Here is a 72,089-nt window from a genome sequence, read left to right on the forward strand (position 1 = left end):
CCATCTCGATGAGTTAGGTGCTGTTATTAGCATCGTCCATTTTACCAGTGAGGAAACTTACACTAAAGAATGTTTAAATAACTTGCCCAAAGCCTCACTGGTAGTAAATAACTGTGCTGGGATTAGAACTCTCGCAGTCTAACCCCAGAGCCAAAGCATGCTTAGCCACTCTGCTACTGCTAGAAAGTTCTTCCAGCTCATATCTTTGCCCTTTGCTCCTAAATACTTCATGTATTTCCTAAAATTGGGAATATTCTCATAGTACAGTTATCAAAAATGGGAAATTAGCATTATCTTATTATGTAATCTATAGACCATATTCATAGTCAAGTTTCCCAATAATGCCTACTGTAGTAGAAGACAACAATATATTCTGGTTCAGGATCCAGGGCAGGGCCACATGCTGTACTTAACTGTCATGCCTTTTTAGTATGCTTCAACTGGCAACAGTTCCTCGGTGTTTCTTTGTCTTTTATGACCTCAATAATTGTGATGAATACAAGCCTTTAATTTTGTAAAATGTCCATCGATTTGAACTTGTCTGATGTTTCTGCATTATTAGATTAAGCTTATTAATTTTTCTAACAAGAACAGTGCTGAGTGAGCTGTGCCCTTCTCAGTGCATCATATGAAGAGCCATGATTATCTATTTGTCCCTGTAATTATCTATTATCTTATGTTAGTTTTTCTGTTTCCCAGTGTAATTTTCTTCTGCATCTCCACATCAAATACACTGACTCATGGTGTATTTTTTTAAGATTTTATTTATTTATTTGACACAGAGAGGGAGAAAGGGAACACAAGCAGGGGAAGTGGGAGAGGGAGAAGAACCTGAAACGGGACTCGATCCCAGGAACCTGGGTCATGACCTGAGTCAAAGGCAGATGCTTAACAACTGAGCTACCCAGGCACTACATGGTGTATGTTTAATAAACATTAGTTGTATGAATAAATCCTCATTCCTCTAAAAGAAAACTATTAATCAAGCCCAAACTATGTGAATCATAACCCTAGTTTCTTTCCATTCTCTGTACCCACATAATAATCACCAAGTCCCACTGATTCTCTCTCCTCAATATCATAGTGAGCCCACCATCTCCATTCTTGATGCTATTGCATTGGCTTGTTATTCAAACAATCTGGCCTCCTGCCTCTAGTCTTGCTCCCTTTAATGTATCTCTGGAAGGTGAGTGAAATAAAACACCAGTCCTGTATAATGGACACAAGAATAGGTTTAATTGTTAAGTGTTAGTAAGATGAGGCACACGGTCTCATGTTCTGTCATTATCCCACAGTGAAACCTGTCTTCTCATTGGGACCAGAAATTAATTGGATTTGTCAGTGGGATTTCTAGAAGTGGTAACAATGGCAAAGAAGGCATTATAAAATGAAGAGGGTCCCAAATGAGATACAAAGTTCATCATGAAAACTGTAGGGCTTCTGTAGGAGGTGGTTGAGAGCCATGAGGCTAGCTCCTATAGTTGATGTTAGATAATGCCACTTGCAGTGAGGTAGGTATTCAGGCAGAAACAGCAGGAGCTGTTGGCCACAGTGCATACTGCCTAGTCAGTAAATGAGCCAAAGCTATGCAGTTATCCAACAAAGCAGAGGCAGGGAATCAAGAATATCTTCGGTAGTGAGACCCTAACTATCTCATTGGTAATCTCGTGGAGTCAGCCTTAGAAACATCTCCTGAGGGGAGGAAAACCCATATAAAATGGTGATAAACTGTGTCCCTCATGCCCTCAGGTAGATCTTGCTAATGGGACCAGAATCTGGAGATATATAGTCTGTGCCCACTGGCTCTTTGGCTACGAAAGAGTTGTATGGCTGTTCTTAGGAAGTGGGTAAGGAGGCAGGGGAGACAAAGGAGGTGGCCCCACTACATAGAAAAACTATCCCTGGAAGTGGGTGAGAAGGGCACAAATGCTGCTTTGAATTGGGTCCAAGGTGAATCTCTGTACCCGTTTGGCATGGACATCACAGGTGATGGATACATGAATGTAGAAAATCAAGGCAGAGTGGTTGAGTCCCCTGCCTGGTAGAAGCAATATCAGAGGTCTTATATGATAGTGCAGTGCTGATAAGATTCCCCCATAGCCAAATCAATTGGGGGTGACAAAGCTAGCTTTCTGATAGTTAGTAGTATGGTCACTGCCCCAGACAAGTACAGTCTATCCATGTCTGGACTAGGAAAAGAGAGGTTATTTGCCTCTTGATCCTCCACTTGTTTCCCAGAGTTGGATCTGTCCAAGCCTAATCAGTTGGGGTCCATAAGCTCCCCTCAGTAATGAACCAGGCCATACTTTATATGCTGGAGTGAAAAGCTCCACAGAGACCAGGGGCTCACAATTCCATTACCAAAGGAAATCAGTACCTTGACATCAAGGAAGATGACTTCAGTGTAAAGGTGACTTACTGCATGGGCAAGAGTGTCCTCAACCTGCAGAGGAGGGGTATGAAAAACCCAGTGTCAGAGTTGTCTGCCTGGTGGGGAAGGACACGAGATGCCATTTTAAATTTGTGTTCATCCACATTTCTGTGATCTATGTAGTAAAAATTTTCCAGTTACTCACTATGGTCAGTGCAGGTCCAAAGAGAGGGGGAAGTATTATTACATAGTGTGGTGCCCGTGCAGCTATGCCCTGAGAGCCCCACTTGCTACCCTTCTGTAGCCAGGATTGTATTTGTGCCAAGGTCATGTTTCCTTTAGACCACTTCCAGCCCTTGATTGAGCAACAGTGGGGGTACAAATGTAGATCCATTCTTAGGAGGAGGAGAACCCCTGTAACAGCTAACTTTAGTTAAAGAACTCCCCATCAGCCTGGTTGAAACTTGCCTGGAACTGTAACATAGCCTGAGATCCTTCCTACCCCATCCTTCTAAAGGCCCGTGAAGGATGTTTGCCAGTATGAGCCAGTCCTATCTTCCGTAGTATGAAAAAGCTCACCCTGAATTACAGTTTAGGATGCTGCCTGTGAGTGTAGCTTCTTTGTATGTCAAATGACAGCCCTTTATGCTGGTTTTGTCACTGTGCTGGGTCTGGACATAGATCTAGTAGGCCACCATGGATATGGATATGACTGGTGTCTCACGGGCTCAGTTGACTTACTTCTTGCAGGTGCTTTGCTTTTCTGAGGATGTGGAGACAAATACATACGTGACTTATTAATTGAGCTTGGGGGTGAGTTGTATTTGTTTTCTTCATGTTACAACTTGACTAGTCTCAGCCTGGGTCGCTTAAAGGCCTGACTGGAGTGAGGCCACTTGCAGTAGCCCATGAGTCCATGAAAACGTGTATTTCATCCATTGAGGAGCAGAATGCTTTATTACCAAAAGCAGCACTTTTCAGGTCGCCCCATTGTGTAGAGCAACTAATGCCACGGGTTGTCAGCACTTACCATCTTCATAACAGATGGCCTGGTATTCTACGGAACTTGTTCACCCATCAGTAAAACAAGTTTCCTTGTATGGTACTGAGTCTCTAAATGGAGGCCCCTATTAAGCCAGTCACTCGGGGCAAGCAGCCAGTGGGGACATATCGGTTTCTGCTGAGTGGGTAGCCATCTATTCTTGCAGGTGGCTTAACCCCGGATTGGAGGTACTTCCATTTCACATTTTCTCAGTTTGTGGCACGTTGTCAATGATTAAGCGATTGTCTCTCAGTTCCAGACCATCCTTCCGTGTTCTTCTCTGCTCTGTCACCAGTGCTGCCTATTGGGTTCTGCCCCTAAGAGTCTCTAGAGGGAGACTGGAACACTGTGGTCCATGGTTCTTCACTCTGGCGGGAATGGTTTGCTCCCGTAGCAGCAGATGAATCCAATTTCTGATTTCCTTCCCCCCACCCTGCTGCCGGAGAATAAACATCATCATGTCTGCTCGGAGACACCAGCATCAACCAGTTGGCAGGTGCTCCCTCTCAGTGCTCTAAGTCTCAGCCCCATGGGGGTCTTCCCATGAGTTACCAAGGTACCAGTATCAACCAACAGCATCCCTTTCCTGGAGGTCTGGGTTTGAATTCTGTGGGTCTCTCCTTTGAGCCTTATCCCTTTGTTCCCGAAGGCCTCAGGATGGCGGATGCTTCCTGTGGACCCCAACCTCTGTGTTACCTTAATGTTCCTGTTCTGAATTTTCAATCCTTAAATGTATGTCTAGCCAATCTCTATATTAAATTCTCTGTTAAAAGCACTAGTGTGATTTTCAGTTTCCCAACAGGACCATTACTGATAACCCGATGTGATGGAATTTGGTTTTGTGACAACAACCCATCATAGGATGGGAATGTTGGGATTGAGAATCACACTTTTTTCCTATAGTGAGACAATGTGTCCCCACCAGGACAAATAACTGTCATTCAAAAGGCAGGTATCATTCAGTGGTGTAGCTAGTATTTGCAAGGCCAACAGTTTTTCCTGATTAGGCTGCGGAATAGCTCTTTGGGCAGTTGCTTATATAGCCAAGCCAGGCACCAGTGGCCTGATCCTGGTCTCTATCCTAATTCAAGGTCTTGCCACCTGTGCAGAGTTGAGGGCATGCATAGAGAGCTGTGAGGGCCACCAGAAAATTAACATCAAGAGAGGGGCACCTGGGTGGCTCAGTCAGATAAGTGTCTGACTCTTGATTTCGGCTCAGGTCTTGATCTCAGGGTGGTGAGTTCAAGCCCTTCATTAGGCTCCACCCTGGGCGCAGTCTACTTAAAAACAAAATATCATCAAATATAATGTAGTGGACTTGCCCAACTCATTACTGATACGTTGCAGTTATTAAGTATTGCTGGGGAGGTTCAAAATACCCGAGGCAGGACAATAAAGGTAAACTTCATGCTTTGTCAAGTGAAAACAAAATAATTTTTTTTCTTCCTAGAGAAATCTGGAGAAGACGTGAGGAATGTCTAGGGCAGCTCTGTCTGAGAATAATAAAACGTAAGCCACATATGTAATTAAAAACTAAAAATTTGGGGGCACCTGGGTGGCTCAGCTTGTGCTCTCTCTCTCTGAAATAAAGAAAATTTTTTAAAAATCTCCAAAAATTTTTTTCCAGTAGACCAATTAAAAAAAAACAGTAAAAAGAGGCAGGTATAACTAATGTTAATGACATAGTTTAGCTAACCCAATAGATCCAAAATATTAACATTTAAACAGTATTTAAATGTAAAAAAAAAACTAGTTAGATAATCTTCAAAATAAGTCTTCAGACTCTATTGTATATTCTGCACTTAACAGACTATCTCAGTTCAGACCAGCCATGTTTCAAGTGCTCAAAAGCCGCCACGAGTGGCTAGTGGTTGAAGAACTGGACGGTGCCACGCTAAGGCCACATACCAGATGCCAGGAACGGCTGCCATCAGTTCATTCACCTGCTGTGTATCAGCTGCTCTGACTGTCATGGCAGCCACCACTAAAACCATAGTGATGTGCAATCAGGGGCGACAGGCACTGGATTTACTCACTGGCTAAAGAGGACTGGGAATTGGAAGACACTGTGACCTACCACTCCCTCCTGGCAATGGGATAAGCCTTGAATATATTCTTTCTCACCTACTGGTATGTGATTCTGTTTCAACTGCCCAGTCGTGGCAGGCTTTGGCAATATAAGAGGCTCTGCATTTACTGGGAAAGATGGCAATAGCCACACCCACTCAGTAGGTCACTGTACCACGCTGGGTTGAGGGAGCCCAGCATGTCTATACCTATTATGTAGTAATTGTGCCAAGTCTCTTGGCTGTAAGTAAAACCCACCTCAAACCCTGCCAGGGAAATTCATTTACTGTGCACTTACTGGTCCAAGAACAACAGTGCCTCGGGCTCTAGTGTCTGGTAGGTTCAGGCCTGCTGAATCCTCCCCACACGTTCTAGGCTACAAGGACCAGGACAGAAAGTCAGCAATCCCCTTGCAGAGGGCAGAGGACTGGACCCTGGGCCAAGTTCACTTTTGAATGAACTCAAATCTGAATTGAAGGGCCAACTAATGGTTGGGCTAGAAAATCAGTCTCCTGGGTGGCACACAGGCCTGCTGGAGATGGGGTCTTCGACAGTCTCTTTCAGCAGTATTAAGATATGGCTAACCACTTGGCTTCCTCCTCTGGAGTCTTCTCCAAGGAGGCTTTGCAGATTTGCTGGCCAGGCAGTAGGGAAAATGGCCTCCATCTCCAAAGGGAATTGCCCCCATCCAGGACCTCCTGGCATCAGCTCTCTATAAGGGTGTGCTTGATGTAGAATCAGTTATTGATGGGGTGTTTAGGTGGTGCAGTCAGTTGAGTGCCCAACTCTTGATTTTGGCTCAGGTCATGATCTCAGATCATGGCATTGAGCCCGGTTTTGGTGGGGAGTGTGCAGGCGGGACTCTGCGCTCAGCAGGGAGTTTGCTTGCGATTCGCTCACCCTTCCCCTCTCCTCCCATTCCCTGCTGGCTCGCTCACTCTCTCCCTAGAATAAATAGATCTTTAAAGAGTAAGTTCTTGTTTCCTGGATACTTCCTTTTGTTCTCTCTGCAACCTCCTTATAGTGATCTGGGCTACTCAGCCCGACGACCTCACTCCTTGTCCCATTTCCTTACTTAGCCATCCCTTCGTTCAAGCCCCAGAACCGTAACATGCTGCCTGAGGGAGCCTCAGAAGAGATCTGAAGTGGTGCTTTGATGCCTTCCCACTTTTGCTGAGACCTGGGGCACCTTACAGGGCCTTTTATCTCTTCCCCCTTTGGATAGGGCCTAAGTCAGCCGCTGGAGGATTTTCCCATCCCTCACTCCCTGACAGAAGGAGTAAAATTCGGGCTGTCTTCCTCATGTAAGACGCCATCAGCCTTGTCAGCGGTCTCTGAATTAAAGTCATTTGCTCACAACTTATCCCAATGCCCAAGGTTTTCCTACAAGCATGGTAATAGTGCCAGGGTGCCTCAAGGCCGCTAGGACCTCAGCAGGGATGTCTCACTGCATTCAGTGTCTCAGGAAGTCAGGCACATCTGCTCTCTCCTCATTGGTCAGGCTAGCTAATTCATTTGGCAAAAGGGAACCCTGTGGTAAACCCCAAATGCTGGTCACTCAGCATCACTCAACTCATGGGTGCAACTTCATCATGCAAGCAGTTCAAGCCTCAAGAGATCTGTGTGACTGTCAGTGTACCTCAACCTCACCCCTGACAGGCCCCTGGGTGGTACACTGCATAATGAACAGGGTTCAAATCCAAGAAGTTAAGACTGAATCAACTATTCTAAGGGCACTTGGGACCAAGGGCTCTTTTCTCCTGATTTCTTTCTTCTTAGGGCTCACAGAGCTGGCTGGCCTGAGAGCGCTGAGGGATCCAATCATTTCAATCTGCCTTACGTGGAGGGGCTTAGATGTCCAGGGCCTTCGCAATAACATGTTCACCAGCGACTGCAGCTCGGCTAGGTTTCCTACTACCCTCGGTGGGTTGCTATCCATCCTGGTGTGGCTTAGTTGATCCCTTTTTCAGTTTCCCAAAGGCCGGAGCTGGAACGAGTGGCATTTGCCTCACGCTGGGCACCATCTGTGAAAGGGTGGGTGAAGGCGAACACCACACCACCATCCGAAGGGAAGAGGTCTTAATAAGGGAAAATTACCAGCAGACGAGGCACAGGCATGCCCATTTTCTCTTGCAGAGATGCAAAGGTCACAGGAGAAGGTTATTTCTTCTCTGGGGGTCTACCCTTCCACAGGGCAGGCCTGACAGCAACCTTGTATGCAGACAATCAAATCAGGGCTTAAAACTGCCGGCTGTCAGGGGAGCTGTCTGGGAACCCAGGCCGCTGGCACCTGTGACCCTGTGGGAAGCTGGCTCTGCACTGTGGGGCAGAAGAGCCTCCTGAGAGTTGGATTTGGGCCCAGTCCCTCATGCCAGGTGGTTACAAGGTAACTTCACAGGGGCTCCCAGAGTCATGGGACAATCCTGTCTGTGCGCCACACTTTAAGTGCAAACCTGGTCATTTGTCATTTCAGACCCTTCCAAGGCACCCTGAGGTCCAACTCCTAACACAGCAGTATAGGCCTCCCTGACAGTACCTCGACTCACCTCTCTCCCTCAAATTCTGTGCCCTAGCCACATGGAACTCTTGGAAGCTTCCCAAATACAGATTTCCTCATGCGTAGATTATTGCCCTCAGCACCTGTACACCTGGCTAACTCCTCTAATCTGTTTTAAGACTCGCTTCACCTGGAAAGTAGTCCCTTCCTGGCTCCATACCATCCTGATCGCGGCGGGTCCCTCGGCATGCTCCCACCTTGCCCTGCGCATTTTAGCACTTACCGTGTACTGTATGCTGCACTGCCCATAGACTCAAGCTGTCCTGTTTGACAGTGAACTTCTTAAAGGTCTGAGATATTATCCCTGCATCCCTAAGAAACTTGTCACAGGCCTGCTATATAATAAATATTTATTGATGATTTAATGAGATGAAATCAAGGGGATGGTTCATTACCATGGACTCTCTGTAGCTTTCTCCACATAAAAAATGAATACTTATACATGAAACATGAATGCATATACAACTTTGGAATTGGGATACCTTAGCAATCATTCCTTTAACACATGAAAAACTGAAACACAGAGTTGAAATGACTTCTGCAATAACCACAGAGCCAGTCTATGCTCTGGAGAAGTGTGGAATCTACCCTGCAATTCCATTTTCTTTTTTTTTTTAAAGGTTTTTTTTTTTTTTTTAATTTATTTGACAGACAGAGATCACAAGTAGGCAGAGAGGCAGGCAGAGAGAGAGGGGGAGGCAGGCTCCCTGCTGAGCAGAGAGCCTGATGCATGCGGGGCTCGATCCCAGCACCCTGAGATCATGACCGGAGCTGAAGGCAGAGGCTTTAACCCACTGAGCCACCCAGGCGCCCCGCAATTCCATTTTCCACAGCAGAACTCTCTATGTGCCTTCCCGTCATGTAGTGGCTACAGTGCATTTGCAACTTTTAATGATACATATTCCTTGAGAACCAGTACTGTTTATTGACACAGTATCTTACAGGTTTTGATTTCAGGGGAAATCTGACAGAGATGCCTTAGTATTTATCAAAAGAACTTAATACTTGAAGAAATAACACTGGAATTTTTTTTCCTTCCTGCATAAGCCATCCAGATTTTGACTGATGCTGAATCATTATCATAAACCCCAATTCCCAGGATTCTGTTTAACTGTCTCTTGTTGACACTCAGTCCTCCAATTTTCAACCTACCCATGTAATCAAATCTATGGTATACACAAATTGGTGGGAAAACCTTTAAGCACTTAATTTTTAAATTTACTCTTTAATCATTTAGCAAGTGCAACTTGCAGAGTTTTAATGCCTTTCCCACTAACATAAGACTCCTTCACACTAAAAAAAAAAAAAAAAAAAAGGATTTCCCCATTTCTTCATGGCAAGAAAATTTCTTTTTAAAAATAGATTTATTGGGGATGCCTGGGTGGCTCAGTTGGTTAAGCAGCTGCCTTCAGCTCAGGTCATCATCCCAGCGTCCTGGGATCGAGTCCCACATCGGGCTCCTTGCTCCGCGGGGAGCCTGCTTCTCCCTCTGACTCTGCCTTCCACTCTGTCTGCCTATGCTCGCTCTCGCTCGCGCTCTCTCTGACAAATAAATAAATAAAATCTTTTAAAAAAAAAATAGATTTATTGGGACGCCTGGGTGGCTCAGTCGGTTAAGTCGCTGCCTTCGGCTCAGGTCATGATCCCAGGGTCCTGGGACCAAGTCCCACATCGGGCTCCTTGCTTGGCAGGGAGCCTGCTTCTCTCTCCACCTCTGCCTGCTCGTGTGTGCTCTCTCTGACAAAGAAATAAAATCTTAAAACAAATTAAAAAATTAAAAAGAAATAGCTTGAGAGAGAGAACGAGCAAGAGGGGCAAAGGAAGAGAGAATCTGAAGCAGACTCTGAGTGCTGAGCCTGACTCGGGGCTCAATCTCACAACCCTGAGACCACCATCTGAGCCAAAACCAAGAGTCAAATGCTTCTAGGTGACGGTGCCACCCAGGCGCTGCATAAGAAAACTAAATAGCCCCAAATAAAAATTTTAAACAGCCTGAAATAAACATACAGTGGAAAAGATGCTCAAGATTTAAATAATGATACCTGTGGGGTACCTGAGTGTCTCAGTCGGTTAAGTGGCTGCCTTCAACTCAGGTCATGATCCCAGGGGGATCGAGCCCGGCATCAGGCTCCCTGCTCAATGGGGAGACTGTATCTCCCCCTCCTCCCCATGCTCATACTATCTCTTTCAAATAAATAAAATCTCAGAATAAATAAGTACTGGTACCTGTTAAGCTTTGAGCGATAAAGATTTAGCATCTGCTAATGGCTATTTCAGAATAACTGGTTATCTGAGGCATCAGAAGGTCATGAAAGAAAGATGCTATTTATGGCCACGAAACAAATGGACTCAACAGGGATCAAATCCGTATATTGACTCTAAAAGACACTAGTCCTAAGCACTAGGAGCTCTAAGATCGTGATCAGATGGGAGAAAGGCATCTGAGTAAGCCAAATGGAGTGTCAAGGTGGATGTTGCCAACAGGCTTTTCATATGTAGCACTGAAGACCACTGTGAAACTAGGAAAACCCAACCAAATTACTTGTAAATTGGTTTTAACCTATCACATCTAATGGACTGTGCTCAGCTCTTCTGGCCCTGGAAGAGTCCAGAACGAAGCAGAAGGCAGAACAAGGTAGCAGAAAGTCAGAAAACGAAGATGGAGTTTTCAGAGGGGGAACGGGGGAGGGGAGAGGCAGGCCATCAATATAGAAGAGACTGTCCTGCATCCTTAAATCATTTTGGATGCTAACACAGAGAACTTTGACTCGCTCTCCTCTCCACTTTTAACCTTTTATCTCAGCTGTGCCCGAGTTCCTTGAAGTGACTACAACAGCCATTTCAGGCACCTTCTACCTACAAACCCATCATTTGTTTTATTATGGTTTTCTTTTTTTTTTTTTTAAGATTTTATTTATTTATTTGACAGACAGATCACAAGTAGGCAGAGAGGCAGGCAGGAAGAGAGAGGAGGAAGCAGGCTCCCTGCTGAACAGAGAACCCGATGCGGGGCTCGATGCCAAGACCCTGGGATCATGACCTGAGCTGAAGGCAGAGGCTTTAACCCACTGAGCCACCCAGGCGCTCCTATGGTTTCCTTTTTTAAACTACACAGACACATTTAGTATTTTCAAATGGCAGGGTTTATTTATGTATGCACAGACAGGAGTGTGTGTTCAATATGGTTTGGTGGCACCTTATGTAATTAACGTGTTGAAATATTATGACTGGGAATACGGAGAAGCATTTTCTAGTGGTTATGTTTTTGCCTTTTAAGGGCACGTAAAACATTATTTGCAAGGCATATATGCTTTGAATGATAAATAACCCCCCCCCCCAATACTGCTAATATTTGTTATATTTAGAAATTTAAGACCAGGAGCAAACATCTGTCAGACTAATTTTTTGCTTTTTCATAAGTGCAACTTTTTAATAAAAATTTACATCTAGATAAACAATCTTCAGATTTTTGAAACTTTAATAAGATTTTAAAAACATGACTTAGAACTGAAAAACATACACGTTTAGCACACAAATATTGTAATACGAATCAACTCCAACTCCATTTGAAAACATGTGAATCAAATTACAGTTTTAGAAGTTAGTAATTCACATTTAAGCAAGTTAGCGCCTTGCTGAATTCAGCCTTTGTAAAAAAAGAGACTTAGTGCATATTGTAATGGCACAATGTGCTTTTGTACCATTTTGTTGATTTTTTTTTCCACCTTATTAAACAAGATCAAGTTCTTGAAAGTTGGTAGATAACAGCTAACTTCCTAAGACATGTGAAACTTCCAGTGGTAACAGTTACATTTTGTAACAGAACACTTTCTATAGATTTCTTTTCCTATCTTAAAATTTTAAAAGCAATCATTTGTAAGGATTGCATCAACATCAATTTAGCAGAGGAAGATCAAACTTTATTGAAACTGCTTGCATACAAAATATATTGCACTATAACCAAACAAATGTCAACATAAAATCCAATCTGTTGTCGCTAATATGTACAGAGAATATTGCCCAAGAGCAGTTACATTACAAGGTCATTCTACCTTGGTTAATTATCTACAGTATTTTAAACCAAACAGCTTACAGATGATGTGTGCAAGGTACCAATTTCTGTTTTCAAATACTATACATTCCCAGAATAAATAACTAAAAATCAACATTAATGTTTGGCAATACTTTTAAAAGACTTTTTAATATTCTTGAAATCATGTGCAGTTTGTTGCCATTTTTATATGCTTATTTGTATGCAAGGAAAAGTAACTGTAAAATGAAAATTCAAAGAAACAAACTCACAAAATACATCAGAGGCAGAACTTCGGTTCACACGGCTCTGTACAGACTCAGTGGTACCCCTACTTGGAGTTATTTTTTAAGAAAAATATAATATCTGAAGAGTGAAGGTCCTTCACATATTTTTCCTCAGTAAATTTCATTCATAAAAAAGACTCAAAAACAGAACCAAACCCAACACATCAAAAAACAAAAGAAAAAAAAAACTAAAGAAAAGAAGTATTTGTTAACCAATTCTAGTCTGCTTTCCAATTCCACTTATACATTAGAGCTCATATTTCAAGGCTTACATTTAACCTGCTTCCAATGTTTTTTTTTAGACAAAGTACCTGTACTTCACAGGATTATTATGCACACATGAAAATGACCTTTCTATCTCCCCCAAATAACCTTGAAATTAAAATATGAAAAACTTCACAAAACTTGGGGAGGACAAAATTTCAAAAAAAAAGGCTCTAAGTTAAAATTGGTCATCAGGCCAAAGAGCAGGCATATCCTACTAACTTTCGACCAGGAAGATTTATTCCTAGCTGAAAACATTTTATTTTAGCCTCTCTCAAATGAAAAGATAGTTATTTCTTCTCCTGTCTATACAGAAAAATTACACATCCCTCTCAATAACACTATTTGTCAAACTTCAGTGCAACAAAACAAAAACAAAACAAGTTCTATTCTTTATACTGCCTAACCTGATGTTTCTGTAAGGAAAAAAATATGGAAAGCATGCATTCTTCTATAAAGTACTAATGTTTGACAGGGTTTGCTACATCTTTAACATTTAGTGTTTCCAACTTATCTTCCCTGAACTCTGCATCCAAATATAATATTCCTACCTGCCAAGATATAAAAAAGGCACAGATCATACAACTTTTTTTTTTTTTTTTTTTTTTTTTGCTAATGAAAATGACAAACGTCACATCACACACATCTCAGGGTCCACTAAAATACTGGAAAAGTGGACCAAACATAAACTGACACAGGACATGAAATGACATAGTATTTCATGGACTTCTATAGGAGACTGAAAACAGAACTGTAATATGGTTACTAAAAACGCTATTTATTGAGAAAAATTTAAATATACTGGCAAGTTATCACCCGATGCAGGAAAAAGGTCCAAATTAACAAAAAATATCACTGCTCAGTACTTTAAAAAATAAACCAAACTAAAATCCTGCCCTGAAGTGCTAATGTATACTTAAAAGCAATGTTTCAAAATTTCAACGTATCTTTTTGTGCAAACTTGAAGATTGTTGCTTATGGCCAATACCAAAAAAATAAAATTCATAACAGAATTTGTATTCATTTCATGCCCTGTGCCATCTTGCCTACTATTTGTCTTTGGCCTAACAAAGTTTTCTAATATGGAATAAGAGTTATGGAAATGGTTTAGGAAATATAACTTCAGAATTATGCAGTTTAGGGTACTCCGTTCACAAGTGGTTGCTGACCATCCACGTTGTCTGGCTTTTCCTTCTTCTGGTTACGATCTTTACCCGTGCGCAGCCGATTACCTTCACTGGAGGTATTCTGTAATGTTTTAGTGTGGACACTCCTTTCATTATTGCAGTCAACTCTGATCTAAAACAAGTTATAGTTGTTATATACACACACCATATCCTATTGTAATCTGTAACTGGCCTGACAAGAAATTTAAGCTTAAGTGTAAGTTCCACATGGTAAAAGGGGAAACGGGAGTGAGAATAGAGGAAGTGCAAGAAATTAAAGTTAGGAAGGATTTTTTATTTATTTTATGATTTTAAAAACACTCTTCTTTAACTGGAACACACTGGTCATCTCACTGCGTCCAAACTTAGATAAAAACTCACAATCCTACCGTGTCTTCTTCTAAGCAGAATACAATAGTGAGAAACAAAATAGTTAAAATTAATTACTATTGCTAATTACGAGATAATATGGAACTATAATACTAGAGTTCAAAAGAATGGGTTATTAAAGACTGTGAAACACACAAGGGACCCAGATTGATGCCTTCCTATTCCCCTTTACCAGGATAAGAACTCAACTTGCTTATTAAGTAACTAGCCTTTAGTTTACACCTGAATTATCTATCATAGGTAAGATTAACCTCTCTATACTGAGGCTCTCACTGTCTTACAGTAGAAAACTTTGAGCCTTGCTTTCTTATAGCTTGTATTTTCAGTAAGGCAAGTCAGATAATCATAAGACTTGAACTCTGAAGAATAATAATGGTACAGGGAAATTCGACAACACTAATGTGTGAAAGGACTGGAATGCCAAGACATGTGTAAAGATGAATGCAGTTCAGAAAATAGTATCCTAAGATTTATGAAATAGTTTAAGTGCCAACACAGAACACTTCAAACAATGCTAACAATCCCAGATGCTGTATAAAAGAAGATAATATTGACCATTGGGCTTAAAACAACTACAACTATTGATCTGCTTGAAATACAAATGCTACACAGATATCAAAATGGATTGCTCTAATTTAAAAGTGTGTTCAAGTGCTGGGTCTCAGTGTGCATTCTAGATGTTTGGCCATCAAAGGCTTAGTGCTTTGACTTGGATCTATTCTCCTACATGGAAAACACAAACCTTTTTATTCGCTGTCCCATTTTAATTCTAAATACAATTATGAATATGCACCCTTTTAACCAATATGATCTGACTGCCAAATTCCTGGAACATGTCACTTTAAGCAGAGACGTAAAAGGCCAGCAGATAAAGGCCTTCTATCTCTGCAAAACACATGTACGTACATCATTTCCTCATCTCTTTACCTAGATCTAAGGTCTTTTCTATTCCTTAAGAACGTGCCAACAGTTAACACCTACTTACAACTGCTAGGAATCCCATGGAATATTCTGTCAGGAAATTTGTGCTCTTGAAAAGCATCTCACTAATCTTGAATGCTGGTCCTAAACCAATCCACAGTCAATAAGGAACCCTAACTACTTGGATTAAGGATTAAGAATTTAAGAAGCAGAGGAGAATACGGGTTCTGGGGATCATATACCAGAGTTCAAATATCATTCCACCATATGATCATTCTGTGACTGTGGACAAAGGACTGAATCTTTCTAAAAGCTTCAGTTTACTCACCTAAAGAATAAAAAATAAAACTACTTACCTCAGGGGGCTGCTGAAAGAGTAAATAAGGTAACACACACACACAGAAAGCACTTAGCAATGGTGTCTGACATGCTCAGGAGTAATTTTAAAGTTAACAATGGATTCAGCATAGGTGATGACCAACTGAAAAGGGATCTCAGAATAGAGGCTGGTCATAAACCAACAGCCGGCTGATCGCACGTACTAGCTGAGAGCAGCAGCAGCCCTGTCTACCATAATTACTACGTATGAGACAGAGCCCTCCTTTTCCTTACTTTCCACTCAAAGAGATCACCCTGTCCCTGCAACTCAGGGGAAGAGGGGTCCACAGGGTTACTCAGGTCTCCCAGTACATTCCAGGATGTCCCTTTCCTTGCGGAAACTGCAGGGAACCCCCAATGTGGTATTCAAGTCCTAATAGACTGTCAAAGTCTTCACAAATGCGTAAGACTGCATAGTCTCTAGAGAAATTCTCTTGGTATATTTGTCACGAAGAACTAAGACTGCCCACAATTATAATGCTGAAAGGAAAACATGTCATATGTATCAATTCTGCAACTTTTCAACATGTTTAAAAATCAAGTAAAATAAACTTGTAAGTCTCAAACTACAGTAATTCAAATAATTTAGATGTAAATAGGCACCAGTTTACCTGGAGGGATCCATCTGCTGTTCTTCCTTTAGCCTCTCTTGGATTACGTGGGCGATTATCTGTTCGGGAGTGATCGTCGTTTCCTACAGGGTCAATTTTAAAAGGTTCAACAGTTAACTGATTCTGATGTGCTTATTAGAAATTCTTTATTCCTACACTCTCAATAATTTATTTAGACCACAGAATCTAAAACATAATCAACAATCTAGTGATTCCAGTTACATAATGCTTAGAAATCTAGCATGTAACCAAGAAGCACAAAATCTTTCAAAGGTGTTACAATTCTGCATCAACTATGTCACAGGTCAACCTGAGCTAATGCTCACGTTATGTGCAGAATCCCCAAAGAAGCCGAACTAGTTATCGGTGTTTATTTTTACGTTCTACACAAACCATGGGAAGGCTGACGTTCCGTTGACTACTGCTGAGCCCTTCCTCTGCTGACCAATAGAAAACAGGAAAAATGGGGTTTTAAGTAATATATCCTTGAATCACCAAGATTTTTCACGGAACTTTGGTTGTTAAAATTCACCTTTAATTATTAAGAAATGAACACCTCTGTACCTTTGAAGCCACCTCCACGTCCTCTTCCTCCTTGTCCTCTTCCTCCACCGCCACGTCGTCGTCCGTCTCCTCTGCGTAGAAAGTTCTCCCTCTCTTCCTCTGTTGGAGCTAATGACCAATCACTGAGTTCGTCTCTGTGGTCAGATTCTGTTTCAGAAGCATTTGATGCTTCAGAATTAGTTCCTATCGAGAGTTAAAAGTTATATACCGTTGTCCGACTTAAAAAAAAAAGTTAGGTTAACAGAAGCTTCCAGAGACGTTTCAGGGGTAATCCAATACTCTTCCCAATTTATAAACCCAAAGAGTATCATCACCTTCCATTTTGTAAAACAAATTATCTTAAATTCAAAATGAAGGGTTTCACAATATTTGAGGTAATTTTGGTTTTAAATGTTTTTTGGTTCTCATTAAAAAAAAAGGTATTTTATTAGCCATCTAAGTTCAAACCTGAGTATGCCACATCATTAAACAGCTGTGCTCCTTTAAACATCTGCGCTCTCTGGAGGAAGAGTTGTCTACAACAGTTAAATGCAATGCCTTGATAAATAAACCTCTATAAAGAGAGTTCCTTTTAACAAGGTTTGGCCCAGGGACAGCGGGGGATGCATACATTTTGGTCACCTCTGAGAGGGTGGCGAAGGCCAACATGGTAACACTCTCAGGGAAGGGTCTTCCGTGGGATCCGGGATTGAACTTAGCTGAAAGGGGATATGCTTGCCTGATGCTTGGTCCACAACCTTCCCTCCCTCTCCCACTGAAATAATTTATCATTAATAAGGGAATTATTAAGATAAGCTCATTATGCATGAGGGGGTAGATTAATGATGTAGGGGAGATGGAAGTGGGAGAAAAGAGCTCCATGGTGAGGTGGGACTTCAACAGCAAAAAGGACAGACTGTTGGGAGAGGGGTTAGGGGTTAGCTTTAAGGTTTGCCTTAGGAGTAGGTGTCTGTCTCCCCCACTCCAGAATATCAACTCTACTACCTCTCTCTCTTCCTCTGTTGGAGCTAATGACCAATTATAGCTTCACCATTATAGCTTCTTTCCTGTGGATCTTGAAGGCTTTTCCATCTTAAAGAGTTCCTTTTTGAAATGCAAATATTTGTGAGATGGATTATACCTTATACCACCATTAGCAAGTTACATAGTAGATACACAGTTGAGCAAGAAAGACAGTAGGCACTGGCAGGTGGGGACAGTGTTCAGTGGAAGGTACTGGGAGAGAAGAAGAAGCACTGACAGAAGAGCTGGGAAGGCAAAGAGAAACTTTGCCTACTTCTTGACTGTGCCTAGGGCTGACTTTGGCCATGACACTCAAAATCACCTTATAAGCCATAGGATGCAGAGCCCTGATTTACACAGTCCATCCAGCAAGTATGACCAGCACATGCCTGACAAAAAATGAGCCACAGTACACAAATGAAAATAATTTTGGCTATACAGTAATAAAATCAGGAAAGGCCTTAAGGAAGTCATCAACACACAAGGGCTTAAGCAGATTTATCCCCAAGTCAGAACGTGGACAGAACTCACACTTGCCCTGTAAACTCTAAGTGTTATCATCAGGTTTTAACTCTGTCTCTTACAACACAATTTGACCCACTGTGACTCGGAAACCATGTAGTGAGAAACCGTTATAATGGGGTTCTAATGAATATTAGAGATTAGCAGCTATTAAGTCTAGGAACAGATAAAGTTACTGAGTAAAATGCTTAGTTTGTACCTGAAGTATATCCAGGACCGCGTCTGCCGTGCCCCCTATTTCTGTAAGGTCTACTACCTCGACCCATTCCTTGACCATCATCAGTCACATAGCCTTTTTCCTTATCTGTACGATTTGGTGGTGGTCTAGAACTAGCTCCAATCTGTCGCAACTGCTCATCAATTTGTAATCTCTCCAAACGCAACTGGTCTACTTCCTATTTAAAATATACAAGATAACAGTAAAAATAATTTGACATTTTACTTAATAATACCTTTCTCCTTTTCATCAGATAAAAAATATACTGGAAATATTTCAATTTCAGTTCTAAATTTATAGTAAACACTATTACACAGAATTATCAGGAAATTGAATGGTGTCCTTAAAAAGAAAAATTACTATAGATAACAGATTATTATGTCCATAATTAGAGATATAACAAAAATACTCAGCATTAAAATTCTACTGAATAGAATTTAAAGTTGTTTGATTTGGCACTATTATTCAATAGAATCTGCTAAGGCACAGATATGCTAGTTGGGGGACTTCTTGATGATAGGATATTGAATAAAGCAACTCCAAAATGCAGGTAAATGACATTTAAGGTTTATCGAGCTAAACTGAAAAAAATCACACACTGTAAATAATCTTAATCAAAATATATTTGCCAGCTAGTATCTTAATTTATGAAGCACTGAGTTTGGGCCATCTTCTGCTTTCAAAGAACATATATTATGGTAGGTCTTTGGATATGATTACACCATTAAGAAAAAATTATTTTCAGGGAACTGAAAATGCTCCTATTCCTTATATCTCAGGGAAGGGGGGATACAACTATTTAAGAGCTAACCAAAAAAGCTAGATCTTAACATCATGCCTTGAAACCTCTTAAAGACTACAACTATGCTAGAACAAGTACAATGAACAGTATTAATGTTGATCAAAATATAGACCTGGGTCAACTGAGAGACCCTTACACATAGTGCTTCTGATATGTTTGATATGTTGGGTTCTGTCAAATCAAGATGAAGCCTCAATTCTAACCCCTGTCCTTCCAATCTACCCATTAAAGATCTCCTTTTCTGGCTAATAGGGAACTGTATCCATAACTCTAATAGTACTGGGTGTCTGAGTAAAGCAGTGGCCATCATAGGGACTGCTGACATGGACAGTCACTGGATAAGCCCCTGTTAAGCCAAGTTCTTAAAATATTGGTTGTGGAAGCTTCTGGAAAATAAAGGGCAGATACATTTAATCTGTGCTCTGAACCAGAATTTCTGTTTTACAAAGGACTTGAGCAACGAGAGAGTGAGTAGTTTACTCCACAAGTATAGTTATAACTCATGGAATGGGTGTTATTTTGCGAAACAGAATGGTAGTCCAGGTTATCCCACTGGGGCAAAGCAGTCACCTTTTGGTGAGAGATGCCAGGCCCAATCAAGGGAAGATCGGGTGATGAAAAGAATGGCAACGGGACAGCTGCTGATAACCAAAAAAGATATTCAATTGTGAAGAATAAATAAAAAGATCTTAAAAAGAACATTAGTCAAAAGAACAAGGGATTGATTACAATGCAACCCTAACTCTCCAGGTCATCGTAATTATTTAAGCTAAGAATATGAAAAAAAAAAAACCAACACATACACACACACACAGAACAGATTACAAATAAAATACACAGTTTAAAACAAATATAAATAAGCAAACTAACGGGGTATCCTACCCATGCAAACCTTGCTGGATGAAACCTTCCCATTTTCAATTATTAACTGACCACCATAAGATGAATGAAATGCCTAACTACTGTACATTTTCCCCCTTAATTGCATCCAAAAATTGTTTCTTTCTTTCAAGAAATCAGCAAAAACATTCTTAAGACAGGATCATAAATAAAACAGAAAGCTAGATTATTTTTAAAATCCTATTTAGTACTAGTCACTTGTAATTTTGATGTATATGGATATAAAAAAGAAATTATAAAAGTGACATGGGTAAGATTTTATTTCATTGACTTATACAATATCTTGGCTAAAAGAAATTTTTAAAAGCATCCAGTATAGGGAGAAGTGACTTGCCTAAAGTCACATAAGCTAGTTCATGGTAGGAGAGAGACTAGAAGCCAATCCAGTGCTCTTTCCACTATACCTCGTAGCTTCCCAGTTCCTGATTTCCAGTTTGCAATCTAGAGAAAGTATAACTGTACAAATACTAACTAAAAAGAGCATCTACAAGACACGAGTTATTTATATTTTGTATAACAGAGTATAGAGAAAAATACAAAGGATAAACATTTAAACAGAAGACTTCATGAAACACTGGGATTTCCTTAATAAATAACATAAAAGGGACAAACAAAGGCAAGTGTTAACAGACAAAATCTGGCCTGGAAAAAACTGAGAGGCTAGAAAGTATCAACTGGATGAAAAGGCTATGTACAAGAGTACCTACATTGAGAGTTAAGGGTTTAACAGAAAAATAATGGGAAATAGGGGGATTTATTGAGAACTGGGATATTGCTCCTTAAATTTATAATGATAGAAAATGGACTTGAGTTTTCAAAAGGAATATAATAAGCAAAACAAAGTGAATATTTGCTCTATTACCTTTTAGAGGTCATTCATTATAATATACAGGCTAGAATGAAACTTCACTGCTGAAAAGACTGACTGTGGAGTTTTTATATTTTAGTACAAAAGGATTAGAAGTTAAAGTTCTTCTTGCTCTCACCTTTAAATAGTTCAGGTGATAATCCAGAAGAACAGTGGCATTAGCAATGCTGTCCTTTGTTCCCACAAAAACAAATGGTACCATACCCTGAAAAATAAATGGCAACAATAATCCTATAAAATAATGGATTAATCTGACAAAAATGCAAATAATAACTAAATCCCTAGCACAGGGCCTGACAAACAGTAGGTACACAAATGTTTGTTGAAAATATAAATCAATACATGGAAACAAAAATTGTCATATTATACACATCTATTGTGAATAACGACACATCAATACAGCAACCCCTTGAGTGTACCAGATTATTATGTTTTAAATGCTACACTTAAGTGTTGGCAAAAATCACAAATTATGTAATTCAAAATTATACAAGCTCTGACATGAGATGCATAAACAAAACGAATACTTTAAGGTACTCTAATTCATACACTACAGGTTTTATCTGGATCAAATTCTTTACAGAGAAATTCAAAGTCAAATACCAGGGCACCAAAGTAAAACTAAATCCATTTTGCTAACCAAGTCAAGAGAGTACAAACAAAATACAAACAAGAAGAATTAGGGTAAATCCCCTGCACTAATTATTCTGTGCAGGGGATTGAGGGTAAGAGGCAGATCCATGAGCACAAAACTGAACATTTCAATAATGTACTCTAAAAATTGTAAAAGGCTGAATCATAAGGAAAGTTTGATCTTTTCTCTATGGTACTACTTTAATATAAAGACAGATTTTCAAAAAGGAGTATACAAAAAAAGAAGCGAAGGTGTTGTGCAAACTTATAGCTGGCAATTAGGACATTCAAAATCGAGAATACTTTAATATTTTACTACTGGAGAAATACACATGGTTATTGATATTCACACACGTGACCACAGATGACCATATGGTGGCTTTGATGAGGACGTAATTTTCTAGCTGAAGTTTCTAGATGTGAAAAATCAAGAAGCTGTCTCTTTAGCAAGCATCACCTCTTTTATATAAAAAGAGCATTCATCTGATAGGTGTGGTTACTGCTGGGCTGCTTAAATGTATGTGGGGCTGGAATTGTTTTTTCTTTCTTTTCCCTTCCACATTAACATGGCTGTTGATGTGGGAGAAAAAAAAAAAACAAACCTGAACAATTAGGAATTAATGCTTGTAAAATGACCTTTATCTGGTAGGCAAGGCACCGCTTCCCAGTAGCAATGACCAGCTGAAGAGTCAGGTGCCACTGAAAACCCACAGGCCTCGTATGGATTTTTTTGCACTGAATAATATATGAACTATGGAAATGATCAGGCCTATGCATCCGATCTCCTTTTCTCAAAGACATTTTTGACTGTTTTCTCCCCAACTGATGTTGTTACAAAGCAGTTAAACCTTATCATTTCCCAAAATGTCATATGATGAAATGTTACACTCTTCCCTCTAGATCACGTATGTCCAAAATAAACTTTAAAATCCTGTGTCACAGGTTTAGTCTTATCACTTTGGAGCAAATAGTTTTAAAACATTTTCTTCTTCCCCACGTCCAAACTGTGGTTGTACCAAGTGCCACTCTAATTTGAGCACATCACTAGGGGACTAGAATAGTCCAATGAAGAAGGGCCAAGAGCACAACAGCAGCCTTCAATATGGAGGCAAGGAGAAAGGCAGAGAGGAATATCCCAGCCACTTGTGGTTCTATTTCTCTTTATAAAATGGCAGTTCTTGCTTTTAGTCTCTGGTGAGCCATGACATTTTTCCATAAATAGTCCTCACGGGCCAGGTAGGGGGCCCTGCACCCTCAAGGAACCCATGTTGTGGCCGAACAGATTAACAAGTGAATGTCTATGTAGGAAGTGCTACTGAGAGGAATGAGCACACTGGAACACAGAAGGGGGAAAGGCCCTTGGGCCACTCAGGGGGAGGAGACCTGTGGCAAGTACACAAGGAAAGCTGCACAAGGAGTAAGGTCAAAGCAAATTGGGAAGTTGGAGGGTAAAGAGCACTCTGGTGAAGGATACATATGCATACAGAGGCAATAGTGTTCAGAGAACCCTAAGTACTTCAGTATGGCTCAAGCCACTCTGGAAGGCAAAGGAAGGGAATGAGAAGAGGTGACACTGGACAGGTGAGCATCAAAGAAAGGCCTGATAAGAAACAGGAAGGAACTTGAGCTTTCTCCCCAGGGCAATGGATAAACATACCCCAAAACACTCCTCCACCATCCCCCAACCCTGCTGATCATTTGTAGTCTTTCTTAACAAGGGGAATAAACATTAAAATATAAAATTAAAATGTATTTTTCAAGGAATGTTTTCCTACCTGCCAAGCCTTGAGTTCAGGTTTCTGGGATTCCCCTGCTACAATTGATGAAACCACTAACACCTAAAGCAGTATAAGGAATGCAAGTGATGTCATTAACTATAACAAATGATACACAGAAGCCTGAACGCAGGACTTTCACTGTAGGACTTCTAAACCCATTTCTAAATAGTTAGGTTAGTTCAAATATTGAAAACCAGTTTCTAAAATATGATTCTAAGTAGTAACTAAATGTATCTAACAGAAGGTACATTTTGAGCTACCACAACCTGCAAAATTTCAAGAAACAGCATGAAAAAATGAAAGACCACCCTCAAAAGAAAAAAATGTGATCATTAATTGTAACCCCATATTTTATATTTATACCATCATATTTGTCACTGTGAATAAACTGAGAAGTAGGTATCACTTTGGTTTGTGACCTCTCATAAGATGGCAATCAGATTTAAAAACAAAACAAAACACATGAGTAGTCTATAAGCCTAACCAGAGAAAACACCCAAAACACCAACTGTGACATCTGGGTCAAAGAAATTCCTTTTAATATAATTCAAAGTGATAAATATTTCTTACCCTCTGGACTTTTGTACTGTTAGGTTGAGAAAAATGAGTACTGTTTTCCTTTATATCTATATGTTTTTTTTCTTCTGGGGGAGTAGGTCCAACCCTTGAGTTACTGGAAGGTAGGGAATTTGGTGGCATGATTTCCTTGGTAAAAAACAAAACACAAAAGGGAAAAGAGAACCAATTTACAAGACTGTATTTAGCCCCATTTTTGTATCAATGATCATATAAGAATACAAATTATTGTAAACATTTTTGGCAGAAATAATTAGAGAATGCAAATATTATGCAGTAACCCCCCCAAAACATCAAACATCAGCTAAAAGAACCTTTCACAAAGGGAAAGACTAGATAATATGTGAAAATATGGCAAAATTTGACCTTTATCTGGTAGGCAAGGTACCGCTTCCCAGTAGCAATGACCAGCTGAAGAGTCAGGTGCCACTGAAAACACTGAATAATATGAATTTGGGGGGATTTTATTTTAAACAATATCGTTGTACAGAAGAGCACACCCTTACCTCCCCCAACCCACATAAATTCTTTAAAGGTTGCTACCAAAAACCATATATTCATGAAGATGAAAGTGAGGGTTATAAAATTTAATGACTGGGAAGAGATTACTATGCCCAGATAAAAACGTAAAGAACAGAAAATAAACACACATACACACAAACTAAAAAAGACAAAGGATAAAAGCCAGAAGACCTGATTAGTGTCCCAACTTGGTCTCTGTCAGCAACATCAAAGTTATATTTGAAAAGTGCCTTATACTCTTTTTAGAATTTATGGCCATCCATTTTAAAGCCTGAGAAAGATTTGAAGGCATTCAAGTGACTAGTCCCAAGTCACTATCCGGCTACAACAATGACTAGCATGACTATCAGAATTTTTATATTCCTAGCATGTGCATACCATACTACAGAGGCCTCTAAATTAACATGTTGAAAAAAAAACAGTAAGAAACTTCTATCAGACAAACCAGAAACACATGCACTATCACATACCTCTTCTTGTGGAACACTTTTCTCATTTTCGGCTTCAATTCTCACCCTCACAACTCCTGACTTGTCCACAATTTCCTGAATCAGTTTTCCATTTTTTCCTATTACTTTGCCTAAGAAATGAGTAATTCATGTTTGGTTTTAAAAACATTTATCTCAAACCAGTAAGCGTACCCCACTGCAAACTATCACATAAAACGTAAGATTTCAAAACCAAAACAGAAACTCTTTTCAAAAAGACAAGAGTTAAACAGGCTTTCTGTTTATTAGGTTGTCTGTCACTGTTTAAACTACTTTGGTCAAGTATCAGAGGTATTTAAATCTCATGAATTGATGGGATAATTTTGAATTTTTAAGGAAGTTTGAAGATAGGCTCTTATTTTGCCTAAAAGGGTCTACTTGAAACTTGCTGGTACACTGGTGTATATCACTCTTTCTGCAAAGTTCTATGAAAAGAAATAAGGGAAAGGACAGATAATAGAAAATACATTTGCTTATTCATTTGGCAATTTTAGCTCTGTCTGTACCTGATTTAAATCTGCTTCTTTACCCATGATAAATATTTTTAGAATTTTATATGTCACATTTATAAAAGATACTCCAAGTTTAAAAGGGACTTAGGCAGCTGTACATACATCTAAAAGAAGTACACATTTTCCAGGCCAATATGTTAACATAATATTACTCCTATGTATCACTCATAGATTGTATCAGTATATTAAAAGGTGAAGTGTGACTTCTTAATCTTTTATTAGCCACAGAATAGAAGATTAAGAAATCAGACTTTATTAAGATAACTCAAAACTATAATGAAAAAACTTAAAAACCAGTTCAAGATTAATTATTATTCAATACCATCTGTTAAAACTACAAAGACTTTGAATACTGGTAATAAATAGGCATTCTTTCCCTCATTTTAGAAAACTCAGTCATACCCTTTAACTGGGAAATGACTGCTTTCACAGCCATCATAATCCATTAGTGTAAAGCAAGACCCTGCAAATAAAAGAACTACTGGTTCCAGAAGTCTACATGTGAATTCCATCAGCTTCTGAGTACTTTCCTAAGGTACCTAAAAAGCACCCTTATACTGGCCAAGACCATCATGTGCTTGTCCCAGTATCTCCTCTAAGGCAGGGATGGGGAAAAATCTGGAAGCCAAAATTTTCTTTGAGTCAATGCTACAGAAGAAACCAGGGAAAGCGTCACAACAGGAACTTGTGGTTCTTCTCATCAGCATTACCCCGGCACTCCAGCCACATAAGAAAGCCTCATTCGCCCTTATAACCTCTTCTAACTGCTCATTGGTCAGGGAACAGAACTGACATTAAATCAGGACTCCTGATATAGGCAGGTCCTTTTGTCAATTATTTCTGCTACTCCTGTCTTCAAATGAAGAGAGGTTTTTACACGGTGTTGTCCCACCCAGTTTGTTTTTAATCTGTAAAACTTATTATATTTTCATGAATTAATATGATTTTTAAAAAGGTCTCAATGAGTCAGGAAAAAGAAAATTGAGCTTGGCACATGTTGCTGTTAATAGCTTAACCATCCTAAGTATTGTGTTAACTATAATTAACAGAATAATTAAACCAATTCACTGTCAAAGTTGATGAAAAACAAGCAAATTTTTAGAAAAGAATGACAAATCCATGTACGTGCTAGACAGAGTTTGTGAAAAATAAAGAGATCATAAATCATACTGTGGGACTCAAAGAAAACTTATGCAATACTAATTAGACATCTCCCTAAAGATGTGCCCTGCCAACTCTCTTACACAAAAATGCTTTCTGAAAACTCTCAACATTCCAATCTCTAAAAGAGACTTGCTTTATTTTATTCACCAGAAACAAAAGAAAACTGAGGCTGATTGTACTTCAGCAGGCCTTCTGGTGAAAGGTTACTGTTGGAACCCTCTTCTCTTCAGGTATGACCAGAGGTAGAATCTATTTTTAATAACAGATAATGCAATTCTATATACCACATGGTTATTTCTCAATCCCAACTGACAGCTTACTACAATTTTGCTCTACTGAACTGGATGGAATTGATCTAAATGAGGAGGAGATAAGAGAAGTAACATTTACAGAGTCCCATACTATGTTCAAAGCTTCTCTAAACCTTTCTATCAACATCTTCCTGTTTAGTTATCATGGCAACTCTATGAGGTGGACACTATTATTCACATTTTTTGGAGGTAAGGAAAATAAAATTCAAGGGGGTGGAGTCAGTTACAAGGTCAAATTACCAAAAAGTGAGGTAGGGACCGAAATCTACATTCAACTCCAACACCTAAGAACTTTCCCCTAGAGGCATCATGCCCACCTCCCAGATGAACTGTAGTGAATGACTCGAACACAAAGTTTCTGTTTGATAATTACTGAAAAAACTGTCTACTGGCTATATAAGAATTTTTAAATTTAAAACAACGTTTCTAACTATAAAATGTATACAATTGCTTGGCAAACTGTAACTAAAAGGAAAATAAGCATCATTCAAAACCCCACTTATCCTGAGGTAAAAAGGACAGTGCTACACACACACAAAACTGTGTCCAAGTTACCTCAATAACATCACATTCTTTAGCTGTCTGTACAACACAGCTGAATGAATAATTCTGCATTAACTTCACTGGTATTTACCCTTGAACTAATTTTATTCAAGAGAAAAATATTATTCCAAGTGTTTTTAATGGCACAGGAAGATGTTTATTAATTCTATGCTGACAAAAAATTAAAGCAGGCTAAGCAGGACTGAAACTATGGGAACAAAATGCATAGAAGTTCTTATTTTCTTGTTCTTTAAACTTTGCAAAGGGCATGCATTACTTTTTATAATCAGTTGTGGTTTCAAGTTCAGTAAATTAAAAATGTATAGGCACTATGTCCCAATTTTATGTATAAAGACATAGGTAGTATTCTTGATTAAAAAAAAAAAAAACACAACCAAAAACCTGCAACTGGCTTGGTATGTTCTGCTAAAGAGATCTTCAGCATTTGAGAATATTGGTAGAGAGTTTCTGGTATTTGCTGGTACCTGTGATGATGATAGTAATGAAACAGAAGTATTCTAAGTCAAAATGAAGAACTACCACTGGTGTTGCAAAAATCCCCAGAGACATTCAGAGTTACTTTTAGCTTTGCAACTCATTAGATTTAAGTAACCTACATTCAGATTCTCAATTCAGAGATAATTCAGAATGCTATCATTTTATAGTCCCATCAGAGAGATCAAATAAATACAAATATCCTCCATATTATAAAGCCCTCAAATGTCATTCATCTTGAAAAAAAAAATGGTTTAAGATCTTTTTTTTTAAAGATTTATTTATTTGAGAGAGAGAGAATACACAGGGGGTAAGGGCAGAGGGAGAGATTCCCAAGCAGATTCTGTACAGCGCACAGAGCCCAATGTAGGGCTCAATCCCACAACTCCAAGGTCACCAAATAAATGAGCTGAGACCAAGAGTTTGGATGTTTAACCGAGTGAACCACTCAGACGTCCCTGAAGATTTATTTATTCGACAGAGAGAGAGCACACAGGAGTGTGAGCGGGGGAGACAGAAAGAGGGGGAGACAAGCAAACTCCCCGCTGAGCACAGAGCCTGACATGGGACCTCGATCTCACGATGTTTAGTTCATGACCTGAGTCGAAATCAAGAGTTGGATGCCTAACTCACTAAGCCATTCAGGTGTCCCTTGAAAAAATGTTTAATTTTAAGACACAGAAACTACACACTGAAGAGGCTGTACAAAATTTATTCTTCTAGGCTCTAACAGGTTTGAACTAGGAAAGCAGTGTCTTCTGTATACCTTCTAATTTTTGAGTATCATATTTGTCAAATATTTTCTGTATACTGTAACAACAGACCATATTTCAAAGATTAAGCTTCAATTAAATGACTCTCCAAGTGAGTGAACATGGAATTCTAGCAGAATAACTGAACTATTTCCCTAATTGGTGTGTTTGTAGTGCATGTCAACAGTAATTTCTGACTCACCGACCAAGTTCCTTGGAACTTGTATGACATCTTCAGCAAATTCAAGAAAGCTTCTAGCCTTTTTCACTGCATCCTGATCCTAACAACAAAGGGGAAAAGATTTAAGATAAAAGATGAGCCTTATGAAATACTCTTTGTTATTTTAGAAAAAAACTACATAGTAAAATATTTACCTCTCCATAAATATGAAATGTGCAGGTGTCTTCATCTAGATCGATAGCAGTGACCCCAGGTACTTTTCTAGCTTGCTGAATATTAGCACCATGAGTACCAATAGCTAGACCCATCAGATCTTCTCGTACGATAAATTGTTCATGAAACCTTGAGGCAAGCTGCCTTGAACTCTGAAGAAAAATGCACGTCTGATTAATATGCTTTATCAACTATCAAGGCAACTATATTTAGGTCAGCCATATAAATAATCTTGACCCTATGTATCAGGGGCCTATAAATTAGTTTCAATTGTAAACTAAAAGATTTTAGAAAACACCTCCCACAGCATAAGCACTTTTTAGGTTACTGAAGGTCTATACCATCTGATATATTTGTTAATAGGAAAGGGCTTCTCGTCAACCTATTTTCAAGGCTGCCGTAGGTAACCAATAACATCAATAACGTAGTATTAAGCAGATAAAAGGTTCTCAAATAAAAACCAGCCCACCGGATCTGACAGACTCAATGTTATTTAAGTAAAAAAAAAAAAAAATTTAAATACCATCTTTATAGAAAATTGAATTCACTTCATTTTTATTAAAGGATATCAGTACATATACATTTTTTTCAGTTTTCTTCTGGAAACTGCTCCATTTATTTAACTTATCATTAGATATTGTGGTCTAGATATCCATCCCTCTCATGAAGTGGAGATATTAAAATACTTTCCTTCTCCCACCTCCCCAACCTGAGGAATGGAATCATAAAAATTGTTGGTGCAGTCATGAAATCAAATGATTATAGAATGCCAAAGATTTACATCTTATCTTGCATATGCACCTGGAACCTAATATGAGAGTCTGTAAGACCTTGTGATCTGGATCCACAAGTATGATGAATTCTTTCAAATATTCAGTAATGACTGAAATATGTTACAGTCAACACCCCAAACTTGTGGATAATTGCTCTCTCTTTAAACAGCATTATCAAAATTTAATGTTTTGTTCTAGCATGCCATAAATGAAAACCAAACATATTAGTGGCTCATGTTGAAAATGGAAATTTCTTATCTGAATATGTGGATCTCTTTAATATTAGTAGTGAGGAAAGATAGGCATGCACACTAGTTTCTCAGTCTTCAACATACCGACTAACTGGAATGTATGAGTGTTAACTACTGTAAACAATTTTAAAAAGTCTAATAACCATTTTGTAGATAAGAGTTAACAAAATGTATGAAATATTCCTAGGATTTTTCAAGAAGTCTTGTTTTTTGAATCCTGGTTCATTCACCTGGTTTATTCTTTTCACTGATAATTCACTGATAAATGGTAAACCAAAGGTACCATAACAGATCATTTAAGAAGTATTAGATGTTTAAGAAGAGGCATGGGTATATTTTCCATAATACTCACAATGACAGTAAGGAGGCTGTTCAGGCCTGAAAGTTATGAAAGAATTGCTCAAGAAACCACAAATGTGTGAACATAGGGACATCAAGAAAGAATGAGAGTAAAAACCATTTAAACAGACCTCCATGGCCATAAGGAAAACAGTAACAAAACAAGATGTGAGTGTCTTCTCTCTTGCTGAGAGTTCAGCAATCACACATCAAGTGGGAAGGTGGCAAGTTTCATAGGGTTTTATGAGACTAAAGCCTTGACTACCTTCTCTCTTAATATGCAATTTGGAACTTTTTTTTTCTTTATTATTTCATCTGCATGGTGTTTTCCCTCTATGAAATGAATAATGATGAAGAACTCTGGAATCTGACAGTAATACCTTTGAGTTGGGACATTAAAATCCATTTAGTTTCTATGGTTATGGATGGAAGTACTAGACAGTTAACAATGAAAATAAATGTATGGTGATGGAAATTACTGGAAGATTAATAAAAGTAGATAAAATGCACCTGAAGAGACGAAATAGTAAGTTAGGGAAATAGCCTCTGGCAGGAATCTGAAGACAGGAGTTTTAAAGAGTGACAACCAATTAGAATGAAGAAGTTCTATACCCTTTTAAACAGAGATAAACATACATAATGAAAGGAATATGATTAGATACTTAAATACTCTCTAGTACTTAAATGACAACATGTTATATGGAAGAAGCATTGCCTCATTTTATTAACAGCTTTGATGAACTTCCAGAAAAAGTGAGTTGACCAGAAGTTCCTTAATATAATCAACTGCTGGTTAATTCTGAAACCTTAGCCATGAAAAACTTTAATATGATTAGGCGCTATATAATTTAATTTTTCAAAATATAAAATATAGGGAATTGCTAAGACACAGTAAATAAAGGACAACCTGCCCATATTCAAGTTTTGAAACTCCACAGTTACCATTTCTAGATAGCCTTACAAGCAGCACTAGGGAAAGCCACATACCTCTAGCTGCTTACTGGCTTCTTCATTTCTCAGTATCAGAGACAGCTTAGTGCGCAGACTCCGAAAGTGCATGTCAATTAACATGTGTGCTCGTTTCGAGGTGACTTCATTGATAGACTAAGGATATTTAAATTAACACTATTATTATCAAACTAAATACTCCAAATGAAGTACATCAAAAGAGACAAGTCAAAATCACTCACCAAAATGACAAGCTGATAATTCTCTGGATCGTAAGTTACAGAAAAGGCACCAACTGCCTTTTTAAAGTCCTTATGTGCCGATTCTTTGGCACACCTAGAAATAAAAAGAATATCCACTGTGAAATTAAGATGAATGATTGTGAACTACTGGCATTAAGTCTATGCAGAGACTTATATTTAGTAGAAGTATGAATTCATACTAAACATGATACACAAAAAAGGCTGTTTCTGTTTAACAGTTTAGTTCCTTTGCTGGACATCCCTGAAATACTTTTAGCCCACTCAAGTATTTGATTACAGAGAAAGGTTCCTTTGCTGTCCACCTCTGTCATACTCAGCCAAATCAAACATCTGAGATTACAGAGAAACGAAAAAACTAGTTATGCTTTTAAGGGATCGCTAGTGGTCATAGACTACCAAAGGTGGCATTATTTAGGACAGTCACTCTCCTCTGAATCTTCCTTATTTCAGGTACATATGATTAGTAATTTTCTTAACTGTTGAAAACTTTTGGGGATAGCTACATGTTACCTAGTTTTATTCTGCTGCTCCTTTTCACAGAAAAACTGCGGACCAATTTAAGGGAAAGAAGGAAATGTATATGAATCAGAAAGCACAAAAATTTACACATATATGTAATCACTTGAAAAAGCAGGATTTCTATGCACTTTGAATTTCAAGTTAATGTTTATCTAAAGTGTGACACATCCAAAGCAAACTCATTACAGCCCCCCTTAGGAAACCTTTAAAAAGGAATTTCTCACCTAAAAGAGTCTTTAAGCATAACTCCAGCCCAGGGATTATAAAACTGAGACAACCTTTGGAAGCTTCTTTACTCTACTCATTACATATTTATCTGGGGATATTAAGATCTACACTAGTCATTTTTCAAAATTTCAAAATTCTATGAACGAAGTTTATTTCTGCACTACTTCTGCAAACCATTTTTGCCAAAGTTCGTTGAATTTGAAAATTGATATTATTTTAAAATTTATATTCTTTTAAATTAACTGCCTATCACCTGTAAGTTCTCAGCATTTCTTGCATATTAACTTACATTTGTCTTAAGTCTTCTGGCACGTCCAGTTTGATTTTATGGAAAGTATCTTTCGTGGCAGGTTTGTTGGGATTAACTGATCTCAGACGTTCAATTGTGACAATTTCATTGTATGTAGCATCACATGCTGCATATTCTATCACATAAAACTGATAGAAACAGATAAAAGTCATTCCTGGTCATAGTTTTTAAATTAAGAACAATAAGCTCTACCTATACAGTTATTTTTAAGTTCTCTAGAAGGATGAAAAAACTCTATTTGATCAATTAACTAAAATACACAAAACATACTGAACATGTAGAGAAAACATTTTAATAAAATGACTCAAGTCAGATATTAATTTAAAATAGAAATCCACACTGAAATGTTAATACCTGGGTTTAGAAAAGGCAAACAGTACAAAAATTTTTAAATATGCAGTTTCCTACCTCACCCTTTATCATCCTCACTTTAGCTAACCACCAACAGCAAGGCTCTTTTTCATTTGCTCTGGAATAAACCTACACAAAAATTACAACATAGATTATTTCATAATTAGCATCATTCAGAAATCTATAGATTATCAGACATTGAAGAAAATTCTTAAAATGAGCCAGGTGTCTTGCAAACCCGTATGCTGTATGCCTTAAAGCAGACTGCAACACTACAGATACATAATCAGAAACTACTTGATTACCTGGGAGAGCCCTGAACAAAGCACCTTCCTATTTTCTGTTTCAGATCAATAATAATCAGTCCCCTGCATATGAATGCTCAAGAAAAGCAGATTGCTCATAAACCTGGGCATACTTGCCTTGGATACTCTGTCAACTATGAAAATGTATCTAAAACTGTATAAGCTTATTTTTGTTTTACTCTGGTAGGTAAATAACTGACTGGAAGTTATTGACTTGGCCTACTGCCTGGTCACTAAAGGGGTAAGGGCCGCTGACCACCTGAACCCACTAAGGATACCACTCTGGCATTCATGTCTCCTGGTGCCTAAATAAACAAATCCTTGGTCACTCCCTGGTCTCCTGTCCCCTTTCTCACTCCACTAAAATGGACAACTATAGGCTGGCAATCCTCTGGATACAACCTTCCTGCTCTCGCACACTGGATCATTTCTTCTAACTGATCTCTCTGGTGACCACGTTAAAGTCCACTTACAACGTGCAGCACGGAACCTTTTGTGAAGACACCAGCAAATCAAGGATAATGGGAAAAGAGATGGCATAGTATATATGGAGAGACAGACAGAAATACTCAGAAACAGAAAGCAGGGAGGAGAGGAGATAGAGCTCAGAGCCTAAGGCTGATGAGTAACTCAAGGCTCCAATTCTTGTCTCCCTTTTACAACTGAAGTTACATAGTGACTAAACATAGCTTAACCTACCTTTCTCTCTTGTCCTATCACTTATTCTCAATTCTGCTCTAGCCAGGGAAATAACCTCAGTTAATTGTTATGTAATACAGTGAGGTCGTCCTAGCAACAGGACCTCACTGGTCCCCCACATGTCATGTGATTAAGTTGGGGGAAAAGTTCCCTTAATCCATCACTATTATGAGCATTCCTGATACAGACACACCAGAAGACCCAGTGTCTTGTGTCCCTTTTTACAACCTAAGTTAATGGTTATACAATACAGTGACTAATACAACTTAATTTAACCTACCTTTCCCTCTTGCCACCACCCAGGCCTTTCAACTCTACCTAGAGCAATAACCTCCGTTATGTATCACTGTGAAGCAATAAAGTAAGACCACTCTAGCAACAGCATCTCATTGGCTACCACCTGTCATGTGACTCAGTTGGAAAAAAACATCTGCATTGCCCACCCCAACATTATTAGAGCGTTTCTAACATACAGACCAAATGTCCTTGCCTTCAGGAAGCTTGGAGTCTCCTGGGGTAGTGGACAACTAATGGTCCTTAAATGTAGACAATGTTTTTGTTTCCTAATAGGATCCCTCACAACACCAAGCCCAGTCCCTTATACCTAGTAGGTACTGAGTACATTTCTGGTAATTACATAGTACTTTTTCTACTCCACTTTAGAAGACGGACGAACACAGGCCTGGACATTCAGAGACCTTCCCTGAGTATTTCTCTAGAATAGTACTCTAGCCCCTAATCACCTTACATCCTCTCACTTTTTTATTCCATCTACCATAATGTTAGATACCCTGACAAGAATGTGACCTCACCAAAGGCAGAGGACTCTTCTGGTTCACTGTACCATCTGTACTCTAGCAACCACAGGAAGTAAGAATTCAAGGACCTAGTGAGCTTTACCCTATCTGTATATAAATGTCTGCTTAGCTGCTTCCTTCATACCGCAAATATTCATGACATTGCAACTATTAACAAGACATTGTGGATAAAGAAGAGAAGCAACTTAAAATGGTTTGAAAGGAGAGGCAGGAGAGGATACTACACAGACCAACTACAACATAAAGCAGACTCCAAGTGCTTTAAGTCCCAAAACAATTTTCAGTAGCTAGAGAAATTATGAACACAACGTTTTTGTTACTGTGCTTTATCTCTACAACACATTTTGGTCAAAGACATCAATGGCACATGGGGCAGGTGGTTCACAGCATGCCCAGTAAAAAAGAGGTTTTCCCTATATGTGCTTGTGTTAAAACACATAGATGGGTTTTTAATAATACACCAGAAGGATTTGTTGCTAAAGAAATTCTAGAATGCTGCTCTATCACAAGGCATTATTTCTTCTTCTTTGTAAGACTAATTCTCCTAATCCATTTTGCTTAAAATGAAGACAAACTTGTAAGCTAACAATACATTATTCAAATAAAGATTGAAAGATTGAAGGAAAGGGCAAAAGGAATTTCCCAGCAGACAAAGGAAATTAGCAGTGACTTTCAAAGATGCACCCTCAGTGCTTCTCAGGCAGCCCCATTTAAGCATTATGTAGTATATCAGATCATTATTAAGATGGCTCAATCAAAAGCACACGTCCATCATGGCTATAATTTTCAAGGTAGTTTAAGCAGTGTTAAAGACAACAGGTACAAAAGGCACAAATTAAATGCTCCCTCCTTCAGTGCTTAGTAACTTGAGGGCAGGGGAAACTTACCTCAACTTCATCACTTTCATTTATATCTTTATTATAACCTACAGGTGGTGGGAATCTCACATCATGAAAGGGAATCTGCCTCTCTGGCTGCCAGCTGCAAATAAGCAAATACATAATTAACATGCTTTCTGGTTTGATGGAAACAGTGACCACACTGCCATCAACTCTTGGTTAAGTGTGACCTTCTGTTTTTCCAGTTTAAAGAAGCAAATGCTTTTAAAACGGTCAGTGTTTTGCTGAGTGGGGCATAATAGCAATGCAGAAACATTTCAACAAAGTCTGCATGCAGCATAGCAGCCTTGTAGTTCTATTTGGAATATTCCTCTCAACACAATAGATCAACATTACAATTTTCCAAACAAGTCTTTCAGTAATTTCAACCTCTAAGAGTGCTAAATGCAAGGTACCAACAGCAATTTCCTCTGATGCTTAAATTAAATGTTAGTATCAGTAAGTGTTAGTAACATCATCACCATACTTCTACTTGCAAGAAATTTGAACCACATTCTAAGGACCACAGAAACTGGTCCTAAATGCCCTCTTAATTCCCAAGCAAAATGGGGCAGCCAGCACATCGGGAATTCACAACTCACTTTTCCCCCTTTAAATTTAAGATCCCACGAGGTGGTCAATTCTTGCCACGGGTAGTTGGCTGCTGATCAGCATGACCTGGTGGGGTCTGCTAAACCACAGAAACCCGATGGAGACAGCCTACAGGAGTTTGGTAAGTTGCCTATGTTTTTAAATTTAAAACGATATGGAACAATTTTGAAAAAACACCAAATTATTCTTTTATGTGCAAAATGATATAAAATATTAAAAGACAAACTTTGCAAAAACACTGGAAGATTCAACTGCTGAAGCAGTCACTTCTGGGTTTTTTTCCCAAAGAGCTTTCTTTAGTAAAATCCTACTAAGTGCTAATTTTTTTAAAGAAATATTGTATTTATTTATTTGAGAGCAAGCATGAGGGGGTACGTGGAGAAGGGATGACAGAGAGGGAAGAAGAGGGAAAGAATCTCAAGCAGATTTCCCACTGATACAGAGCCTTACTCGGTGCTCAATCTCAGGACCCCAAGATCATGACTTGAGGTGAAAGCAAGAGTCAGATGCTTAACCAACTGAGCCATCCAGAAGCCCCTAATTTTTTTTTTTTTAAGAAGAGCCATATATAAGGTAGGAGGGTAGGTAATTAAGTCAGAATCTGTGGAAATCTAATTAGGTTTATATTAGACTGAACCCTTTCTCTGAATTACACAATTTGAAAACTATGAAGCTTTAGAAAACACTGTCTTTACTTCAGAAAAGCCTTTTTATATTTACTGAAAATTAATAACTTTTAACAAGTCACAAATTCATTGCTAAAGGTGACTGGAAAACATAATAATACATAATATAATTTTCTGAGTTCCAAAGGAAGAATTTTAAGTGTACAGAGATGAAAATACAAATTCTTTCCTCAAAAATGTGAAATATGGGAGGTAAAAACATCGCATCTAAAATAAGCTGGTGTTACAGTAATAGGAATTGCTTTATGACTGAAAGGAAAGAAAGGGTAAATATAGTCTGAAGTTCTATAAATTTTTTTTAACAGAAAAACAAAAAGGAAACACCCAAGGAAGGGCAGAGACCACTTTGGTAGAGACCTATCATACACTAGTGATGTGCTCAAATCCAATGTTGAATCTCAAATATACTCCATGAACACAGGGAAAACAGTTTATTTGTTTCAAATTCCCAGGATGACATCTTGAAGAAAAAGTTTTATGTAGCTACAGAACAGAAGAGAATTAGGAGGTCCAAATGTAGAATAACTTTAGGTTTATAGTAGAAATCTGACTGAAAACCAAGAGAACTAATCTTATAAGTCAGTGTATTAAGCAGACACATTCTTAAATGCATGGAGGAAATGAGTGTTTGCTTAACACTTTAGATTAAAGACTACAGGAGAAATTAAAAGAGTGGCAAATAAAGATAACTCTTCCTATGTGGGAAGCAGTGTTTATCTAGTGATGGGAGCAAGCAGGTTAAGAGTAAATTACTAAGGAAAAAACTACTCTCAAGTTATCAAAGGTTCTTCTGTTAAAAGTGTGATGTTGCTATCTAGTATATAAGCATGCAAATCCATGAATAGCTGAACCAGCAGAGGCCAATTCTGGAAACTTTGGCTCTATGCATTCATAAAAAGTTATTCTATTATTCATGCTTGTATTCTGGACTGAGATTAGTCTAGAGCTGAGAACAGGATTGGGTATTCTAAATCCTTTTATCTCTGTTCCCTAAATGTGTTGCAGGCATCCAAGAGTACTACTACTGTGTCCTCTTGGTAGCTAAAAGAATCTGCTAACAGTCAAATTATAGTATGCCTGGGCCAGATACTATATTTCAACAAATTTACTGATACAATTCATGTACCATATAATCCAACCACTTGTCTATGTATAATTCAATGGTATTAAGTATATTAACAGATAGGTGCAACCATTACCAGTCAATTTTAGAACATTTTCATCACCTCAAAAGGCAATCCCGTGTCCTTGTTATGACTCCCTATCCCCCCTCCAGCCCTAAGCAACTACTAAGCTATTTCTTTTCTCTATAGGATTTGCAACCTGCTTTTGGGATACCATCAAATTCTCTTGGTACACAAAATCCAAAACATAATTGTTGACCATTCTTCAGAGTTCAATATAATATTAACATCATGACATCGACACTTTGGCTAAGGAGTTCATATGTACTTTAGCATCTTGAATGGCTACTCTGAAAATAGCCTTTATTACTACTCAAAAAATTTAGTCAACAGATTTGTCTCTCCTGATAAAATACTAACATCTATACCACTTATGTCTTCATGTAGCTAATGTTCCTAGGCTTACAAGTATTTCTATTTACTCTTCTAGCACGAAAGTTGGTTACTGCTATTACTGATTATAAATACACAAAGCAGATATAAAATAAGCTAATAAGTAAATATGATTATTCCTGATAAAATGTACTAGACAACTAAAACCATCAATTTTAGATTTAACATTATAAAACCCACATTAATTCTACCAATACCCATGAATCCATTCATTTTCACCTTGTAACAATTACAAATATTTCTATCCAAACTCTCAGTTATTAATACAGAAGAATCTGTTTTTTTCTTCACATTCAAGGGAATTGCGATGTAGGGATCAAGGTTAAATGAAAGGGATCTCTAAGGCCATTAGCGGGAAGAGTCATTCCATTGGTTTTAATACTTAGTTTTTCAGGAACTTCCTTGTCAGTAACATGAAGATCCACTCCTGAAAAACACTCAAACTAGACTTGAATTTTTTTCAACTAGTAAAAAGAACAATTAGTATAAAATAGTACAGAACCTGAACATTACAATTATATCAAGACACTTACTTGTTTTCAAATGCAACTGTTATTGAATCTTCATGAACATCCTTTACAAATGCCTGTAAGAAAAACACCGGTTAACTTCTAAGCTTAAAGATCACGTTTTTATTTAAATTTTATAGAGATACCAAACATTCCTGTTTAAGAAAAAAATGGAGCTTCATGGGACGCCTGGGTGGCTCAGTTGGTTAAGCGGCTGCCTTTGGCTCAGGTCATGATCCCAGCGTCCTGGGATCCAGTCCCACATCGGGCTCCTTCCTTGGCAGGGAGCCTGCTTCTCCCTCTGCCTCTGCCTGCCATTCTGTCTGCCTGTGCTCGCTCTCTCTCCCTCTCTCTCTCTGATAAATAAATAAAATCTTTAAAAAAAAAAAAAAGAAAAAAATGGAGCTTCAAATGAAAGTTTGTTAGTTTATGAGGATGACTCATTCATGGATCACATCTGTATCTGGCCACCTACTATGTGTAAGGCCCTGGGAATATGGACTAGTTAAAACAAAATGCTCCAGAGTTCAGCATCTAATGAAAGAGTGAGAGGGCTAAATAATTGAAAATTACAATGCAGGTGTTGAGTACAAACCTGGAGGTGCACTTTAGGCTAGAATTATTGAAAACAAAGAAATCTGTTCCATGTGCCACATGCCAATCAGTATGGATCTGTTAAAACTTATCTTCCTCTCCTTGATAAAATTTTAGGAGAATACCACAGTAAATGACTAAATATAATCTCAAGTTTAAGAATATACAAGCACACTAAATTTTCCTTAACGACAATATGCTGCTAATACCACTAAAATGTCCAATTACCAGAGTTTAATTAAATTCTCAATCTCATAGGCACTTGGAGGAAAAAAACAGTAATACAAAGTAGAGGTTTAAATCTTCTAAATCTGATGATGCAATTGCTAGTAATCTGCAGAAAGACATAACAAAAGTAATAGCTAACTAATTATCAAGAATTCTTTAAGCAGCATGCCGTCCGTAATTCTATAAAATGACATAACTAAAGTAATAGCTAACTAATTATCAAGAATTCTTTTAGGCAGCATGCTGTCCGTAATTCTATAAAATTAAGTTTTTAATAGGTGCAGGAAAGGAGGTTTTGTTTTTGTTTTGACAATTAGAGGAGTAGGATAAAACATAAGGAAACCCAAGAGGCTTTATATCTTAATTCATTTTAAAATGGCTTGAGAGATGTAAGCTTCTTACTCAAATTTGTTCTGTACATGTTTCTCTCCTTCCTTGGTTTCTCCCTGCCTGTGGGATTATGGCCAAGCTCCTTTTCTGGCTGTAAAAGGCCCTTCATGACCTAGCCCCACCCCTCACCTCTCCAAGCTTCATCTTTCACATCCCTGGAGGCAGGGATCCCCGTGCTAAACTACTTGGGCCTCTCTCCCTAAATGCTGTTCCTTCTTTCCCATTGTGCTTCCCCTCTTTTCATCTAGCTACCTCTAGTCTTTAGGTTTCAATTCAGATGTCACCACCTATGGGAAAACCCAGACTAGGTTAAATTCCGTCCTCTGCATTCTTATAGCACATCCTGTGCTTATCCCTACAATAAACTTACCCCACTGTATTATTATTACCAATTTCCCCACTAAGAGTAAAGTTCCCTAAGGTCTTATTTTATTTACTTTTAGACTTCAGAGTGACTACTAAGAACTCAATGAGTAGTTATTAAATGAACCATTGCCTAAGGGACTCCTATTCTATCCTTAGAGGAAAGACTGCATGTGTGTGAGGGGTATGTATGTTCCATTTATCAAGGAAGACAAAGTGAAGAAGGTGAGTTTCCTTACCAAACTTTGAAGGCTGGGGAAGAATTAGCCACACAAAAGGGAGTGGAGGGGGCACCTGCGTGGCTCAGTGGGTTGAGCCTCTGTCTTCGGCTCAGGTCATGATCTCAGGGTCCTGGGATCGAGCCCCGCATGGGCTCTCTGCTCAGCGGGGAGCCCTGCTTTCTCTCTCTCTCTCTGCTGCCTCTCTGCCTACTTGTGATCTCTGTCTGTCAAATACATAAATAAAATCTTTAAAAAAAAAAGAAAAAAAAAGGGAGTGGAGGATACAGGAGGCCTACCAGGTCTAAGGGGTGGGAAGGTCAGGAACAAAGGCTTTGACCTGGAGAAACAACTTAGGGTCTGGTAGAAATAAATCCTTTGTGAACAAAGAAGCCAACACAATTCAATGTGAAAAAGAACAGTGTTTTTATCAAATGGTGCCCGGGGACAACTGCATATCCATATGCAAAAAAATACATGTTTGATCCTTATCTCAGACCATATACAAAAATCAACTGAAAATGCCTGAGACCAAAAAGTAAGAGCTAGAACTATAAACAATCGATCCAATGCAAATGTCTTGGTAAACATCCTGAAAGACTTGAAGTGAAAGGATTTTTAAAAAAAAACCCTTACACTGGGACGCCTGGGTGGCTCAGTTGGTTAAGCAGCTGCCTTCGGCTCAGGTCATGATCCCAGCGTCCTGGGATCGAGTCCCACATCGGGCTCTCTGCTCAGCAGGGAGCCTGCTTCTCCCTCTGCCTCTGCCTGCCATTCTGTCTGCTTGTGCTCGCTCTCTCCCCCCCTCTCTCTGATAAATAAATAAAAATCTTAAAAAAAAAAAAAACCCTTAAACTTCTTCAACTATAAAATTAAAACTTATCAGTCAAATATTAATTAGCTGCTTCTAAGAAAAATAATCAGGTGAGGCAGGGCCTTAGAAAATATTTATATAGAAACTACAAAAACAGACACATCAATCTTCTGCAATTATGCTTAAAAGAACGAAAGAAAAGCTATGCTTAAAAAAAAAAAGAAGTTTCCTTATAAGATCAAGGTGGACTATAATGGAATCCAAGTGTTCTGCTGTGCCCAGCATGGCTAAATTATTATTTCTAAGTTAAATATGTATATATATTTCTCTAGATGTTGGCTTAGGGGGAATTAATATTTTCTTCCCATCACTTTCCCTTATTTTTCCTCAGCTGTATTTAAATCATGACTACTTTCTTCAGCAGCTTTTGAAAACTCTAGCTTAATACCAACCATGATGTTTCAGAATATACTAAATTTCATAACGGTGCATGGCCCAAGAATTTAAGGGGTCGTTTTCCTATTACTTCACCAACAGAAAGGCTTGATTTTGAGTTAAAGTTACAGGAATTGGTTACTGTTAGTTTTATAAAGCCCCGCAAATTATGAAGAATGGGAATAACAGGACTCCCCACCCCGTTTTTCCCTCCTCTTTTACTTGGTAGCTAATACCAAATTAACATCTGCTTGTGAGGGAAGGGAGTCAGTCCATCAAGGATGAAAATCAAGACTCCTATTAGGAGGTGATCCATTCTTTACCAAGAAGGCCCACTGCTTCTGTTTTCATTCTTGTCTGAAGTTTTATGTTTGTATTACTTGGCTATAATTAACATTAGCTCCATACTGTATATTACACTGAAAACGTTAAGTCCTTTAGTCAGTTAAGAGAACTTTGTTATAGCTGAGAGAGGAACTGTTCTCGCTTAATCAGGTATCTTTACAGTACTATTGCCCTTGTCTAAAACTATTCTGTCTACCATAGCAGACACTGGTCGTATGTGACCATATTTAAAGTAGTTACAATTAAATAAAAAATCAGTCTTCCAGTTACACTCACCACATTTCAGATGCTCAACTGCCACACATAGCTTAGTGTCTACTTAGTGAACAACACCGGTAGAGACCATTTCCAACACTGCAGAAAATTCCATTGGATGGAAGGGATTTAAAACATTTACAGGGGCACCTGGGTGGCTCAGCTGGTTAAGCGTCTGACTCTTGGTTTTGGCTCAGATCATGATCTCGGGGTTGTGAGATCCAGCCCCACCTTGGGCTCTGCACTGGGCATAGAGCCTGCTTAGGGTTCTCTTTTTCTCTCTCTCCCTCTATAATTAATCAACTAATTAGTAATTAGTTGATTAATTAATAAAGCATTTACAAATGTTGGGGACTGTTTTCAAACCCACCTTAAAAGTATTCTAAAAGTCAGTCTCATTGTCTCATTATTGCTGTATTTTTATTTTTCTCTCTTTGATACAAAGTTATTGCACAGTTTAATCATACTCATTCACCACATCTGCCTAGTTCCTAAAATCAAATATTCCCTCAAAGGAGGAAAGTCTGCAACTGTTGTGACTATTAACAACAAAAGCTTTCAAAGGCTTCCAAGGCAGTCCGGATGTAGAGTGTCAAAAATGGTTTGAATAATCATCACAGCCTACTAGCCCATGGCCTTCAGGTTAATGAGGCTTATCTGTATGTGGATGTTCACAGGACTATTCCAAAATCAGTCATTTTTAGTCATTGTTTGCATATTAAGTAAATACAGAAGGCAAGTAATACCTTCTTGCTGCTATAACACACTAAATAAAAGAAACTACTGGTTGATTCTGCCCTGCGCTCATACCAAGGATGCCTCTTTTGACTTCGAAGGCCTTTTTACTAAACTGTCATTCACTTCCAACAAGGGTCCCATTTTTCTGCTGCTCCTATTTTCCCCAATAACCATTCTTTGGCCACCCCTCCCTTAGCCCCACACTCCTCTGTGCCCTGGACAACCCCAGAGCACTACCACCCCACCAGCCACCAACCTGGAAAACTACATTTTGTGGTGATCCTCTGGGGAGAAGACAGATTCAGGGGACTCCTGAGAGATTACCAAAGAAGGCAGACTGAGTAATAGAATGCACAAAGGGAGCTGCACCTCATTGAATGAGAGCTAGGGATCTTACAGGAGTCCATAAACCTCGTAGTTAAGAGTTTTACTGTAAATGAGATATAGGCTCAAATTTTTGGTTCTACCAGATAAGCTGGGAGACTCAATTCCCCAAGTGGTCTCTGTGCCTCAGACTCCTCAAATACAAGTAACAAATGGATATGGGGGAACTGGACCTGCCTTCTAAGGGTCTATTACCTGCTACAATGCCCGCCTGAGACATAGATGGCACTAAATAAAATGAGAGGTAAAGCAGAGAGGGGCGTATTTTATAAAAGAGGCAGAACCATAAATAGTCTTGCAGTTGAGAAAGTTACATCTTAACAAAAGCACACTAAAAAAAGATTTAAAAATTGGGATACAAAAAGAAAAGGCTGTATCCTCAAAGATACTAAATACTGAAAGGTTATTTAGACTCTGAGAAGAAAAAAAATGTGATGAAAATCCCTGGGGTTTGAAAAAGGTGCTAAAGTTCAGTGCTAAAGACAGATACACGCTCCTCATTGGGGGAATAAGCAAGAAATCAAAAAGTCATTAAGGGATCCCAAACTTACTGGCAAATAGATCAAAGAAGCAGTTACAAATCTGTACTTATCCAAATGTGTGATGACTAGAGTTATCCAATTCAAACATTACATTATAAGGATTGATGAAACTAAGAAGTCCATCCTTATTTGGGTGAACTCTTACTCACCCTTACCCCCAATCTCACACTCCTTAGCTTAAATTCACAAATGAGTCACTGGTCACATGAGTGCTTATTGTATAGACAAAATTTCAAAGTAAGGCCCTGACCACCACTGAGAACAACTACTACATTATCACTGAAGACAACATATATGTAGGGCAATAATTCTCCTTAGAGAAAATGTAGAACACTGCAAAAAACTCCCTCCTAAAGAAAACACATAGTTCTGGAGGACAGGGGTATAGAATTCAAACCCAAGGCTTTACATATAAAGCGAGTTACCACTTTGTTACCTTTGTATGTGGGCACTAACAATATAAAGGAGTGAAAATGGAAAGGGAAAACACCAATTAACTTCAATTAACCTCATCAACAACCCTTTCAACCACAGCAAAGGGCCAGGAATACTTGAGTTGACTTGGGCACTTACCATAAATTCTGAGAAAAGTGCATGCTTTTTGATTCATCCTGACACAAAGACAACACACAGGTAGAGAGAGAATAGTAAGAACTTTCCTGTGTGCCTGTAATCTAACTTTTTAATACTTCAGTCCTTATGTGCTTCCAATGTAACAAAAGCAAATTTCATAGCAAGGTCGGAGATTTCCAGCTTTCTCTTTCTTTAGCGGGCATTCATGTGAAGAATTACCAAGTAATAATAACAAGTTACAACAGTTAATAGAAAGGAAGTTGATACATAAGCTGAGTATGTCCTGACATCTTTGTTTCCAAAAGTAAAAAGTGGTAACATCACTTTGCAACTGTACTTAAAGAATGCTAAGGAGGCGTTACAAAAACAAAACAAAATTGAAGGTTACAATGAAATTTAAAAAATGGGCAGGAAATCAAATCCAGCTCGTTTCTTCAAGCTAACTTTCATCATTTCAGGAAGTCAGACTATCTGAACTCAATCCCAGATCTGAGGTCCCTTACTAGCTCTGACACTTAGTAGTAAGCCACTTACCCAATCTCTTTGTAATCTTCATCCTCATCTATAAAACGGGAATAACAGTACCTCAGGATTGTGGTAGAGAATTAAATTATTCAGAGATGTACAAGTGTCTGGAATAGTGCCTGGCACCTAAAAAGCTCTCAGTACCTCTTAACAGTTACCGTGTTCTTGACTGTAGTCATCTCATGAAGCAAATTCCCACAGTGGACAGGAAACAGAAACCCAATTATCATATCACTCAATTTTGTATTTAATTAATAATTTGGAGGTTTTCAGAATGTGTGACCATGAAGTTGGAAAATGCATGTTCAAAAGGGGAAAAATGATACTTCCACAAAGACACCAAACATTAAAAGTCAGACTCGGTGAAGAAAAAAAAAAAAAAAGTGGTTAACCTGAATCATTCACTTGCTTGAAATACACACCTGTAACAACACCTGTATGCAAAGTTAGATCTAGAGACTTCAGAGAAAACATGAATAACGCCTTATCCAAGTTTATTTGTGGTAAAACATGGATTTCTAGCAGGCTACGTAACTAACATGACATGCTAGGCCACCAATGTCTTCCTTAAAAATATTTCTTCCTGGGGAGCCTGGGGGGCTCAGTGGGTTAAGGCCTCTGCCTTCTGCTCTGGTCATGATCCCAGGGTCCTGGGATCAAGCCCCACATCGGGCTCTCTGCTCAGCGGGAGCCTGCTTCCTCCTCTCTCTCTCTCTGCCTGCCTCTCTGCCTACTTGTGATCTCTGTCAAAGAAATAAATAAAATCTTTAAAAATAAAAAACGATTTGTTCTATAAAAAAAAAATTCTTCCTGATTGTACATTTTGTCATAGTTAGCTGCTAGTTCCATAATATTTCTCATCATGTTAAAGTCTGTCCTCAGATACCAAACTTAAAAACATAAGATATATCAAATGAAAATCTAAAAATAAGAATACAATTTAGCATATTCACACCATATTGCATTAATGAATTGGTTATCAGTCACTATATTTTCAGAAAACAAAAAGGTGTTATGTTTCCAACACATGATTTATCCATCTTTAGTAATTTTCATACTGCTACCCAAATCCTAGGATCAGTACATTCGTATCAGAAAATCATATATTCTGTACTTAAAATTGAAATTAAATTCATTTCCATTCTCAATATACCAAAACTCAGTCCCCCCCAAAAGAACACACAGACACACACACATCAAAACAAAACCAACCAAACAAACAAAACCCCAAAACATGACACTATTTCAGGCATATGCCCTTAGAAAAAAGAACTTATCTCAACATTATGTGTTTAGGAAATGTTTTATAAAGATTTGGTGAAGTTTACCCAAGTGTCTTCATGTCTTAAATAACATAAGACTCTAAGTTGTACACAAAACTAACTTTTTCTAAGTCAAAGAAATAGCTAAGCATAAAAGTAGTGGCTCTGACAACTACTAAATCTAATTTCCACATTTTAAAGAATAAACACCAGAGAGAAAAACAGAAATGAGACGTCCGATCTTTGGTTTAGGTTTCATGGTTCTGTTAGTTCTGAATCCTGAGCTTTAGATATTTTGCAGAGAAAGAATCCAAACATGCCCAGCTATACTCTATCCGGTTTATATTGTAAACTTGAACCATGTGCTCAGAAGATGGAGAATCATCCCTTTCAATATGGTGGTTCTGTTAGGCAAATCAAAGTCAAATTCACTAATACTCAAGTCATTTGAGTAGAGTTTTTTAAAGGCTTTTCTATCACTCTAATGAAACATGTTCCTATTTCTTTCATAAATGGAACATTACTCCTAGTAGTTCATTTTTTATTGGTCTATTTCCCATATTTTCTGCCCATTTTACCAGACAAGCAACTCAAGTCTACTTTTTGTTTTACTTTATAACTCAAAACAATAATATGAGTCCTATAAAAACTTAAACCTTTTCATTATAGAAACTATTTTTCTACCAACACAGACCATTTGAGGTTTCCTTAAAAATACATATTGATCAATATTCAATTTTCACTTTTCTCCTCAAAGAACTAAGGGACAATGAATTCTTTTTATTCATCTTCGAATTAAGCAAATTCGTTAAAAAAAAAACAACTAAAATGGGGGATTAATAGCAAAAACAGAGGGCATTTCTTATTCTATTCCAATCAGTTTGCAAGCAATATCACCAGAGCAAATCATAGGTTGTTGGAAGAGAACAATAAATCCTTCAAGACCACTATATGCTTGCTACTTGCACTCTTATAGCAGGCAAATTCCACCGAAAGACATTAAGAGTGGTGTCAATGTAAGCACATATCACAGACAAATTAGAATATTGCTCAATCTTTAACCTCTGCTTATATTTATTACAGTTAGCACCACAAACCTAGCGAGCAAAACTGCCAATCTAGGAACCAAATTATTCTACACTAACTAGTAGGAATTATTATGGATGACTGAAATAAATGCAACCAAAATTTTACCTGCAGTCTACTGAAACAATTTTATATTGGTGAGACTTAAGAACATAAATGCTGGGTTTTTTTCCTTTTATAGTTGCAGGTTTTTTTCTTTTAGCTAAAAGTATGAAACAGTTTACATATTTTACACTTATGAAATATGCTGATCTCCAAATATCTCCATAGAATTGATAAACACACACATGAAGTCAATTGTTAATTTTTCCTTTGTCAAATGAGTCTCGTTTGAAACGTTTAAGTTATGCTATAATAAATTTAAGAATTGTGTTGGACAACGGAAATAGCTAATTTCCACGTGTATCTTGTATTGCCCAAATACTGTACTAAGATGGGATATTACCTACAGAAGTTCCAGAGGAACATTCAAGAGAAAGCGATAATTTATAGATCAGTAAATCTACAGTAAGTTCGTACCAACAGACGCACGACCGATACATTAAAATATTTTTATACCTCCTTTTGAAAATCTAAGATATTAGTTGATCTGCAATGGTGTAACTTAAAAAAGAAAAATCCACCGTAACACTATGCATGTCTATTTAAAACCTCAATACCGTCCACCGCAACATTACACATTCAGAGAAGACAGTCAAGTACTTGGAGCACAAAACAATTATTTCCACTCACGATTTAAAATTCTCTAGTAGTGATGTACTTTCCGTTAATTTCCTTAAGTTTCACAGCATATATTCAGGCCTTTGGAGAGTTAAAAACGTTTTCCTTAAGTACCAGAGTTGCTATAACGTTTTCAGATGCTGAAGCATCCGTCTTCCTGAATTTGGCCGCATTTATAACAAGGGAGGGGGACCGCGAATATTTAAGGTTAAGAACTTCTCTAATGCACTGCTCGGTTATGTCAAGGTCTTCCTGAAACTTTTGGATCTAAAATCTCTTCTGAAATTCAGTGAGAGAGGCCACTAAATATCAGTTGCCATTGTGATTCGGAACTGACTACAGCTTCTTACTACTCTTTCTCCACACCCCTTGCCCAGAACCGAGGAGCTCTCCGAAGTCCCAATGCTGGACCGGAAAAGAGAAGCCAAAGGAGATCTCAAACCGTCTCTGCAAGGCAGGAGGCGGCTCGACGGAAGCGCCCCCCGCTACTCAGCAACTACCCACACGTCAGGCCTGGATCCCACTGGGAGAGGTTATTTAGGAAAGGGAAAGAAGCCGTTGCCGTCACTTCGCGCGGATACCGGCCATTCCCGCCGGATCTTGTACCTGCCGCCGGCCCTTGCCCATCCCCAGCTCTCCCTCGACTCCCGAGAGGACACCTTCTTCTCCTTTCCCGCTTTCATACCAACAGGCGCCGGGGCCTCTCAAAGGAGAGCAGCGGGGCTCGAGGGGCTTCCTACAGGCCCTAAGTCCGGTCCTTCTCTCCCTAACAACATCCCAACGAGCGCACCCTGGCCCCCGGGCGCGGCGCTTGGAAAGAGGGCCCCGGGCCTGCCTCCCGCCGAGGCCGAGAAGAAAAGGGAGGGAAAGAAGGGCGAAGATGGGGCCTGCCCTGAAGCCAAGTACCTTGTAGAAAGCGCCATTGGAGCCCCGCACTTCCACCACCAGCTCCTCCATCTTCTCGAAAGCCCAGCTCGCGCCGGGAGCCCGCCCCCGAGAGGTGGGCTGCGGGCTCAAGAGGCCCAGCCGCCGCCGCCTCCTCCTCCTCCTCCTCCGCCGCCGCCGCCGCCGCCGCCGCCGCCGCCGCCGCCGCCGCCGCCGCCGCCGCGCTCCCGCACGCCCCCCGGCAGCGGCGCCGCCGTCACCGCCGCCACCCGCGCTCGCCGTCGGCTCACCGCCCGCTCGGAGGCGGCCCCTCACCGGAAGTGAAACCGAAACGGAGCCGAACGCCTGACTGAGGCCGAACGCTCTGGCCGCTCCGCGTGTAAACAGTGAAACCGCGTCACGTGACCGACACCGCCCCTCCCCCCCGCGGGCTTGGCCCCTCGGCCCCGCCCTCTTTCTCCCCGCGGGCCCAGGAGCGCGCGCATGCGTGCTACTGGGAAACCGGCTGGGGGCCGGGCCCAACGTAAGGCGCGCGGGCTCGGCGTGCGCGGGCTCGGTGGAGGGCGGGAAGGCGGGAAGGGCGGTGACAGGTCGCCCGGCTGGCCGAAGTCGAGCCGCTTCGGGTCTCTTGGCAAGGGCCAGAGCGTCTATTCCTGTAGAAGGTTAGGTACAGGCGTGGGAAAGGTCCTGCTGTGTATATATCAAGTGTATTCACTTATCCGAGTCTGAGCTGTCTTGGGTTGGAGGGTTTGTTTTTTTAAGACACAGGCAGAGTCTGAGCTGGAAGCGGAGTAGGGGGCAAGACTAAAGGTGAAGAATTAGATTGAAGACGACTTTGAACTAGTAACAGTGGCAACCACGATGACCCAGACTTGTGTGACCCTTAGAGGCAGAAGGTGAGAGTAATGCCACCCCCTCCCCTAGAGATTTTGGGCTGTCCTGTGGATACATACTGCGCCCTCTGAGGGGCAGTGGATTGTGTCAGGACCTCTGGAAACGTCAGTTATCCCTCAGACCCACTACTGACACATGTGCTTCCCTCCCCTTGAGTCACTCTCATACCTGACATTTAAAAAATATGTCTTAAACACTTGTTAATTTCTTTACATTTTATTTTCCTAATATTTTGCCCCTACTGTGTGCCCACGCTGTACAGGACGGTGGAGTGGGCATGTGTGCCGCAGTCAGGTGACGTATCTACAGGGGCCCGTGCACCAGTTTTCCCTGCAGCTCTCCCCCTTTACCTGCCACAGTACAACAAATCCCAGCTCTTTCTCATTCCTCTTTCAACACTGTGCTTATACCCACTTTGAGCTAGGTTTCTTTTGGAAAGCTTGAGTAAGGTGAAGAGTAAAAAGAAAAAAAGATTGCCAGCATCTAATTTGGAACCTAGAGGCACAGATGGGCATAAATCAAATTATCAGAAAAATAAATGTGGGGTTGCAACTGTGATAAGGACAATGAAGATTTAGGTAAACCTATGATAGTGGGACAGGACCCAGTCTGGGGTGGGCGAGGGGCGGTCAGAACTGGGAAGTGGCTCCAGCTGGACTGTGACCAGGGAGAGTTGGTGAGGTGGGGTGAACTGCCCCAGGCAGGTGCCCCAGAATTCGAGGCATGCTTGGGCCTCCAGTACCCTTCCCACCCTACTCCTGTCCAGAGCAGCAGTGTTACTGGCGTGAAGCTCCAGTTTTAAAGCAGTGGATCAAGGGCCACATTCCTTGAAGCCACAGTACACAAAAATGAGCCGTTGGAATAGCGTTTCCAGGGTAGTCACAAGATGTGAAGACTGCAGAATGGCTGAAACAATCTCACCACAGGGTGGATAGGAGCAGAGCCCGCTCTTTAATGCCAATGTATTAAAAGAGAACAGATTGATTAGGATGGTTATAACACCCACAGGTACGATGTTGTTCAGTTCACCCAAGGCCTTCAAACATTATCAGCTCTGCAGAGCCTCTATAAGCCACGCTAAACCTGGTGCTGTTCCCTGAACTTATGATTCACTTTCATGCCTCCCTGTCTCTACATGCACTTCTGGTTCTCCAGAACTACCCTTCTCCTTAGAGTTATCAGATGGATTCCTTTTTTAAAAAAAAAAATTATTTATTTGAGAGAGAGAGCAGGGGGAGGGACAGAGGGAGAGAGAATCCCAAGCAGATTTCACACTGAGCACAGAGTCTGATGCGGGGCTTGATTCCAAGACCCTGAGATGATGACCTGATCTGAAATTAAGAGTCAAATGCTTAACTGACTGAGCCACTCAGACGCCCCTCAGATGGATTCCTATTAGCTATTTTACCTCAGGTGCAGAGAGTTGAGTTAACTTTGCTCCTCAGTTCTCAGCATATTATCATCATCAGTCACTGCCAGGCCCCTCTCTTACTTTTATTATTTTATATTGTTGCTATTAGTTTTCATTGTCTTACTTGATACACATTCCCATTCCTCTTCTAGATACCAACTACAATGGGCTGATACAGATCCTTGGTAATTTAAGACATGCAGTGTTTTGTGTATGCCTTTACATTTACAGAGATGGTATTGGGGTAGAAATGTGTTTCTCACTGTTGTCACTCAACACTCTGTTCTTGAGCTATAGCCACGTTGCTGTGTGTACACCTAGTTTTGGGATTCTTACTGCAGCTGAGTATTCCATAGATTTTACTGATACGTTTCCCTACTGAAGGGTGTCTAGGTTACTGCCAACTTCCTGATGTCACACTGTGGTGAAAGCCCTTGTGAACGTCTTTACGAACCTTTGCAATAATTTTTGTGTTTGTGCTCTCGTAGAAGTTTGTATACACTTCTTGCTTCCTCACCACACTGCTTGGCATATGGCAGGGATTCAGTAAATGTTGGATACCTCTCCTATGATGCTTGATGTACTACAATCACTTATTTATATTGCTATTTCCCTTATTACACTGTGAGTTCCTTCCAGGCAGGAAAGATGTCTTGCTTTTCTTTGTGTCCCTGGCACAAAGTGGTTGATTTTAGGAAATATTTGATGAATAAATACCTGTCTAGCTTCACTTTCTGTATGTGCTCTGACTTAGCCTTTCCCACTTAATTGCATCTTAGCCTTGTTCTTATCTCTAACTCTTGCAATGCCCCCTTTCTGGACAAGCTTAGCTGAAGTAGACATGGGCTCAGTCCTGTTTGTAAGCCTGCTTCTCCCATATTCTCTCTCTCTCTCTCTCTCTCAGTCACTGGCAACCCTTTCTTCAAGTTAGCTCCCTAGGCCTAAAATAGAGTCATTTTGACCCTTTCCAACACATTCCTAATCCAAAAGCAATCTTTTCCTGAGTTTATAATCTTTTTCTTATCACCTGCACTGCTAAGACCATATTCCTATCCCCCATTTTCTCTTACCTGGATGACCACAAAAATTTCACAGGTCTCCCTGCAGCCACTCTTACCCTCTTGTCTATTCTGAACATGGAAGAGACAGTGCCCTATTCAGGTGTCAATCAAGTGACTCTGCTACTCAGAACCCATTCAGTTGTTCCCTGATTGTCTGAGGGTCAAAGCCAAAGTGCTTATTTATTCTGGCCTCAGTGCCCTACATACTCTGGCCTCTGTTATGTCTCGCATCTTCCACCTCCCCCTTCACTCCATTCCAGCCATACAGTTTCTTGAAAACACCAGGCAGGTTGCCTCTCACTAGAATATAAGCTCATGGAGAACAGAGATTTTGTTTCTTTTATTCACTGCTTGTCCCAGTGCCTAGCACAGTGTTTGGAACATATCAGGTGCTTACTAAATATTTACTGAGTGAATGAATGAATGAACATGGGTTGAGGATCCAGCTGAGATCAAGTCTGCTCCCATGCCTATGTTTATCTGATAGTGGAATTGATGCTTCAGCACTGCTAGCCTTGCCTTGGCCCCTAGCTTCCATTAAATTGCTGCCTGTTATCTTCGCATTAATTTATTTTGTGTTATTTCCTGCTCCTTCACAATTTGAGCCCTCTGAGTATTTTTCATGCCTCAATGCCAGCTGAAATGCCCTTACTCCTTTCTAATTCTAGAAATCCTGTGTATCCTCTAGGACCCACCTAAAGCTTCACTTCTTTCATGACACTTTCTCTGACAATTTCAACTCACTTTGACCTGTCCTTTGAACTGGGTGTTAAAAAACCTGTTAAAATTAATAATCTTTATGTTTTAGAACAGTTTTAGATTTACAGAAAAATTGAGGCAATAGGAAAGAGTTCCCATATTAGTTCCCTGATACGCCCTCCCAGTGTCCTCTGTTATGAACATCTTGTATTATTGTTTTACATTTGTTGTCATCGATGAGCCAATATTGACACATAGTTTTTAACTGAAGCCCATAATTTACATTAAGTTTCATTCTTTGTGTTGTACAATGTATGGGTTTTGACAAATGCATATGTAATGTTGCTATGTAACCAACATTACAGTATCATATAAAATAATTCCACCACCCTAAAAATCCATTGTGTTCCACTTGTATATCATCAGCTCAACCCACAAACCTTTGGCAACCACAGATCTTTTTACTGTTTCCATAGATTTGCCTTTTCTAGAATGTCATATGTTTGGAATCCTGTAGTAGGTAGCCTTTTCAAATTGTCTTCTTTCACTTAGCAATAAGCATTTAAGATTCCTCTGTGTCTTTGGATGACTTTATAGCATGTTTCTTTTTAGTGAGGAATAATACTCTATCATCTGATACACATGGTTTATCCACCAACTGAAGGACATTTGTTTGCTTTCAGTTTTTGTTGATTATGAAAAAAGCTGCTATAAACATTCATGTGCAGGTTTGTATGGACACAAGTGTTCAACCCATTGGGTAAATACCTAAGAGTGCAGTAGCCGGATTGTATGGTGACTATGTCTGGCTTTGTAAGAAACTGCTAACTGTCTTCCAGAGTAGCTGTATTATTTTGCATTCCCACTGACAGTGAATGAGAGTTCCTATTGCTACACATATTCTCAAGCTATTGGGGTTATCAGTGTTTTGAATTTTGACCATTCTAATATATGTGTAGTGTAGTCTCATTGTTTTAATTTGCAATAATGACTTATGGTGTTGAACACCACTTTATGTTTATTTGCCATCTGTACATATATCTTCATTGATAAGGTCTTTGTTCAGATCTTTTGCCCATTTTTTAATTGGGTCATTTTCTTATTGGTGAATTTTAATAGTTCTTCGTATATTTTGGATACCAGCCTTCATCAAATTGTGCTTTTCAAATATTTTCTCCCAGTCTGTGGCTTCTCTTTTCACTCACTTAATAGTGTCTTTCACAGAAGAAAGGTTTTTAATTTTAAAAAGTCTAAATTAGCAGTTTTTTTCTTCATGATCATGCTTTTGGCACTGTATCAAAAAAGTCATCAGCGAACCTACGTTCACCTAGATTTTATCCTGTTATCTTCTAGAAGTTTATAGTCTTGTGGTCTCCATTTAGGTCTATGATACATTTTGAGTTAATTTCTGTGAGAGGTATAAAGTCCGTATCTAGATTCTTTTTTTTTTTTTTTGCATATGCATATCCAATCATTCCAGTACCATTTTTTTTTAAATAAATACTACTGTTTCTCCATTGAATTGCCTTTGCTCCTTTGGAAGAGATCAGTTGGCTATATTTGTATGGGTCTAATTATGGTCTCTTTCTTCTCTTCATTGATTTCTGTATTCTTTCATTAATATCATATTCACTTGATTCCTGTAGTTCTGAGTAAATCTTAAAGTTGGGCAGTGTCAGTCTTCTGACTTTGTTCCCTTCCTTTGGTATTGTGTTTCCTATTTTGAGTCTTGCCTTTCCATTTAAACTCTATAATCAGTCTGTCAATATCTACAGAATAATTTTTTGGGATTTTGATTACAATTGCAATGAATCTATAGATCAGGTTGGGAAGAAATGATAACAATATTGAGGCTTCCTATCCATGAACATGGAACATCCCTCCATTTAGATATTATTTGATTTATTTCATCAAGATTTTGTAGTGTTCCTCATATAGGGACATATTTTGTGAGACTTATGTCTAAGTATCTTATTTTTTTGGTGCTGGTGTAAATGGTATTGTGTTTTCAAATTCTAATTGTTCATTGCTAACCACTGCTTTTGCTACAACCCATAAATCTTTTTTTTTTTTTTTTTTTTTTTTTTTTTTTTTGGTGCAAAATGGTGGTTTATTAAAGCCCGGGGACAGGACCCGTGGGCAGGAAGAGCTGCTGCCCCGGGTTGTGAGGGATGGCAGGTTATGTACCCTGCTGTTGGGGGAGGGTGAGGGGAAGGGAGGTGTCAGTGGAGTTTTCATATGCTAAAGAGGGCCTACAAGGTGCCAGGATGTTCCAGGCTCAGGCAGCCCTGACTGCCATGAACAATAAGCAAATAGTTAACTTGCAGAGCTCACAATCCTGCTAGACAGGAGTCTCCCTTGGCTTACAGATGTCCTAAATCTCACTAACAAAGACGATTGATAGCAGGATTGTGACAACCCACCAAAAAGTCTCCCAAAGATCTTAATGTTAATGGCTGGTCTAAAGACAACATTGATCCAGCAGCAAGGGCAAGGCCTCCGGCAGGCATAAATCTTTTTTTTAAAGATTTTTATTTATTTGAGAGAGAGAGAGAGAGAGTGCATTCATGTCGTAGGAGGGGGCAGGGGCAGAGGGAGAAGCACTGAGTAGGGAGCCTGAAGCAGGACTTTTCTGAGTGAAAGGTGGATACTTAACTAACTGAGCCACCCAGGCATCCTTGGTAGTCTGTGTTTAAAATGAGCCATCCAAGTAATTCTGAGGCATGTCCAAGATTGAACCACTGAGACAGATACTGATAGCAGTGTACATGGTCTAGCTTGGTGAAGGATTTTTTTAAGATGTTTTATTTATTTGTTTGAAGGCAGATGTTCGATCAACTGACCCACCCAGCTGCCTGTGAAACCCATAAATCTTGATAAGTTGTAATGCTTTTCATTTAGTTCAAAACAGTTTTAAATTTCTCTTGAAACTTCTCCTTTTACCCATGTGTTATGTAGAAGTATGTTGTTTAATCTCCAAATATTTGGGGATTTTCCAGTTACCTTTTTGTTATTGATTTCTAGTCTAATTCTCTTGTGGTCTGAGAGCAGACATTGTAGGATTTCTGTTCTTTCAAATTTGTTAAGCTATGTTTTGTGGACCAGAAGTTGGACTGTCATGGTGAATGTTCCATGTGAACTTGAGAAAAAATTACCCTGCTGCTGTTGGTTGAAATAGTCTATCGATGTCTATTAGATCAAGTTGTCAATTGATAGAGCTGTTCAGTTCAACTATATAACCTTACAGATTTTCTGCTGCTCAGTATATCAATTACTGAGAAATGGTATTGAAGTCTTCAAATATAACAAAGATTGGTCTATTTATTCTTGTAATTCTATCAGCTTTTGCCTCCTGTATTTTGATACTCTGTTATTGGCTTCATAGACCTTTAGAAATTTCATGTTTTCTTGGAGAATTGATCCCTTTATTATTGTATAACACCCATGTTTTTTAAAAAGATTTTATTTATTTGACAGAGAGAGAAATCACAAGTAGGCAGAGAGGCAGGCAGGGGTGGGGAGCAGGCTCCCTGCTGAGCAGAGAATCCAATGTGGGGCTCGATCCCAGGACCCTGAGATCATGACCTGAGCTGAAGGCAGAGGCTTATTCCACAGAGCCACCCAAGTGCCCCTATAATACCCATCTTTATCCTTGATAATGTTTCTTGCTCTGAAGTCTGCTTTATCTGAAATTAATATGCCTACTTCACCTTTCTTTTGATTAGTGTTAGCATGGTATATCTCTCTCCATCCCTTTACTTTTAATCTATTTGTATTTATATTTAAAGTGGATATCTTGTAGACAATAGGTAGTCACATCTTCTTTGACAGTCTCCATATTTTTTTCATGATTTTTAAATATAATTTAATTTTTTCAGTGTTCCAAGATTCATTGTTTATGCATTACACCCAGTGCTCCATGCAATCTGTGCCCTCCTTGATGCCCACCACCAGGCTCACCCAACCACCCACGCCCTCTCCCTTCCAAAACCCTCAGTTTGTTTCTCAGAGTCCATAGTGTCTCATGCTTTTTCTCCCCCTCTGATTTACCCCAATTCACTTTTCCTTTCATTCTCCTAATGTCCTTCATGTTATTCCTTATGCTATGCAAGTAAATGAAACCATATAATTGACTTTCTCTGCTTGACTTATTTCACTAAGCATGATCTCCTCTAGTCCTGTCCATGTTGATACAAAAGTTGGCTATTCATCCTTTCTGATGGAGGTGTAATATTCCATTGTACATATGGACCATATCTTCTTTATCCATTCACCTGTTGAAGGGCATCTTAGGTATTTTCCACAGTTTGGCTATTTTGGCCATTGCTGATATGAACATTGGGGTACAGATGTTCCTTCTTTTCACTACATCTGTATCTTTGGGGTAAATACCCAGTAGTGCAATTGCAGGGTCATAGGGAAGCTCTATTTTTAATTTCTGAAGGAATCTCCACACTGTTTTCCAAAGTGGCTGCGCCAACTTGCATTCCCACCAACAGTGTAAGAGGGTTCCCCTTTCTCCACATCCTCTCCAACACTTGTTGTTTACTGTCTTGTTAATTTTGGCCATTCTAACTGGTGTAAGGTGGTATCTCAATGTGGTTTTGATTTGAATTTCCCTGATGGCTAATGATGAACCTTTTTTCAAGTGTCTGTTAGCCATTTGTTTGTCTTCTTGGGAGAAATCTCTGTTCATGTCCTCTGTCCATTTTTTGATGTGATAATCTGTTCTGTGTGTTGAGTTTGAGGAGTTCTTAATAAAGCTTGGATATTAACCCTTCATCTGTAATATCTTTTGGGAATATCTTCTCCCATTCTTTGGGTTGTCTCTTTGTTTTCTTGACTGTTTCCTTTGCTGTGCAGAAGCTTTTTGTCTTGAAAAGTCCCAAAAGTTCATTTTCACTTTTGTTTCCTTTGCTTTTGGAGACATATCTTGAAAGAAGTTGCTGTGACCGATGATGAAGAGGTTACTGCCTATGTTCTCCTCTAGGATTTTGATAGATTCCTGGCTCGCATTGAGGTCTTTTATCCATTTCAACTTTATCTTTGTGTGTGGTGTCAGAGAATGGTCAAGTTTCATTCTTCTATACATAGCTGTCCAATTTTCCCAACAGCATTTATTGAAGAGACTGTCTTTTTTTCACTGGAAATTTTTTTCCTGCTTTGTCAAAGATTATTTGACCATAGAGTTGTGGGTCCATATCTGGGCTCTCTGTTCTGTCCCATTGATCTATGTGTCTGTTTTTGTGCCAGTGCCATGCTGTCCTGGTGATCACAGCTTTATAGTAAAGTTTGAAATTTTTTGTTGAAGTTAAGGCATGGTGCATTGCGTAATAGGAACTGAGTTAATTAGGCTTTTAGTTTCACGTTTTATGTTAATTTGGGTAGGACCTGAGCTGTGTTTATTTGTTGCAGCTGTAGGTGGCAGATACTTCAGTTTCTTTTAGTATCCTTGTTTTTGTTTTTGTTTTGTTTTCCCAGTCTCTTGTTATCTTTGGGTTTCCCTGAGAACTCCTTCTTACATAGTCTGTCGCTCTGGTCCCTTAGTTCTAATCTATTACCCTGGAGCCCTGTTGATGTGGTGGCAAGATGGCAGGGAGGGGAAGCATTCTATCATCTTATGATTAACTGTCAGAGTTTTAGGAAGCCTGAGTTACTAGTCTGTGTTCTTCAGAAGCACTTCTTAGCTTTTTCCTCCCTCCCTTTAGGTGCTACAGGAAGATTAGAGAGGACTACCGTTAGCAAGTAGCCCTTCTTTCAGGTAAGGACTGGCTCTGGTAAGTAAATTTCCCTTAGAGGGCAGGCTTTTATTGTGGAGAGCAGGAGGTATATTTTAGAATGGTTGCTTTCCCCCACTTTCTGCAGGAAACAGGAGGGACTTTTTCTCTGATCTTCACTGTGAGAGCCTCATGGGTTCCTGGAGGCAAAACCCATGAAAATATAGGCCTCCCCTCAAGATTGGTTCCCCAGAAGTTTTTAACTCTCAACTAAGTCTACAGCCAGCCTGAACCAATTCATCAAAGCCACCTTTTAAGCATTCCTACCAATAATTGGCTCCAGCAACTTCTGCCTTCAGTAATCTGATCTCTGCTGCAATTCTCTGTATGCACCTGTCTCTCCACATTTTGGGCTGGCAGTTTGTCCTGTGACCTCAGTTCTCTGGGTCTAAGAAAAGTCATTTCTGTTTGCCCTGCATCTTTCTTGTTGTGAGTCTGGAAGTGACAACTTCCAAGCTCTCTATATATCAGAACTCTATATTAGACATTTGAGTTGGAATTTCTCTTGTATCTTGGGATTGTGTATCAGGACTCCAGTTCATGACCCAAACATCACCAATAAGCCTACACAAGTGGAATTATTAACTTTCAAGGTCAGTTAAGTGTCTACTTCATTTTGAGATAATTGTACTATTTTCTATTTATCTTTTAAGAACAAATATGCATGCAGTCTGTGGCAGGCACTGGGCTGGCTAACTCCACTTCTATTCCCAGCCTCATTCTTCCTTGGCTGCCTCTACCCTAGAGGCCAGAAAACTTAAATATGCATTTTTCCAGCTACCCAGAGGTGAAAATGGCTACATGATTCCTTCCTCCCTTCCTCCTTCCCTCCTTCTTTCTTTCTTTCCTCCCACCCTTCCTTCCTTTTAAATAAGATGTAAACATGAGTTTATTGGCAAGTTTCTGAGAAAGTGCTTGTTTGAGAAAAGCAGACAAATTTGGCTGGTGTTGCTACTTCCTCTGCAATGCCTGCCTTGATTATAGATTTGATACATAAAGCTAGGGAATGTCCAGGTAGCCTTTCTGAACCATTGTCAGCAACCACCCACCACCAGATTTCTTGAGTCAGAAAAATAAACCTCTGTTTGATTAAGCCTTCTTAAGTTGGTTTTTCTTTAACCTACGGACATATGCACTTCTAACTCATGGAACACCTAAGCCATATGGAATCTGAGCTATAAAACCGAAAAATGAATCTAACAGATAAACACTAGAAAGAGCAAGAGTAAGTTTGACTACAATGAAAGAGTAATGCTGACACCCGCCCATTCAAAGAACTATAGCAAAGATTCATCTTAATGTTGAAATACCAGGGACTAGAGTTTTGCTGATTGCCATTTATTCTTTGCATATGTTATATAAGATTGGTGGGAATGTTGATTCTGTGAAAGTTCAAAGTCACAGGGACCAGTAGCATGAGAAGAGGGCAATTTTTAAGGAGATAGGACTATCGTAGTGTCTCAGAGCTGCACAGATGAAATTAACCAAAAGATGGATTTCTCAAATTGTCTGAAATCAGGATAAGAGGTTCTTCCTTAACCAGTCTTCTTGGGCTTATTTGATCTCTCTGTGCTTCAGTTTCCCTAGCCATAAAATGAGGATAGTAATAATATGCACCTCACTGAGGGATCATGAGCATTAAAATGAGATAATCTATGTGAAAAGTTTAACTAGTGCCTGCACACCAGAAGTGTTGTATCAAAAGTATTAGAACTGGATTGTGGGCACAGTCCTCTGCCCTGCATTATCATTACCAGCCACAAACTCACATGGGACATTGCCTCACTCTGGGGAGCAACACATGACTGGCTTGTTCTTCACACATCAAGGAACCCAAGAAGGGTTCTTAATAGCAGGGTAGAGAAATGTTTCCAAGTTTCAGTGGACCTTGATTTGATCATTTATTTGAGCTCAATGAGCTGCCAAAATCAAGTGAACTTTAACCTGCGGGAAAGTATATGAAGTCCTTTGGAAGCATGAATTTGTTGAGTAACAATCTCCTTTAGAGTTCTTCTAAGAATTGACTAAGCTTGGAGGTCTCTCCATCCTCTTTGAAATGTGAAATAATGTCTGTCTTCAGTCTTCTGGCATTTTTGTCATTCTCTTGATTTCTCAGAGATTAAAAAGGTTACCAACTGTTACTGTGTGCTGTAATACTGGGTCAGTACATGTTGCAAGCGGGGCTCTATTTATCAGTATGATTACACTTGATTACAGATCACTCAAACCTGATAAATATTGACTTAATTAAATGGTTTCTAAAATATTATTTATTATTCTCACATAATGAGAAGCCTGGAGACAGGCAATGTGGAGCTAATATGGGGGAATCCTTCTGCTTTCTACTTACTGCTCTTGATGTCCCCATGCTTGCAAGTTGACTGCTCCTTCTCCAGGCCTTAAGTTTACAGTTTATGCAGAAAAAGAGGGAAGAAAAGAATGCACAAGGTACAGGCTAGCTACTCCTTCAAAAAATCAAGAAAATCCTAGCTTTTCAAAAGCCCCTTCTAATAGGCTTCTGCTGACATCTCACTGGCATGATGTCTCACTAGATGATGTTTCATGGCCACAGATAGCTGCAAGGAAGCCTGAGGATTGCCATCTTTTAACCAGACACATTGCAGCTCTAAACAAAACTGGGTGTTGGTTTTTTGTTGTTTTTGGTTGTTTGTTTGTTTTTTTAGAACGAGATGGGAATGATATTGGTTATATAGCTGGCTGTGCGTGCCACATTCTGAATCCATAGTGTCAACTGTAGGACAGTAATAGCTGAGGAGCCAACACTTGCAAGCTAGTCAATAGAGCAGAGGTAGTCAATGAAATGTAGAGATGTTTGCCCCTGGCCTTGATGGAAACATTGCCTATTTTGAAGGAGTAAAGGAAAGTCCAACCTCAGAAATATGTAATTGTTATATTATAAAACTATATTCTAGAGCTTTCTTGCTCCTCTCTTTATTGGTAAACATGTCTTTTCAGAATTGATGGGGAAAATATTTTGCATAACCTTTAAAATCTAGCCAGAGCAGGGCTCAAACTCTTCCTATAGAACTGACATAAAAATATTTCAACCACTTAAAATTAAAGGGACAATAAAAGACAGAGGAATAGTAATAAACCCAAAGTCACTAAAAAGAGATGATGACAAAATACAATGTGATGTTCTAGTTTGGGTCTCGGAAGAGATGAAAGAAGGTAGCAGAAAAACTAGTGAAATCCAAATAAAACCTGTAGTTTAGTTAACAGTAGTGTACAGAAGTTGCTTTCTTAGTTGTGGCAAATATAACAAGGTAATGTGTTTGTTAATACTAGGGGAAACTGGGTGAGGGCTTATGCGAGCTCTGGATTATCCTTTGTAATTTTCTGTAAATTGAAAATTATTCCAACATAAAATGTTTTTGAAAGAATTAAGGAAATGTTAGAGGAAAAATTATTACATGATGAACTAGGTGTTTCTATTTAATTAACAGCATTAACAGCAACTGTAATTAGAGTGAATGGAATCCAAGTGTAATAGTATGAGTGTAAGATATATTCACAGTGAGAATTTAGGTATGTCAGGGAAACTGATGGGAGGAAGTCCCACCATGAGTCTGTTTTTCATGAGGGATAAAAAGCCTAATATGACAGAACTTATCTTTGAAGTGGAGAGATCAAGCAAATGTGGTTCAAGGACTGAAGGCACCATGGGACAAGAGGACCAATTCTAAGTATAGTGTATTATCAGTCATTCAGATTATATCCCAGTTCTAGAATCCCTGGCATCATGTCAGAGTTCTAGAAGTAAGAAAAACAATAAAGAGCTCACAAAGCTTGCTGACAGAGGATGTAAGGGGTCAGTTGAATTGGGTCCATGATTTTCTCCAAGCAGTAGACATGACATGAGGTGTTTTAGTGGTGATGGGAGTGTGCATCCTTTATTTTCTTGTTGTAGGACTGTTAGCAATGGGCCTGAGCATCAGTGGCCTAGTTGGAGGGCAGTGGTAGCATAATTTTAGTGATACAAGATGTCAGTATGGGAGAAGAGGGACATAGAAAATGCCACAGGAACCAAGAGGGCTGGTTCTAGGAGAACACATGAAGCAGAGCCAGGGGACTCACCAGAAGTATGTTTGAGATACTGAAGAGGCCAATGTTTCTTCAGAACTGAAGAGGAGCATGGACAGAGAAATACTAACATGCAACTGCTATCGCAACTTTCCTTTTACATTGAGGTTGGTATGACCCAAGAATCACAGTTTATATGAAAATGCATTTTGCAAGGCCTCACTGTAGAACTGATTGCTACTTGCTGGGTTCTTTTAGTACATGAAATCTGACTCATGGATGCTGACCAAAATACAGAATGATAAAAAAGGAAATGAAAATCAGTTTGGCTTAGAAGATGTGTGTTTGAAAATGCTACTTTCTTCAAGTAAATGGTGATCTTGTCTTGTAAGAAAGAAAATGAGCTACAGTTTAAGCATTATTATTATTATTCATGGAAACTAACCACTTAATTATTCAGGAGAAATTAATTCCTCAGCACTAGGGTTTAGGGCTGGTGTCAATCTGATCACTGACAGTTAAGTCTTATGATAAGAAGACTAGATGAAGAACACCAAAAAATGTTACAAATATTGTAATTTTTAAAATCAGAAACTTCTTTACCATAGTGAATTTCTGAAAATGCTTGCAATAAATCTAGAGGAAAATCAGGCAGAGTTTAAAAATCCAAACTCAATATATAGCTTGAAATAAAAAATTCCCTAATTTTAGTTGAGTTACAAAGTCTTGGAAATGGAGAGGGAGGACTTGAACATATAGTTCCCAACTCCAATCTCTCTCCTTCTCTTGAGACAGATGCTGACACTTTCAGATATTGAGTGCAGATAAAGCTTTGGGCTCTGCTTGAGAGCTCCAGTGGAGACAGTTGCTATGGGGCTTTCTCCTACATGAGCTACAGAAACACCTGGTGACCAGCATCCAGGAATCCTGGGATTAGGGAAAGAATGCTTTACATCCCAGGAAAAGCTTGGTGGTCAAAGCAAAATGGAGTCATCTTCAGTGCCTGCTTGCTAGGAACTGACAATCTACTTGTTTCCATATGCATAACCTACAGGGCTGAATCTTTTTTTTTACCAGCCTCCAGTTGGAGGACTGCCTCAACTGAGGACTCTCTAAAATCCAGAACTGAGCCCCTAAGAGGGAAGAGTAACAACAAAATAACCATCAGCTCAGGGTCTCAGCAGCCAGAGAGAACGATCCTTCAAGACACCTCCAGGTAAGTGGCCTGCTAGAGGAAACAGGACAAATTGAATAGAAAATTACAAGAGCATTTGAGGATATTCAAGAGCACAAAGAAGAAGTCTAAAGTTCTACAACTGGCTCTCCCAACTAAACAGTACAGTAGATGAATTGAAGGAGAGTCACTGTTGGGATCCAATTTTGCGGACTGGAATATCAACCCAAAACACACAAAAAATAGAAAGACATGGAAATCATGAGAGAAAAGAAAAGACATTTGGAGGACAGGCACATATTTAATGTGAAAATTAGTAGCAGGCCTAAGAGGGAAAAAGGAGGAGATAGGGGAGAGTCTATGTGAGAGAAGGAACACTAGGGTCTCCAGGATGAAGGAGGTCACCAGGTTTCCAGCTGGGGTGATGGGAAGAGTCACTGAAGGCAGATGGGCTTTCCAGGACCCCGGAAAGCCGTGGGATGTACTCCACAGGGATACCATTGCATGGACTCAGCTCCCATTGCATGGACTCAGCTCCCTGCCTTGGCTGATGCCAAGTCCTGCTCGAGAATCAGGATAGCTCAATGTTTGTAAACTTTGCCTTAAAGGAAAGCATCCAGATTATTCAAATTGTCCAGAGTGTGATTCAAGTTTGAGAATAAAAGGGCAGTGGTGTAGCTATAATTTGGCTACTTTCTCTGTTGTGGGGGGATCCTGCCTGGGAAAGTGAAACTGGCAGCTGCACCCCCAAGTGGAACTTAGAAGCAAGGGAAGAGCCATGGAAAATTATGCTGCATCTACTCCCTACCAAGGTTGCCATTAGTGCTGTTTATCAAATATTTATAGTTTTCCCCTGTTCTGGGAAATTGGTACTATCTTAATGTTTATGCAATCCCCCCTTTTTTGTCTTAGGTCTTTTTAATTTCTCATTTGTATTTTTTAACAACAAAAGGTAGTTGGAACCCTGAATAAAGGGGAAACCAGACATTCAAGCCGGGGCCTGAATAAATATCTCAAATGGATGCCCCAGGTCCTGTTTCTGCAGATGGTAACATAGGAAATTAGGGATGTGTTGAGAACCACCTTGCGACCCCAAGAAATGAACAGTTGCTAACTTTTCAGGCAGGAATTTCATTGTACCCAGTGCTTTTAGAATCAGGAAGTGGTGACAGCTGTGATGAAAAACTTTGAACTTTCATAGAGTTCACTCTCCTTGTAGAAATTGTCTGAAATATGGAGACTAAAAAATCAGGGGACTTAAATAGATACCTAAAATTTTACATGTAGGAATGGATAATACTAATACCAGTGAAGTTTAAAAAAAAAAAAAAACTTTGCTTTTATTAACTTTCCTGAAAAACTGGTTAAGGAGGAAAAACACTTCAAGTTAAAAGTTTTTGTTAAAAGTAACTCTTGTAAAATACGTACTAGATCTTTCTCTTTTAAAGGCAGCTGAAATCTTTGAGCTCTGTGATTTATGTAGGTGAATTCTTTTACTTTTAAGTGATAGTCAGAGGATAAGGATTCAGAAATGATTTTCTACCTGGAATTTGACCCTTTCCCCCAAAATGGATATGTAAATATTACACAAAACTTCCACTGGTTAATGATCCAAAAAATGATTTCTGTCTGACATTTTCTTTAGAAGATGACTGAGTGTATGTATGCATTTCGGGCAGGTAGATCAGACAGTATTAGGACATTTAATGGGTCTGAACAATTTGGCATTGCCATAATGATCTATGCTCTTCAAGTGTACTGAACTGAAATGGCATTGAGGTACTTTACCTAAAGGATTAAAATAAGTATAATTTTAACAAATTAGATATCTCATTTTACTTCAGACATGATTTTATTGAAGGAAGAAGATGATCTTGCTGGAGTGGGATGCTGCTGAGACTGGGGGCAAGGGATCAGTTGTCAATAAACCCAGGTTTTTGTTATTGAATAGCTTTTTTCCAAGGCTATAAGACTTGGGAAAAGAGTAGTTTGCTTTTCTTTTGTTTTCTTACTCTTAGAATGTTTTAAAATCTCAGCTTGAGGCTGAGGTATCGGAGCAGGCAAGTAGAGAATTTGGACAGTCTCTTTAATAAAGGTGGAGAAATGTAGATTGTAGAAGATGGCAGGGGTATTAAAGGGACAGCATCAGACAGGGTAGAAATCTGTTGCGATCACAGTGCAATAGTACTTCGGGCATTGAACACTTGAGAGAGTAGGAGAAGATCCAACAAGACACTGGGAGAACTCCCATCTTCCCACGTTGCCAGGTCATAAGGGCTTCTCTTGCAGATACAGCCAGAGTTAGCCAAGATGAAAGATGTCGGAGTCTCATTTGAGACCTAAAGACACCTGCAGATTGAAAGTAAGGGGATGGAGAAACATCTATCATCCAAATGGATGTCAAATCTGGGGTGGGGAGGTGAACCATGAGAGACTATGGACTCTAAAAACAATCTGAGGGTTTTGAAGGGGTGGGGGGTGGGAGGTTGGGAGAACCAGGTGGTGGGTATTGGAGAGGGCACGGATTGCATAGAGCACTGGGTGTGGTGCAAAAACAATGAATACTGTTACGCTGAAAATAAATTTTTTAAAAAAGTGAGAAAAAAAATTTAAAAATTTAAAAATTAAAAAAAAAGATGGGGTAGCAATACTTACATCATACAAACTGAACTTTAAAACAAAGACTATAACAAGAGAGACACAGGATAATAATAAAGGAGACAATCCAAGAACAAGATAGAGCACTTGTAAATATTTCTGCCTCCAACATAGGAGCACCCAAATACATAAACTAGTTAATAACAAACATAAAAGACCTAATCAATAGTAATACACTAGTAGAGAAGTTTAATACCCCACTTATATTGATGGACAAATAATCTAAACAGAAAATAATCAAGGTAATGACGGCTTTGAATGACACACTGGAACAGATGGATTTTACAGATATTTTCAGAACATTCCATCCTGAAACAGCAAAATACACATTCTTTTCAACTGCACATGGAACATTCTCCAGAATAGATCATGTATTAGTCCATAAAACAAGCCTCAACAAATTCAAGAAGATCAAAGTCATACCATGCATCTTTTCTGACCACAAGGCTATAAAACTGGAAGTTAATCACGAGAAAAAATCTGGAAAGACCACAAAAGCATGGAGGTTAAAGGACATGCAACTGAGCAATGCATGGGTCAACCAAGAAATGAAAGAAGAAATAAAAAAGTGTATGGAAACAGGTGAAAACACAATGGTCCAAAACCTTTGGGATGCAGCAAAGTGGTTCTAAAGGGAAGTTTGTAGCAATACAGTCCTACCTCAAGAAGCAAGAAAAATCTCAAATAATATAACCTTCTACCTAAAGGAGCTGGAAAAAGAATAACAAATGAAGCCCAAAGCTAGCAGAAGGAAAGAAATAATAAAGATTAGAGCAGAAATGAATGACATAGAAACTTAAAAAATGATAGATAGGTCAATGAAACCAGGAGCTAGTTCTTTGAAAAAAATCAAAAAAATTTATAAACTTCTAGCCAGACTTACCAAGAAAAAGGGAAATGACTCAAATAAAGTAAATCACAAATGAGAGATGAGAAATAACAATGAATACCACAGAGAAAAACACTTAAAAGAGAATATTATGAAAAAGTATATGCCAACAAATTGGACAACCTAGAATGAATGGATAAATCCCTAGAGACATGTAAACTACCAAAACTGAAACAGGAAGAAATAGAAAATTTGAACAGATTGATAACCAGCAAAGAAATGGAATTGGGAATTAAAAAATCTCCCAAAAAAACAAAAGTGCAGGACCAAATAGCTTTACAGGGGAAATACACTAAATATGTAAAGAAAAGTTAATACCTATTCTTCTCAAACTATTCTAAAAAATAGAAAACAAAGGGAAACTTCCAAATTCATTCTCTGAGGCCAGTCTTACCTGGTACCTTTGGTACCAGTCTTATCTGATACCAAAACCAGATAAAGACACCACTAAAAAAGAGAACTACAGGCCAATATCTCTGATGAACATAGATGCAAAGTTCCTGAACAAAACACTAGCAAACTGAATTCAATAATATATTATAAAAATCATTCACCATGATCAAATGGGATTTATTCTTGGGTTGCCAGGATGGTTCAATATTCACAAATCAACCAATGTGATACATCACATCAATAAGAGAAAGGATAAAAACCATATGCTCCTTTCAGTAGATGCAGAAAAAGCATTTGACAAAGTATAACATCCATTCATGATAAGAACCCTCAACACAGTAGGTTTAGAGGGAACATACCTCAAAAGGCCAAATATGAAAAACCCACAGCTCACATCATCCTCAATGGGGAAAAACTGAGAGCTTTTCCTCTAAGGTCAGGAAGAAGACAAAGATTTCCACTCTCACCAGTCTTAAACAACATAATACTGAGAGTCCTAGCCATAGCAATCAGACAACAGAAAGAAGTAAAAGGCATCCAAATAGGTAAGGAAGAAATAAAACTTTCACTATATGCAGAAGACATGATACTCTATGTAGAAAACCTGGAAGACTCTACAAAAAAAAATCTGCTAGAATTCATAAACAAATTCAGTAAAATCACAGGATACAAAATCAGTGCCTAGAAATCTGCTGCATCTCCATACTCCAAAGATGAAGCAGCAGAAAGAGAAATTAAGAAAACAATGTCATTTATAATGACATCAAAAATAATAAGATGCCTAGGAATAAATCTAACCAAAGAGACAAAAGACCTGTACTCTGAAAACTATAAAACACTGGTGAAAGAAATTGAAGAGGACACAAATAAATGGAAAGACATCCCATGCTCATGTACTGGAAAAACAAATATTGCTAAAATGTCTATATTACCCCAAGGAGTCTACACTTTCAAAGCAATCCTATCAAAATATGAACAGAATTTTTAACACAACTAGAGCAAACAAACCTAAAATTTGTATGTTATCCAAAAGATCCCAAAAAGCCAAAGCAATCTTTAAAAAGAAAAGGAAAGCTAGGGGCATCACAGTTCTGTACTTCAAGTTATATTGGAAAGCTGTAGTAATAAAGATAGCATGGTACTGGCATAAAACCAGACACATAGATCAAATGAACAGAATAGAAAATCCAGAAATGGATCCATGATTATGTGGTCAATTAATCTTTGACAAAGAAGGACAGAATATCCAGTAGGAAAAAGACCATTTTTTCAGTAAATGGTGTTGGGACAACTGGACAGCAACATGCCAAAGAATGAAACTGGGCCACTTTCTTATATCATACACAAAAATAAGTTCAAAATGGATGAAAGACCTAAATGTGAGACCCAAAACCATGAAAAACTTAAAAGAGAACACATGCAGTAACTTCTTTGATATTGGCCATTACAGCTTCTTTCTAGATGTGTCTCCTGAAGCAAGGGGGGAAAAGCAAAAATAAACTATTGAAACTACATGAAAATAAAAATCTTCTGTACAGTGAGGAAAACAATAAAAACTAAAAGTACCTGTGGAATGGGAGAAGATACTTGCACATGGCATATCTAGTAAAGGACTAGTATCTAAAATATATAAAGAACTTATAAAACTCAGCACCAAAAAACAAATATTCCAATTCAAAAATGGGCAGAAGACATGAACAGACTTTTCTCCAAAGAAGGCATATAGATGGCTAAGAGACACATGAAAAGATGCTCATCATCAGTTATCATCAGGTATATGTAAATAAAAACTACAATGAGATATATCACCTCACAGCTATCAGAATGGCTAAAACCAAGAAAGACACAAGAAACAACAAATGTTGATAAGGATGTGGAAAAACAGGAACCCTTTGTGCATTGTTGGTGTAAATGCAAACTGGAGCAGGCACTGTGGAAAACAGTATGGAAGTTCCTCAAAAAGTTAAAAATAGAGCTACCTTAGAGTCCAGCAATCACACTACCAGGTATTTACCTAAAGAATACAAGAACACTAATTCAAAGGGATGCATGTACCCCTATGTTTGTAACAGCATTATTTACAATAGCCAAGATATGGAAGCAGTCCAAGTGTCCATTGATTGATGTACTGGATAAAGAAGTGGTTCATTGGGGTGTCTGGGTGGCTCAGTTGTTAAGCATCTGCCTTTGGCTCAGGTCACAATCCCAGGGTCCTGGGATCAAGCTCCACATTGGGCTCCCTGCTCAGTGAGAAGCCTACTTTTCCCTTTCCCACTCCCCCTGCTTGTGTTCTCTTTCTTGCTTTGTCTCTCTCTGTCAAATAAATAAATAAATAAATAAATAAATTCTAAAACAAAAAAGAAGTGGTACATATACATGATGAAATATTATTCAGCCATAAAAATGAAATCTTAACCATTTGCAATGAGATGGATGGAACCGGAGAGTATAATGCTAAGTGAAACAAGGCAGTCAGAGAAAGACAAATACCACATGATTTAACTACTATGTGGAATTTAGGAAACAAAACAAGCAAAGGAAAACATATATAGGGATAAATCATGAAACAGACTCTAAAAAGAACAAACTGATGGTTACCAGAGAGGAGGTGGGTAAAATAAGTGATGGGGTACACTTATTATGATGAGCACAGGGTGACATGTGGAAGTGTTGAATCACTATATTGTATGCCTGAAACTAATATAACAGTGTAAGCTTTCTAACTGGAATTAAAATTAAAACTTAAAAATAAAGATGTCCGAGTCAGACTTGCAAAGGAAGTCAGATGGGACCTGGTGGAAGAGAAGCTGCAGTTCTCACCTCCAGAGCTCAGAGAAGAGTCTGAGCACAGACACAGGGAAGATATAGAATTAGAAAAATGAAAAACTGTTCTGAAAACTGAACTCTGGGGAGAGAAGCTTGACTGAGCCCTGACGCTAAGCCAGATAACTGGTGAACACATGTGCTGGCTGGACATGCAAAATGAGAGCTGCTAGTATTACCTCTAGAAAAGGGTTAATTTAAAGCAGTTAAAATCCTAAAGAATATATTACTGGCCTTGGTCCCACCCAAGTTTGAGTAGGAATTTCACTCCCTTGTTAGCGTGTTATGGGTCTGGCAAAACCATATTCCATACTTGAGTCTCTTGTGGGTTGTATTCACTGGATTGCTTGGAAAGAATGGACTTTGCAGTTTTTCACTATGTTGATCATGAGGTAACCTCAGAGTGCAAGTCTAGGCTATTTTGTTTCTTTGGGTTGTTTCTATGATTGGAGCATAATTTACATAAATCACAATGTACTCTTTTCAGTGTATGGTTCTCTGAGTTTTGACAGTTGTAGTTGTATAACTACAACCTTTCCCTCTCACACCGAGCTCCTGGCAACCACTTTATTTTCTATTATTATAATTATTATTTCTATTTTTTTCTATTTTTTTATCTATTTTCTTTCCCTACAGTTTTATCCTTTCTACAATGTCATATTAATGTATTCATATATAGACTTTTGAGTCTGGAATTTTTCACTTAGCAAAGTGCA

General features: G+C 39.0%; 1 protein-coding gene across 16 annotated transcripts; it reads right to left on the reverse strand.

Annotated features, from left to right (window-relative positions):
- Positions 1 to 11,162: 11,162 nt before the first annotated feature.
- Positions 11,163 to 49,913, reverse strand: FMR1 (FMRP translational regulator 1). Of its 16 annotated transcripts, none has more exons than XM_004777938.3 (17): positions 49,572 to 49,731; positions 39,218 to 39,270; positions 35,819 to 35,912; positions 33,167 to 33,238; positions 32,738 to 32,886; positions 31,681 to 31,774; positions 31,478 to 31,594; positions 29,109 to 29,279; positions 28,936 to 29,014; positions 24,939 to 25,048; positions 23,941 to 24,075; positions 23,368 to 23,430; positions 21,078 to 21,164; positions 18,372 to 18,567; positions 16,649 to 16,756; positions 16,085 to 16,167; positions 11,163 to 13,866 (listed from the first exon to the last, which is right to left on the reverse strand). In XM_004777938.3, exons 1-17 carry the CDS (start codon positions 49,620 to 49,622, stop codon positions 13,756 to 13,758), a joined length of 1,773 nt encoding a protein of 590 aa, XP_004777995.1. In that variant the 5' UTR covers positions 49,623 to 49,731; the 3' UTR covers positions 11,163 to 13,755. The 16 variants fall into 16 exon arrangements, with proteins under 16 accessions (XP_004777995.1, XP_004777993.1, XP_004777994.1 ...); XM_004777936.3 differs by having other exon boundaries at positions 11,163 to 13,917; XM_004777937.3 differs by having other exon boundaries at positions 16,649 to 16,795.
- Between the last annotated feature and the right edge of the window lie 22,176 nt (positions 49,914 to 72,089).

Source organism: Mustela putorius, unplaced genomic scaffold, assembly GCF_011764305.1.
Source record: "Mustela putorius furo isolate JIRA1106 unplaced genomic scaffold, ASM1176430v1.1 tig00003899_pilon_pilon_pilon, whole genome shotgun sequence".
Lineage (NCBI taxonomy): Eukaryota > Metazoa > Chordata > Mammalia > Carnivora > Mustelidae > Mustela > Mustela putorius.

Bases quoted from the DNA above. Each gene is read 5' to 3' on its own strand.
- FMR1 (XM_013048662.2), bottom strand. From the start codon at position 49,622: ATGGAGGAGCTGGTGGTGGAAGTGCGGGGCTCCAATGGCGCTTTCTAC. The intron at 33,239-35,818 runs GTAAGTTTCCCC...ATTTTTGTGTAG, and splicing joins ATGAAAGTGATGAAGTTGAG to GTTTATTCCAGAGCAAATGA. The intron at 18,568-21,077 runs GTGAGAGCAAGA...TATTTTAAATAG, and splicing joins ATCACCTGAACTATTTAAAG to GAAGTAGACCAGTTGCGTTT.